Source organism: Spea bombifrons, chromosome 6, assembly GCF_027358695.1.
Source record: "Spea bombifrons isolate aSpeBom1 chromosome 6, aSpeBom1.2.pri, whole genome shotgun sequence".
Lineage (NCBI taxonomy): Eukaryota > Metazoa > Chordata > Amphibia > Anura > Pelobatidae > Spea > Spea bombifrons.
This window is the reverse complement of record NC_071092.1, coordinates 28,377,769-28,438,716: the sequence shown is the minus strand read 5'-3', so window position 1 is coordinate 28,438,716 and position 60,948 is coordinate 28,377,769. Positions and strand designations below refer to the sequence as shown.

At 36.3% G+C, this 60,948-nt stretch overlaps 2 protein-coding genes across 7 annotated transcripts; both read left to right on the top strand.

The window, feature by feature from the left end:
- Nucleotides 1–932: 932 nt before the first annotated feature.
- C6H1orf53 (chromosome 6 C1orf53 homolog) lies at nucleotides 933–9,093 on the top strand. 2 transcript variants are annotated; one of them, XM_053469749.1, is made up of 3 exons: nucleotides 933–1,298; nucleotides 5,452–5,553; nucleotides 8,852–9,093. In XM_053469749.1, the coding sequence occupies exons 1-3, from the start codon at nucleotides 1,008–1,010 to the stop codon at nucleotides 8,921–8,923; spliced, it is 465 nt and encodes a 154-aa protein (XP_053325724.1). In that variant the 5' UTR covers nucleotides 933–1,007; the 3' UTR covers nucleotides 8,924–9,093. The 2 variants fall into 2 exon arrangements, with proteins under 2 accessions (XP_053325724.1, XP_053325725.1); XM_053469750.1 differs by lacking the exons at nucleotides 5,452–5,553; nucleotides 8,852–9,093 and adding an exon at nucleotides 2,499–3,078.
- Nucleotides 9,094–18,782: 9,689 nt separating this feature from the next.
- Nucleotides 18,783–42,718, top strand: LHX9 (LIM homeobox 9). 5 transcript variants are annotated; one of them, XM_053468852.1, is made up of 6 exons: nucleotides 18,783–18,960; nucleotides 23,808–24,068; nucleotides 28,401–28,603; nucleotides 29,919–30,277; nucleotides 34,527–34,723; nucleotides 36,073–36,832. In XM_053468852.1, exons 2-6 carry the CDS (start codon nucleotides 23,892–23,894, stop codon nucleotides 36,328–36,330), a joined length of 1,194 nt encoding a protein of 397 aa, XP_053324827.1. In that variant the 5' UTR covers nucleotides 18,783–18,960; nucleotides 23,808–23,891; the 3' UTR covers nucleotides 36,331–36,832. The 5 variants fall into 5 exon arrangements, with proteins under 5 accessions (XP_053324827.1, XP_053324824.1, XP_053324829.1 ...); XM_053468849.1 differs by having other exon boundaries at nucleotides 18,787–18,960; nucleotides 29,916–30,277; XM_053468854.1 differs by lacking the exon at nucleotides 36,073–36,832 and adding an exon at nucleotides 41,804–42,718 and having other exon boundaries at nucleotides 18,797–18,960.
- Nucleotides 42,719–60,948: the final 18,230 nt, after the last annotated feature.

Below are 60,948 nucleotides of genomic sequence, written 5' to 3'. Positions count from 1 at the left end.
GATCGGGTCCCGCGACATGAAATTGGGAGCAAGTGTGTGTCTACATATGTGTGTATGCGTGAATATATATATATATATATATATATATATATATATATATATATATATATATATATATATATATATATATATTTGGTGGGGGCAGAATAGAAGTTAGAATGTGGATGAAAATTGTAAAATTTTAAAAGGCAGACAAGCAAGATTTAAGAATTTAAAATAGGAAGATCGTAAAGGGTGAGGGAAAGATGTCAGTGAGCGAGGTGCAAAAAAATTAGATCAGGCAAAAGAAGGAAGAAAAAAAAAAAGACTGTAAAAGGTGAGCAGAAAAGAGAGGAAAAAAAGGAAAGAAGGCTTTGCTAATGGAAAGGAAACCAGAGATGTAGAAAAGTAAGGAAAGTTAACTCAGATTTTATTTTCTGTTTACCTATCATTCTGTAATTCTAACAGAAACTAAAACACACATTTTTATTGTGAATGTTTATATATATTATATATATCTGGCGTACCTAGGCCAGGGTGGCAGGGGCAGATCGCCCCTGCCACCCTGGCCTAGGTACGCCAGATATATATAATATATATAACATTCACAATAAAAATGTATGTTTTACATACTATGGGGGGTCCCGACACGATGCCCACCTACAACAGGGGATGTTAATGATCTATGTACCTGCTGATATATAAAAATATACATATATATATATGCATGTATAACACGTCATTGAAGACAGCCATGTAAGTCCTCTGGTATAAATCCAATAAAATAAACAGGTATTGCTATAGTTTTCTCCTTTTATTACGAATTACGATAGTTATTATAATTATATAAACCATTTAGAAAGCGCACCCCTTATAACTCCACTGATGAGTAGAGCGATAAATGATACATTGTGTGATGTTAATGTATCGGTTATTGATTGACAGTCGATAGGGAATTAGGATATTCTGGCCTCCATATACTGAACGAGTCAAGGCGGGGCAGAGACAGCCACACACCCGGCTGCCGAATGCTCTCTCTTCCCCGGAGTCTGGGCCTGTTCTGCCCGTTCAGTCCGGGCTCTGTCCTGCTCTATCCGGCCTCCCTCAGCATAGTAACAGGAGGCCTCCGAGCCATGACAGGGGGAACAAAGGGGGGAGAGTCTCCCCTGGTCACCGGAGCCGATGTCCGGCACAGTCCTGCCGAAAGCCGGGAGGATCAGAGTTACCAGGAACCTGGTGGGGAGAAGCGTGCAGGCCCGATCCCCGGGCTGGAATCTGAAGCTCTACGGATCGTTGCAGCGCATGAGGCGGCTTGCGAGGTAACAACCGCCCGGTGTTTTAAATCAATGAAGTATCATAAGACGCACAAAAAAACAAAACGGAAATACAACGAAGTGTCCGAATTTAAGCGAAGTCGGCGATTTACGGCAAAGTGCAGTTACTGCTCCCCCTCAGGACCTGTCAACATACATACTATGTGCCCCTATTTGAGAGGATCAGTCCCTCATTGGGCCTAAAATGTCCACGTTTCCTCACTGATACCCCCTCTTTTCTTGGAGCTCAGAATAGTGTGTATTCTACAGCCCTAAAAACATATGTAATGTTTATATAAACAACGGGGAACGTGTTTATACATTAAAATGTGTAAATAAAACAAATGCCTTAATTGATTACATTAATGGTTATTATTTAGTCCAAAAAAAGTAATAAAAAGCCTTGGTGAAGTCCCGGCCCAACCTTATCTAGACTAAAGTTAGATTTTATTATTATTTTCATTAATATGGGATAGAGATGCCTTAGCAAAATTTTCAGGCGAGGCAAAAGTTTCTGTGAGGCTCCTGATAGCTCTTCCTATAACTAAACACTTCATTTACAACAAGAAGAGAATAGAAATATTATAATTATATATATTTATATATATATACCTGTATATATACTGTATTTGTGTGTGTGTGTATATATATATATATATATATACACACACACTGTATATTTAAATACAGTGTGAATATATATTTATATATATATATATATATTTAGATTTATATACTGATGTATATACTGATTAATATATATATATATATATATACACATAGTATATTTATTTATATCTATATACACCGTATGTACATTCAAGGCCCGATTATTGCCTTTCGCTCTTCTTTCTTCCCTTTTTTCTACTTTTGCCTGATCTAATTGTTTTCCCATCTCTCTTGCTGACATCTTTCCTCACTTTTGTTCTGTCTTCTTTCTCTTTTGTTTCTTTTATCTTGCTTGAAACTAATACCACAACATAAGATTTACTCTGATCTAGAAAAAAAATATTGCAATTTATTAGTAACATTTATTATGTGACTTAAAAACATGATACTACTAATACTACTAATAATATGAATAATATGAATAATGTTTCGTAGGTAATCGAGCTGTTTTGGTCACTCTAACCTTTCTCGATAGTTATCTGTAGACCGGTGGATTCTTATTCTCAAGCATGTGATAATGTTTCTCCTTCTGTACAGGTGGAACTAGTTCAGTTCCAGGAAATGTCTTTTGAGTGTGTGATATATGGAACTATTGACACCTAGTGACATGCAGAGGTGTGACTGCACTTCCTTCCGTCTTTATCTCCAGTTGTTAGTTTGACTCTTATCCCTTTCAATGTAGGTTGATCTGGGGTTGCAGAGAATATAAATCTTCCAATACAAAAAGAATGGACTTTCCGAATAGTGATTATAAGCTTACAGAATTACATACAGACTGGTTCTGATATGTAACCCAACATTTTTCTACTGGCTAAATGTGTTTATATAATTAAACCTGTGCAAATGATTTGTGATTTCCTTCATGGTTACCTTAAGGCTATTTCTTTAGGGTCTTTTTCAGAGTAATGCAGATGCAAAGCATTTTTTTCTTTTCCGTAAACTTTTTTTTTCTCTTTGAGAATGAAAAATATATCGACAAATTGTATTGATGTTCTCATGCCAGACACCCTTAATTTCTATGTTATTAGCGTGTGTTATAGGACACCTACCATTAAGGACTGTATACATTCTATCATCTAAGCTCGCTCTGAATGATAATAAATGAACAGTAATTCAATTTTTTTGTTCACAAATTCCATGTTTCATGTCTCTAGCAATAATATTCAGTATCCAGTGAGTGTCAGTTCTATAGCACAGGGACCCCTGGGATTTCTTGTTGATCATATACACCCTTATTAATGTGGCATGTGGAATGGATAATTTTCCATGGACAGTAATAGTTGGGAATGTAATGAAATGATTGTATTTTAAATTCCAGTGATGTATGTTCAGCTATCAACACTGAAATGATGACATTGACCAGAAAAAAACATCAATTTTTCCATTCTTCTGTATAGTATTATCTAGTAGCATATGTGGTTATCTTTAAAATGGCATGTGGACCTCCAGGGCAATATTTTCAGGAATATTACTTGCACCATGCTCTACACCAGGGAGGCAGCTGTACGTTAGGGAGATAAATGCCTGGCTGTGAAAGTGGTGTAGGAAGGAGGGATTTGGGTTTTTAGAGAGCTGGGCAGACCAGGGGCATACCTAGCATATTTGGCACCCAGGGCGGAACCTGTATGTGGCACCTCCCCACACACAAAAAATGAATGTTTGCAAGAATATTTATTTCACAAATTTGTCAACTGGAACAAACTAGGAATCTGAAAAAATAAATTATTAACTTATAAATAAATTAAATAAGTTTAAATAAATAACATTTACTGAACAGATATGTTACAGCATAACTCCTATCACTGTATACTGAGCCAGACATTGACAGTAGTGCAGCATAACCCCTATCACTATACGCTTAGTCAGACATTGATGTCATAGGCCTCTGCCCCTTTAGCAGCCTGTCAATGCCACCCCTGCCCCTTTAGCAGCCTGCTTATGCTAACTTTGCTCCTTTAGCAACCTGCCTGCGCCACCTCTGCCCCACCCCCAACAACCTGCCTGTCACCACATTTCTGGACACCTGACCATCACACCTATGTGAGCTTGTTGGGCATCCCATTTCAAAATTACGGGCACTAATATGGAGTTCCCCCCACTTTTGCGGCTTTAACGGCCCTCACTCTTCTAGGAAAGTTTTCCCCAAGATTTTGGAGTGTGCCTGTGGGAAATTGTACCCATTCAGCCATTTGTGAGGTCATCAAACTCATCACACCATGTCTTCATGGATCTTGCTTTGTGTCATGGTCAAACAGAAATGTCCCCAAACAAGCTCCACAACGTTGAAAGCATACAATTCAAAAGAACAAAAGAGATAATACTGACACTGGTAAAACAGTGTTCTGGCCACCGGATAAGTCTCTCACACTCGAAACAGGAAACCGGAACAGGCTTTTTCATCAATGGAAGACAACAAGGCAGACGTCTTCTTGTGTAAAATGTAACTTTTATTGCAATGATTAAAAGCAGCACAGTGTAGATGTTACGGACCAGGCTGTTGATCTGACTCGTAACATCTACACTGTGCTGGTTTTAATCATCGCAATGAAAGTTACCTTTTTACACAAGAGGATGGCTGCGCTGTTGTCTTCCATTGATGAAAACGCCTGTTCCGTTTTGTTTTTATTCCGAGTGTGAAAGCATACAGTTGTCTAAAATGTCTTTGTATGCTGTCGCATGAACATTACTATTCACTGGAACAAAGGGGCCCAAACCCTGACAAACAGCCCCAGACCATTATCTCTCCTCCACCAAACTTTACGGTAGGCACTATGCATTCCGGTAGGTAGCGTTCTCCTGGCATCCGCCAAACCCAGATTCATCCATCAGACATCCTGACATTAGTGTTCACGTGGTTTTGGTCATACAGCGTAAATGGTTGGTTTTGCAGAAAGTATATGATTGTTCATATTGTCAAAATATAAATGACCTGGTAGGCAAAAAAAAATGCAAATGAAAATCTAAACATTCAAATCAATAAAAATTGGATGAGGGGAACAACATTTTCAAACAGTCGGATGCACAGGACAATTCATCACATCCAGCAGGCACATCTGTTTAGGATAATTATGTTTAACTAAATTTGAGAGCGTCTTGTCTGACTCCAGACTTTGCAAATGTTTGGGTTCTGTACATTCTGTGAGATGCACAAATAGGGCATCCTGTATTTGTCTTTACACATAATAATTTTGCAGCATCTATTTCCAAAATAGTGAATTAAGAGTTCACAGGTAGCGTGCGCCTACAGGAAAAGCCTGGATGGGCCTGAATGCAGTAGAAGATGTCTTGTCACCTCACCAATTCGCCAATCTCTTATATAGGGCCAGATAAGCCAGTTTTGTAGTCGGAACTTAGCAATGTTCTACAGCCCAAAAGCCACCATAATGTGCATCTGAATATCAGAAATGTGTTTATAAATGTAATTTAAAAAACGAATATGATTCTTCTGAATTTCTGTAACGGTAATAATATCTATTTTTTTTTTTAAAAGGCTGGCCAAGAGACCTACACTGACCCAGAAACGGGATACTCTGTATTCACTAAAGTAGCTCATTTGAAAAGAGGAAAATGCTGTGGTTGTGCATGTAGACATGTAAGTATCTTCAGTGACCAGGACCAGAAGTACAATATGTGCCACCAAGGCAACTGCCTATGGCGCTAACATGGTGAGGGTTCTTCCAGGTTCTTGCTTATTTTAGAGAGCAAATATATATAAAAGGAGCACTGGAGTTTGCCTATTTTGACCAACACACCCTAGAGCTTGGCCCCATTTACAAAGGCTCTTCATCCTCTGCAACATTTTTCCTGCTCTCTAATTTAAAGAGGCTGGACATTGATTGCTTTATGACGGGCTGCACAGTCTTAGCCCTTTACCTTCAGGCATTAATGCAGAGAGGGCCTCCAAAAATAAGAAAGAAGAATTCCATGCCAGACTAAACCCTGTTCCCTCACCTTGGGCACGACTGGCACCCCAGACAAGGCATGCAAATAAAGGACAGAGATAGGATGCAGGTAACAAATTGGGGTCCAGAGTCAATCGTGCATGGGCCGTTTTATTGCCTCGGACATCACTAAGTATATTTCTTCATATCATGTTATATTTTTTGTCCTAAAGATTAATTTACAATATCACTTCTAACCTTAATGATTTGCAATAAAAACACATTTTTTACAGTATTGACCAGATCATATTTGCACATTCATTGCTTGTCTTTTGTGCTTTGATCGGTTTACTGGAATGCTTTTGATCTGATACACATTGTGTTTCTCATTTAATATTTGTAATGTCCAAAATGCCTTTTGTATAATTAGTTTCTCTGACAGGTAGGCTGAAATATATTACTTAACTGATGAATGCATTTTAAGAAATGTTTTATTGAATGAAATAACATACTGATGTTAGTTTGTTTTTTTTCATTGTTGACAGGTCCTCTATTAAACAAAATGTTCAGATTTGGTCATTTTAATATTATATATTCACAATGAAAACATTAATTTCAATAGAGGCATTATAAATATTTGAATAATGTAGAAGCCAGGAAAAACACACATATATAGAATTCTATATGAAATATTACATTAGGAGCTAACGCTAACATTTTTAGGACCTATACATAAAATTAAGGATAGCATTAATTGGAGTCACTATCATAAATCAATTAGATTCAAATTTAACTTTTAATACATTAGTTACCTAAGAAACTGCACAAAATATATCTCCACTATAGTCGCTATGACAAAAAGATGCCAACAAGAAAATGGTTAAGACCACACTGGTTTAAGTTATATAACTAACTAAAGGAGTGTTTGAGACTTCTTCACTCACTAATAGCAAAAAGTCAGATGGCAACCCAATCAGATAAATAAATAAACCGCCAGTAATCCTAAAACAGCGGAGCTGCACAGTAGGGTAGGGGCAAAGTGTACCTATCGCAGGCAAAACACTATGGATCAAAGTCCCATACTGATTGAGGGTCCACCTGCAGAGTAGCCTCAAGTAAGACACTGGGACTAATGCTTGCAAAAGAAATTCTACCCCCCACGCACATTTCACCGACCTACACGTCGGCTTCATCAGCGGCAAGTAACCGATAAAAAAGACTGACAAGATTGGGCCCAGCTAAAAGAATCAGATTGTGAATACCAGTAGTCCTCGCTGCGATCTGTACAGATAAATGTGAGGACCAAAATAACAAAGAGGAGTTTGAATTGGCTCATCTCCTACTTCTCCGTTTTTTAACAAGCCAGATAAAGTAGTATCAATGTACAATAATCCAATTTGTTTTGATCCATACATTTTATTTTGTACATTCTCTATATTAAGGGGGCATTAATAGATTTTTGCTTAATCAAATGTGTAATCGATTGCAGCTTCTTCATATTAGCAATGCGGGTATTGTATTACATTATTTTTTGAATAAAAGTAAGTTAAATCCCTCAGAAATAAGCACGATCTATATTTTGCTATTAACTGGCCACCTTTACTTTTGGTAATAAGCCATTATTTTTTACCACTTTATTCATGCCTTAAATTTAAGCAGTATTTGGTTATTACTGGTTCATTGTCAATTTAAGAATCTGGAATATTTCTTCTTTTATTTAATTTTTTTTTTTTTTTTTTTTACTTTCGTTACAGCAGCCTTTTTTTCAGACTTTACCAAATGTCAATATTCTTAAATAAAATCAGGGTTTTGATGCTCTTGCATCAATGTCTAGCACATCATTATATAAATGGTGCAGAATACCACTGTGCAACAATAATCCATGATATGGAGAACTTTTTTAAAGACTTACAACCCCTTCAGAAAATGTCTCGGATGCGAGACAATTGAGAAACGAAGCATCGCACATTTAATATCTGGCATCACTTTAAATATATACTGATAATGAGAAGAGGATCACTTGTCTATATTATTAAAATTAATATAATCCACTCAATAGCAACAGTCAATGATCCATTCCCTCCACCTTGAATATACTGCCTGAATATATTGTCATACCCTTTGTGTATCCGAAGAGTATGGTGGGAGGTTGTCTCCACCTGGAAATCAGCCCTACTCTGCATATAGTGTTTTGATATCAGGCAGGTTGTCCAGGTTCTTATGGTAGTTGGGGACTCCTGTAATATAGCCCCATCAGTGGATGCTACACTGATTTCATCTACTCCTCCATGGGATTATTTTGTGAAGCCCAGGCTTGTTTTAGAGGTTCAGAGGTGCACATAGCATGATTATAGCCAGAGTTCAGGCATGAGCTAGCCATGTTGGACTCACTTGGCACTAGATGTCCACATGCCCGAACAGACACTCACATGGACTGATATGCTGAAAGGGAAAAGGTTTTAGAGCTAACTTCAGCTTCGACTACTTTCCTTTCCACAACTTGGGCCAAGATCATTAAAAATTGTCTGTCAGCTCTCAATTTTCCTGCCTCCTAAGTTAATTAGAAATTTCCATATAATCGTTCTACTTATTTTTTCCTCTGTAGGTAAACTTTTACAAACATGAAGAACATTGCAATTTGTCAGAATCAACAAAACACATCTGCAGGAACAACATTGTCGTACTAAATTTCTGCACTGACATTGAACTCTTCAAATAATTTAAAACTGTTGAAGAAACAATACATTTTAGGGGTATTTAAAGCAGCCACAACCTCAAGAATGCGTCTCATAAATTAATTAAAACCATTCAATTTCTCTTTTTCTGTCCACATCCCCCACCCGTTCACTCTTTAGGTCACAAACAAAATTAAATGATTTATCGGATGTCATTAACATTTCTTTTTAAGCTATAGGACAGGCTTAGCGTTTTCATGCTGTAATGTAATTCTGAAAAATAATATACAATATTAAATGCATTAAAATATTTCTCTTCTCTTTTTTTTCCCAGTGTCCATATGGTCAGAAAAATGTTAAAGACTCATCAAAAAGGAAGCAATTTAATTCCTTTTTTTATACGTGACAGCTGACTCCAATCTTTCTGCTATTTTTTCATTAATCATACGGATTTTAAAAGATAGTACTGTAAAGCAGTTGTGTTTAGTCCTGCTAACGATGATGCTGTACTTCTAGTTAATATTTTAAAGTAATGAATTCAATGTTAATTGTAATAAACATCAAATGGAAAGCAAATGTTCTTGGCCATTACTGTTTGTATATTATGTTGCTCTGTTCCCCCTCAATTATGGTGATGTAGGATTCATTTTGTTCCAGCCTTTGAAATCCCTTTTTGGTTTTTTTTTTAATTGTATTAATTGTTGTTTTTGTACATTTTTAATTTTGTCTGTCAGAGCTCTGGACTCGTTTAAAAAATAATTATTATGATTCGTGGTAAAAGTTGGGAACAACAGTAAGAATTGTAGAAGGAGGTTATATAGTATCAGGGCAGCCATCTTGCTCCTCGGGGGCCATAATCCTTGCGGAGTTAACAGATCCGCATTACCAAGGAACCTGTCACAAATCATTGACACAACCTATTGTTTTTCAGCCTCTTGAGAAAAGGAGCTGGACACCTGTGATAAAACAATAGAAGCCGTTATAGAGGGTGTTAGATGGAGTCATTGGACATGTTTTATGTAAAATATAAGAGTAATATAAGAAATCAAGCGAGTACAGAAAGTTTATACATATAATTAGTAAGAGTTATGGGGATTATTTTATGGATCATTCATTGTAAATGGTGGAATAGAGCAACATAGTTATTCGAAGAGTATATCATAGTATAAAGTGATAAGATGACTATATAAAAACGTATCATGGAGCAATACTAGGTTTTATTGCAAGATTATAACAGTTGTAGGGACGACACAGAGGTAATATTAGATAATATTATCTTTTATTTATATAGTGCCAATAATTTATGCATAGCTTCTTACAATACATATATTCAAGGGATATGACAAGACTAGCATTGACAGACTAAGACAAACCGGCATATTAGGTGGAGCGAGCCCAGCTCTCAAGCTTACAATCTTGAGGGAATGGTAATATGGATTCATCAAAAATATGTAATAAGCTATAATAGGAGGAAATATTAAAATGTTAATCATATGGAGCCCTTATAGCATACGGATAGCACTCCAGCTGTTGTTAAACTACACCTCCCATAATGCTTAACAATCTTCTGAAATTTTAAGAGACATCTATGGCTGGCTAAGAGCCATGCAAGTAATAGACCCACAGTCAGAGGGCCACCTACTAGCTACTTGAAAATGCTGTTGTATAGAGTTATACAATAGAGCTATAGGGTGGGTCTATATAAATCAACAGTGTAATTTATATGTGTAAATATGACGTTTGATGAACAGGTAAACAGGTTTATCAAGCAATTTTCTAAAATACAACTCGTTATAAGAAAGAAATCAATATAAAACAATACAAGGCAATACTGACATAAAAGTAGAATCAGTTATAGGTATACATTTAATGATATAGAACAACTGGGTATACAATATGATGCTTAATAACAATATGATTTATATTACACAGCCAAACATATGGTATCTATTTAAAAAAAATAACTGCCAGATCTATGCTTTGCAACACACTCCGTTGAGCTGTACAGATCCAACGTTGGGTATTTCTCATATAAACAGATTTCTAGACAGACACTGCCCCCTTTGTCACTACCACAACTGGAACAGAAACACCAGTTTAGAGAATGTACCTCTGAGCTTTGGCCTCACTTTGCTCTACTCGAGTTGCGGCACACTGTTTTTCCATCCTTCCTCACAGATGTCAGTAAGAAAGATACACGCACATACAAATAAGTCTAAATCTTTTTTTTCTGTTAAGCCTGGTTGATGATGTGGTTCCTTTTCAAGACATATCTGCTGGAATGTTGAAGAACATCACCGCCTTGAGTACTATTCCTGACCCCTGCATCCGTGAGATATTGGTGATGTCACACATGGCTAGGATATGGAAAGCAAGGAACAGAAGCCAACACAGAGCTCATTAGAGCTGGACAAAATATTGAAAATCAAATCCACGCTAGTGGGAAGCAATAATGAGATCAAAAGTAGGCCAAAACCAATGTCAGGTAGCAAAAGTCACAATGTCACTTGTGGTCAATGTAACGTTTGTATCATGATTCCTTTTGACGTTTACTATGTATTGTTGCAAAATCAGCCGTGGGAACATGTTTTTTTCCCTTGAGAGTCTTCCTGAGCTAAAAGTAGCACGTTCTGCAATTCAAGGAGATCCTTCCAGCTCTAGTCCTGAATAAACCCATTACATTGGTGACCTGGTACCTTTCATAAAGACAATTAACACCTTTTTGGCAAGAGATGCCCAAAGTGCATGATTTTACTATTGTCTATTAGATCCAATAAAACCCCTTAAAATAATGGTCTGTAATGACAGTTCAAGAAGCCCCTAGTCATTATAATGATATGTAGGCAAATCTGTTATTAACACATTGATGTCCCCACTGTTCTTAGTGAAGCTACTCGAAATGGCATGCACTAATATTTTTTGTGGACACGCAATTATTCTTGTTAGATATGTGCTGAGGGTTATGAATTAATTATGAGTTCCATGTCTAACAGGCATCTTCACAAACTGGATAACTGGCTACATACTATACAAAATCCAGAAACTGAGCCAGAAACCTATTATTTATCATATGCTGTCTGTCAACTAAGCTAATTTCATTGTAATTATCCATGCCACAGAGTGTGTCACTAACAAGGTTTCGTTTAGATCCCTGAAAAAGTCTGTCACAAATGATTAAAATTTTATTATTATTATTATTTACCTGACTCATAGTGAAAATATCTAAATCATTACATGCATATTCTGCATTATTTTGCACAAATAATATAACATTCCAGACATACTAAGGGGTGAATGTATGGTACTTTAGCACAAAAATATCACACACTAAATGCTTTTAGTTAATTATTGTGTATTTAAATTTTTTTTTACCTTATGCAGCCATTTGTTCAGTATTTTCTTAAAATCGGTAGTTACTTCTCTGTACTATTAATTGGGTGATTTTATCTGCAGGATTCCTGTAAAACACATTATATTGATGTAATAAACAGTAATACTTTATATAATTATACTCGTGTACATTATTTAGCATATAACTTTATAAGAGCCTCTAAACCACGATTGAAGCTATTAATGTGCAGTCACTCTTATACTTGTTCTGTTATAAATAAAGTGTCCCTTGGCTATTAGATTTATTAGTTTAATTTTGGTCTATATCATTTTCAGCGCTAGGCATGTGGACAATCTACCTGTAGATACTGACATAGTTCTATTGTTCTTGCTAATTACACAGGTCCACTTATACACTATATGACCGAAAGTATGTGGACACCTCTCCTAATCATTGAGTTTAAGTGTTTTGGCCACACCTATTACTAAGAGGTATAGAAATCAAGCACATAGGAAGCCATCTACATAGACAAACATTGGCAGTAGAATGGGTCGTACTGAAGAGCTCAGTTCCTTTAAACTTGGCACCATAGAATGCCACCTTTGCCAAAGTCAGTTTGGGAAATTTCTGTTCTGCTAGATCTGCCATGGTCCACTGTAGGTGTTTTATTGTGAAGTGGAAGCATCAAGGAGTAAAAACAGCTCAGCCACGAAGCGGTAGACCACGCACACTCATACAGTGGGGCTACTGAGTCCAGAAGTGCGTAGCACATACAAATTGCCCGTCCTCTGTAGCATCACTCAGTTCCTAAACTGCCTCTTGACACAACACCAGCAAAAGAACTGTGCGTCAAGAGCTTTATGAAATGGGTTTCCATGGCCAAGCAGCTGCACACAAGCTGAAATCACTATGCCCAATTGCAAGCGTTGGCAGGTTTGCTGTAAAGTACATCACCATTGGGGTCTGGGGCAGTGGAAAGTGTTCTGTGGAGTGAAAAATCACGCTTTACTATATGGAAGTCTGGTGGGCGAATCTGGGTTTGGCAGATGCCAGGAGAAAGTTACCTACCAGAATGCACAGTGCCTACTGTAAAGATTGTTGGAGGTGGGACTGTTTTAGACAATTGTATGCTTCCAACTTTGTGGCACCAGTTTGGGAAAGGCCCTTTCATGTTCCATCATTACTGTAATCCTGTCTATGGTCCATAAAAACATTATTTGACTAGTTTGAGTGTCATGCACAAAGCCCTGACCTTAACCCCACTTAACACCTTTGGGACAAACTGGAATGCCAATTGTGAGCCAGGCCTACTCGTAAAAGCCTGATCTCACAAATGCTCTTTTGGCGAATGGGCACAAATTCCTACAGGCACGCTCCAAAATGTTTTAGAAACCCTTTCCAGAAGAATGGAGGATGTTATAGCCTTAAAAGGGGCCAACTCCATATTAATGCCCATGGTTTTGAAATGGAACATCCAACAAGCTCATCTAGGTGTGATGGTAAGGTGTCCACGTACTTTTGGTCATATAGTGTATATCAATTCTCAGTTATGTTACACATTTGTTCAGCACTTTAGGGGAACTGACTCATACAAAACCCAACACTTTATAAATCAGTACACTTTATAAATGTGTATGATGTTTGTGAAATGATCTTACTTATGCGCAACCAAGTTCAGCCCTATATATCTCATTCATTTATTTCTCTTTTCTTAAGTCACCCTCAGTTCCAGCAGGTTTTCCTAGGGTGATGGGAAGGGAATATAATATTGGAACAGGAAATTGATATGGTAATTATGCCACATTTTGCCACAGATCACAACTTTGAAAATAGTTCCTCATTTTTAGCTAAAAAAGGTAGATTTAAATGAACGTATGCTAAATGCCGTGACAGATACCCCTTTACTGTCACTTCACATCTTGTAAATCTTTGTATTTTTTCTCTTCCTATTGTACGCGTCCGCACAATATATTAGCACTTTATACATAAAAACAAAGATGCATTCCTAGTTTGTGCCATTTGTGATTCGTATGTGGCAATAACTTTGGTTTATCTTCCTCGATGGGCCTATTCTGTTTTCTGCTCTATTTTTCACAGAAGCGGTTTACGCAAACAGATGCTGCTATCGTGTTGGCTTCATCCGTTATTGATTACATAACTGATTATGGAATCTAGGAATGTAAAATGACAAAGTGTATAAAATGTGCCTCCGTATTTTAAATGATGAAGTCTTGTTAATATTTACATGTATTTTAATGAAAAGAAAATGATCTAATAGTGTATATAGGAATCATACACAAAACAGTAAATATGAAACAAAATATAATGTTTAGTGTAAATTGCAACAAAATACTACATTTGAACACAAGAAGCCATATTTACAAAGAGCAATTATGGTTCAATAATGCAGAATATATAGACTTATATGTATATATATATATCTATATACATATATATATATATATATATATATATATATATATATATATATATAAACAACCACTTTGTTGATTGGATCATTAACTTGCATTGGTTACTGTAATGACCATTTGTCATTTTATAGATACGCCTCATAGTATTATGAATGTGGAGCAATCACCATGGCAACCAACAGAATATGATTTCCGTTTGCTACACATTGGGACTTAGTCTACAAGGCTATCTACATTATGTTTGTATACGAATTTACTCTTGTGTAAGCTCAATTATGTAAAAACACAATAGTGCACAAACTACATCCACACACTTACACATTTCATTATTTTATTTTGCTGGCACACATAACACATATTCATATTTTTTTGTAGTAGGTGGTGGTTCTTAGGTGTGTGAGAGCATTGTGCTGCTTTGAGAGTTATGGAGTGCGTTTTATCTGTCACGGCAGGGGTTAACTTACCCGTGTTGTCATTTTGTTGTAGTGTTGCAGTGCACGCAGGTGGGATTTTAATGGATTTATAACACACGAACATGGCTGGGATTGCATATACCATGTGTCTAGACCTGCTCTGAATAGGTCTTGCATGACAACCAGAAATGTATTAATTTAACGCACGTTAACTTCTAGATTTCGGAATAGGACAGCAAATGCACGTTGCGTTATCACACATTAGTACCGGTGTAACCAACATTGTAGCCATCGCAGTAAACTTGAGCCCCATGTCTCTCCCTCACTCACGGATCTGATCTGTCTTTGCACTTTGCGTTAGAATTAATGTTAACCCATTAAACACCATAAGCAGGACAATCATAGCTTTCAACCACCAAAAATCAATTTCTCCAAAATAAATGTCATATTAAATGTTTGAAATCATATATTCATGACAATTTAAGACCAGATTTAGATTTTGAAATGGAGCTATAAATACTGTACTCGTAGGCAACATTGAGATGCGCTTCTATAATTTAAAGACAACAACCTGTACATTTTGAATGCGTCTTATTGTTTTTCCATTGGCATATATATTATTTTGCATAGCAGATATTCTTTTCGATATCCGCACGTGCAAAATCGGTTAACAATGACCTTTTTGCCTCTATATCCACTTTATACATGGACCCCTTGGAGCAAATGTCCACTGTAAAAAGTGACCATTGTTAACCTATTATGCGCATGCCTACCCAGAATCCCTTGCAGTGGTGGTAGCACTGCTTGTGTGGGAGAAGCAAGTCTCCGGCTTGTCTGGTGGTTGTAGATTAATGTTTAATAATGCCTCTGCTACCCCCTTGCATCGAACTATGAAATCGAGAAACACAGGGACTGACATTTTCTACTGCCTCCCTGCTTTGCTAATGATGTCTCTCTAATTTAAGTAAGACTTTTATCTAACAGGTTTCTTTGAGTTTTGGCAGCGTCTACATACTCAGAAAGACAGGAAATAAACTTGCTGAGATTCATTCACAGGGTAAAAAAAATTCACCAAAATATGTGTCTGTTAATTATTCTACGTAACTGCCCCTGATAACATCTCCTATTGCTCCATATAATTGCACATGTTGCACCTGCTGCTATGTATAACACTTCATCGTAACCCCTATGGATTAGTATGAGTGATTATTACAAACCCTCTTATTGCTCGTTATAACTGCACTCTCTCTCTCTCTCTTTCTCTGTATATATATATATATATATATACATATAGCTTATTTTCATAACTTATTATCACCTATCAGGTATAAGTCATCTGGCTATCCTACAATCCTAAAGAACTTCTTGTTGGATCTATAAATATCACTCCATATAACAATTCTTCCTGTTACACTAAATAACCACTTCCTAGACATCCTTTGTATTTTCCTATATAGCCTTTACCTAATGGTCATCTGACCTCTTCCTATAGCCCCTATCTATACCTAGTCAGGTTATAACTCCCTATAGGTGGTTAGTGACAGTAAAACATAACCATTTAGTCTGACCTTTTTGCTTATTAATTATTTAGAATAGGTTTCTGCACATCCCAAGCTTTGTTGATTCCTTTACTATGTTTACCTGTTGTACTTCCACTGGATTGCATGTACATGTTACCTTTTCTGTAAAGAAGAATTGCTCTCACATAACCCACCAACCTTCCACCTTCTAATATTAAATTGAACCATTAAAGATGCTTCCCTCTTGAACTTGATTTAATCGCTTCACATATTTGAATGTTTCTATCAGGTCTTTGTCCTCACCAATCAATTTCTGTGGGTTTCCTCTTGATAAACTTTAGATATTTTCTTGACGCTCCCTGTCAGGGCTCCTATGAGAAGACTGTAGGTCTAGAGTAAATAGGGTAATTTGTCACCATCATTCATTTTGTCTTTCCATTTATTCCACAACCTTCAATCTCCCATCACAGTCCACCTCAACGGAGCTTAGCATCTAAAGTTAGGATCTTGTCTTGAATTAAAAATGTGTAATATGTTATTGTAGGCCATATGCACACATGCCAAGATGGTCATTGCTTAAAGAGAGATTTATTCATCAGTAGACATCTAGCTACACAATGTGTGCTAAGAACGAGTGCACTGAATTTGGTACAACCTAATATTTTGTTTTTAGAGCCCTAAGATTTTGGTTGTACGTTTCTAACCCAAATTGGGTTTAATTACACAGAGGCTAAGGGACACAGCAGGCATGTGTTGTTTATTAAAGACATAACTGTAGGGTAATATTACATTTGTGCCAGACTTACAGACCATGATCTCTCCTGTTTTCTGATGAGAGCCCCAGAAATGAATGCAAGCAAAGTGTTTATATCTGGAGGTTCTGTTCACATATCTACAGTAGCGGATGCATAAAAGGCCACTTAGCAGATCTTTATGCCACCGAGTATTCAATGAGGCTTAAGGGCATTGACACCGAGTGGAATCTGGAGAGATACCATGGGCAGAAAATAAGAACAGGTTAAGCAGGTGATAGCACGTGGCTTAGTGACCAAGAGTAAGGCTAGAAAAAAGTTTCACGGTTAGAAAAGAGACTTACCTGGTGTCTATAAGGTGGTCGTACAGTTCAATTGCAAGTAAAAATTTGAATGAAGCCACACAGGACATGTTCCTAAAAAATCTTTCCCAATCACTGCTCATAGTGTTCACCAACTAGTGACTCGCAGGTCAAACATGGTCCCAACATTTCTATGTAACCCCCAGCCTGTTTGAAAGAACATACTTTCTATGATATTGATTTAATAATCTTGCAATAATTACATTTAAACATACACCTCCTGTACAGTTCCATATGGCCTTTCTCTATAATGTACTCATTTGCTCAATACACTTCATTCACCGTGTAACCTATCCCTAGGATTTTTTCCTGTTGCTTCATAGATGTTTATATATAAATGCAGCCATTTCCCCATATGTCTCCTTATAACCCATCCTGAATGCTTATTTAACCCCATCTAGTCCCATGTAATCTCTCCCATTACTCCATATAAACTCTTCCCATTAGATCTATAAGTGTCTATCTGCGTGTTTTCAATCCAGATTACCCTATTCATTTCCTTATAGAATGCCTCTGTTCTCTTTTAGAATGTGATCTAGACAAACAACCTATAATGTATCACTTTCCTTTTTATTATGTACAACATGCACATCCTGCCATAACATGGTGAGCCTTGCATGGAAATCCAAGAAAATATGTACAATAGATAATGTCAATATGAAAGACAGATGTATGATATTCCATTCACTTACTGCTATTTAAATAACAGCAAAAGAATACAAAATATCTAAGAAATATCTTTCAAACAGACACCCTGTGGGCCCCATTCTTTATATAGAATCTGATCTCTAGCTATTCCATTCACTGCTGGGGTGTCTCTTGACAATGTCAGGGAGCTATGGAGAGTTACAATACTAGTGTTATAAATGATAAATGGTGCAAGGAAACAGCCCAATCTATTTTCACACTCAATGGCTAGAGTTTACCCAGAGACACAGAATATATTACTAGATAGAAATATGGATGGACTGTGAACTGTATAAACAGACTGTATTTGGAATGTGGATCACTCCAGGATTAATTGAGTATGGATCAAAAACAGAAAAGCAACAGAGGTAATAGCAGTTAGTGATATAATGGTGTAAGGAAACAGCCTCTGAATTAGGGTTACATTGGCCTTAGTCCCCCAGGATCTAGTGAGTTTAATGGCAGGTAAATGGTCCACACAGGTTGACCAAGAGTGGAGAAAACAAAGATTGCAGAAGCCCACCAAAGAGGTTTATTGAATGGAGGTGTATGTGACTCTAAAATGAGACAGAGTGTGAGAGACAACAAGAGAGAAGAGGAAAAAGAGAAGGAGGCAGGGAAAGAGAGAGGGACTGGTACAGGGTGGTAGGGAAAGCCAGTCTCTCAAGCCAAGCATCCTGTTTGTTTTAATTAGCTGAGAGACTGTCTACAGTGAGAGGGACCAGCCCACAGCTCCTACCAGAGCCCAACATGAGAGCTCTGAGAGCTCATCCCACTGACACTGAGGAGGCATCAGCTGGACTCAGAGCAGCATCAGCATCAGCAGCAGGTTTAGGAGGCTCAGCAGCCAGCAGCAGCCAGCAGCCAGCAGCCCAGCTCCTTCACACCCTGAAGGACCGTACACCTCCAGGGCAGGAGACCTCTGCAACTGCCACCACTGCTGCAGGTACTGTCCGGGGCTCACACCTTCGCACACACACTCACTGCAAACGGATCATTTAATTGTACCTTTCCATCTGACCATCCCAACACCTCTTGCCACAGAAAACATTATTATTATTTGTATTATTATTAATTATTATTAATAATAATAATTCTGTGGCTATAAATTGCATCATACATATAAACTAATTTAAAATAATACGATTTATTTATCATGATTTCCCCTATATAAGCTAAACTTCGGTTGGGCTCTGAGGAGATTATTCGTTTTGCTCTGAAATATAAGGAAAGCTTGTACATGCACATATATTTCATTCGCAGACTCTTCATTAATTCGCCTTTTACAATAATAGCGGTCGCAATAAATATCTGAGGCATGCACATGAAATAAGGAAAAATATTAGCAAATCCCTAACCTCCTATTTATCGCCCATTCAAATTACATGACACTCACAAAATTCTTATTGATTCGCTTCAAATTTCGTTGTTTTTAGGATAGATTTTGTTTGATTTTTAATTTTACAAACCAGTGATGATAAAAAAAAAATGCATTTACCGAATATTCTTTGAAAAAATATATAAAAAGGGCTTTACCATTATTATTATTTTTATTATTATTATTAATATTATTATTATTATACATCTTTGTAAGATGTTAATGGAAATTGTATGTCTTATGTTTGTAGCTTTTACCTGTGTTATTTTTTTTTGGTGTTTGTACAATTTCTGTGAAGAACACTTGTCTTGTGTTTAAAACATTTGTGCAACGATCATGCTGTGTTCGGTATTTTGCTGTAATTGTACAATGTGTGCGTGTGTTTATTGTATTATTTTGTGTCATCTATTAAATTTATTAATGTATATTTATCCTTATAAAAATCATGCACGCTATTTTCATAGATAATTGGAGTATTTTTCCGTTTTACCTTTAAACTAACATGAATGTCTAAGATTCAGGATATATATATATATATATATATATATATATATACACACACATCTATACACATATATGGCCATCTCTCTTGTGTGAGATAGACAGGCACATCCATGTTTGTCCCAGGGTGAGTAGCCTTTCTGTAAGTTGGATCTGAGCTGCTCTCAGCCCCCTCAAGCCTATTCTAAGGGGTGGGGTGGGGGGTAATTTGCTTCTCACTAATAGGCTTCCAAGGACCCATCTCAGTTCTGCCTGGAACCTTGCTTAGCACCCATGGATCATTATCATCATCACCCTGTCTGCTCCTTCACCTCACCCCAAACCCACCACATCCAGCTGCATTTAGTCATAGTCTCTGGCTAGCCCTGTCCCCAGTCTCATTAAACTACATATATATATCTCTAAATACACGACCCTTCACGCCACAGTGAGCATTATTCACTAGCCTCTGGCCACAGCTAACAAGGTATTTATGGCCAAAGTGATACCATTTGGACCCTCAGTTCAGTGGCAATGGAGATCGCTAGGATTGACACATAAACTATTAAATATTAATTATTATAATTAGCATTATAATAGGCTGATTCGGGGAAAATATATGTATTCTAAAACATAACAAAAATGATTACTATCAAGGTTAAAAGAAATCACTGAATATTAATTATGTATTTTTTCGATTTATTACCTAAATTAATTTAAGGCTATTTTGTTATGTTCTTGCAAATTAAAAGGATGATTGACAAATAGAAAATGTAACATATCCGAACATATTTTGATAGATACAATTTTTGACAATGGATTCAATGTGTGTCTGGTTTAGTACACTGTATTCGTTTAATAAAAACCGATCCATATGAGTGATATTTTCCACATTTACTAAATTCCGACTAACCGTAAAATCTATATAGGACATAAAACTACCTTATTAATAGTCTTAAAATAAATCATAGTGAAAGCGAAGTAAATAGATAGATTACAAACAATAATATAATATATATCTATCATGGAAGAATAATTTTAACTTGTACAAACACTGAATATAAGTTAGCTACCACGATTTAAATAGCCATAACTTAAAAAATAAGTTATTACATCAAGAGCATTATTTTAATACATTTGAACAACGCCAGAAAATCGTGAACACTTTTTTTTTTTGCCCGGGGCAAAATTCAATAGGTCTTTAAAAACTTTTAAAAATTATGGTGTGTAAATTTAATGTATTGGCTATTTATATTTTATTAAATAGATGTTAAGGATACCTAAACTGCATTTAAAACCCAGGACAAATAGGCTGAATGACAAAAGAGGGGGTGAGAAAGAGGGGGATTTGGATCAAGCAATGGAAAAATACATCAGTTAGGAAAATATGAAATATGTCTACCCTCCATACTGTGTATATGTGTGTATGAGCAAAGGAGATTATGTTAAGGCATGCCCAAACCATGGGCTAAGCATATGATTTCATGATATTAAAACTAGATTAAATACATAAATCCAATGTGATCCTTTTAAGGATTTAATTATAAGTTTTTTTCTTGAGCTTATGTTCTAATACAAACATGATATATATGTATTTATAAATAGAATTCTTGTATTAGAATATTTGTGCTAACGAATTTATATTCCATATCTATCTGTCTATCTATCTATCTATCTATCTAATTCCTGAACAGTCTGTTTTGTGCTGTGCACATTTCATTTTTTATTACATGTTTTAAAACTATAATACATTTCCAACAACCTCTTCTGTCGATTGCAAATAGAATTTTCTGTAAAATATTCCTTCGCTTTACTGTCACCAGTTTTAGTTGTAGTAATGTGTAATGTCTATCTATCTATCTATCTATCTATCTATCTATCTATCTATCTATCTATCTATCACAGACTATTAGTTATCTTTGAGCATATCACTACTGGCATATCAGTTTAGATATCATCCTATATATGATATATTAGATTACCGTTCTAAGATACAAACTTGCACGATCTGTTTATATTAGCGAAACTGTAGTGTAATCTCTTGGAGTAATATATACATTAGAGAATGCCTCTTTCAGCAAACAGAGCTTACGGTCCACACCAGAGGCCACAATAATGAATGATTGCTCTTAAAAACCTCTGGGATTTAAAACACAGAGGCATTGCACAGGTTAATGTATCCCCTGGTTCACTTCATGTAACACAATGGCCTTCATAAGACTGCATTGGCACTTAGTTATGAACGAATGCAATGGAAGGAAGTTATAAGTGCTCAAAGCCTAGTATGGATGGTATAGGGGACTGCTCTTTTCTCTCCTTACCAAGCACACACAGCTACACATAGACATGCATGTATATACTTCTCCTGTACTTATCACTTGTCAGCCTTTGATCTGAAGAATTCCCTTCTCCCATTTCTTGGTGCAGACACAGCAATGTCCAGGTCTTGATGAGCACTTGGCTGCTCTGACCATCCTCTCAGTTCTTTACTGGCACTGACTGCTGGAGGCCAGATCTGTGGAAGCGGCTCATCTCACATCCACACACTCGTATTGCCTTGTTGATAATACATATGGACAATATGTATATATGTTTATTAATCCATGAGGATAAAACCATGGAGGAGTTTCATTGTAGCTCCAGTACCACTGATACTTCAGAAGATCGGGTGGGAGGTATAAGTGGGCTGCAGCTAGTGTTGCTCTGGGACAACCATGCAAGGGACACTTGCATCCTGTCCAAAACCTTTCATAGGTGACACTTGGATGGAGCTGCAGATCAGCAGCCAAGAGGAGCAGTAGTGTGATGGGAATTGAGGTCCTAGCCTCAACAGCTGCAAAAACCTGCATCAGAAAAGTGCAAGAATGAAGAAATGATGATAAAGTTAGATAAAAGATATCAATTATGTTTAAAGGAACTGTGCAAATAGGTATATGTTTGTGTGGAACGGGGTTATAAAATTAGGACTATTGTTATATGTTCAGTCTGCATCATATGTTCCCTGATGACATGTGAATCGGATTCATTCTGGATTTCTCATTTTCAAGCGATCATTTGACCTGTATAGTAATTAAAGCGAAGAGCCTGGCACTGAGATAGATGTTCGTATAAAGCGATTTATCGAAACATGCACATAAATATGGGTGACAGGAGAGGATTCTGTTATTTTTCTGTTTGCCTGCACCTTCAGACCATCTTTAAAATTCTTAATGGTTTGCATATGTAACGCAGGATCCCATGTTAAAATATATAGCGATTTAAACCCACGCAGGAACACGCAGAACAAAATATGGTATCAAAACTCACAAGCAACTTTGGCTATACTGAATCCTGGGATTGATGGGCTGCATTTTGTTTTTAACAAACCCTGTTTCATTTTTTTTATTACTCACATTAACTTAAACCTTTCTCTATCAGAGGTGCAATCAATTAATTGAAAATAAATAAATAATAAAAAATCCAAATGCAGAAGTCCCTCTTCTGTCTCCCCATGTGAATGAGTGCTGCTCACATTGGGTCATTTCTTGCTATCCTCACCTGCTGATCTCACCTCACAACTCACTGTCCTTCTTCAGTAACTGTGAACGAGGAGGGGGTGGATAGGTGACCCCCCTACCTGTCACAACTCGTCCATCACTGGGGGCTTCACTAGTGCATGACAGCCTTTTGTTTTGCCCCAAAAAAATTCTCAGCCCCTCCTACCCAGTAATCAGAAAATGGGATGGTTCGTGCTCTTTCACAAACTGGTCTGCTCTCAGAGCACAAGAACTGACCAAGTGCAGGGACCATCCGCTAGAACAGGGGCTTATCCAGATTGCTGCTTGTTCCTGCATTGGTGGATCTAGAGAAGATATTTTCCATCTACTGTTACTCTTCTCGCGTCCCATCTGCTCTTAAGCTTTATGGCTGATTCTGTCTTATTGATGTATCTCCAGGAGGACCAGGAGTGAGTAGCTGGAGGTCAACTGCCTATACATATTCTGGGATTGGATGCAGGAATAAACACCGGGGCTCTGTATATGGAAATAGTGGGGTGCAGAACTGAAGAAAGTGCCTATCCTTTCCGACCAGCAGCCATGCTCTTCCATGGGATCACTGGTGGACATATACAAGGAATCATGGAAGAGATGGAGAGAAGGTCTAAGTCTGCAGACAGCCGCCTGGGCAAAGGTATACAGGTCAATGGCAGAGAAACAGTAAGTTTGTTCAACTTTTATTATTACTTAAAATGTGCTTGTTCTATATATTCTACGGTGGGGAACTTGGTTAGAAGACTTTAAAAAAAAAAATCCTTTTAAATTAACAAATTCGTTTTTATCCTATACTGATATATATATATATATATATATATATATATATATATATATATATATTTTTTTTTTTTTTTTTCCACTTAATAAATGAGTGAACGGCAGGTACAGAAAAAAGTATAGTTACCAGACTTTAAATAATAATATCTTATGTACTTTACCCTAAAAAAACGAAGATTCATGCTTCAAATGCTTCAAATTTAAAATCTAAAAAAAAAAATACGGCTGGAGAAAGGGTTACAGTAAAACCAATTATTTCCATGAGATTCTTCTTTGCATCGCATATTTTATATTCTGTAACAGTTCTGCAGCAAAACGGGAAATTATAAATAGTTAATAGATAATATTTTTTTTACCAAAATATACGCAGATTTTACACTGATGATATTAATAAAAATATCAGAGTTTTAAATTATTTTAAAGATTAATTCTTTCAGTTTCAATAAAATATGAAAATGTAAAAAAAAACCATAGACATGCTATATAGATTTTTAAAATGTAAAACAAAGTTTCGTTTAATGTTTTAAACAAATGATTATTTATTGTTTAATGCACATTACTATAAGTAATTATAAAATGAGTACAATTTGTAGCAATAACTTTACTTTCGATATTTATATTGCAAAATAATATCTGTTCAGACAGATAAAACTACGCCCTATTATTTCTTTTGTTAAACATAAAATTATATTTCTTGTTAATTAATAAATGGTTTGTATTATGGAATAAGTTATTTTTTATGATAATACCTGAGTAAAATTACACTATTCAATTCGTTACAATTTCGTACGGAGAGCAATACAAATTATTAAGTTTATGTTATATTCAAAACATTTCTATATACTTTTGTGTATGTAATAAAAATTATATTCCAAATGTCTCTTCGAAATATGCCTTATTTGTTTAAAAACCGGTTGCATTATAGGCTAACAATATGGCATCTATGAAATAAAAAATAAATGAAAACACACATTTAGAATGTAATATGAATTTAATATTTAGTACAAAATGAAAACGAGAAATCAATACTAAAATATCTAAATATCTAAAATATGCTAATATGCATATTAACTTGTATGTATATATATATATATATATATATATATAACTGATTTTATATATTATATTGACTAGTGCAAGAGCAGCCAGGCAATGTTAATTGGGGTCAGTAAAAAAACAGATTAGACAGAGATCAAGCCTCATTAGGGGATAAAGGATATTTTTCCAACTTTAATAAGGTCTCTAGGGAGATATACAGACAGATACTAATGTGTTAATACCCTTGAATATCGAAAATCTCTGCTGGGTATAAGCATGTCTGAATCAAAAAGAAATATAGGATTTGTGTTTTCATAATAAAGTATATTTTGTCTGTTAGAATAAATATTCATATTTGGGTGAATAATTAGGCTAGTTTTTTTTATATGCTGTTTCATGCAATACATACACACATATTTAAATAAATATATATCTATGATATAAGATGGGTATTTAGAATTTTTGAATGACTACCTTTCAAGGACTTTGCATTTATTAAGAGTTATAGACAAAATCTAAACATATATATAGTGCTTAGTAGTAAATGCTTTAAGTCGCAGTAGATTTTTTTTAACTCAGTTGAATATTAAAGGCCCTGCAATGACTGAGGAAAAAGAAACTATATAATTTCTAACTAAGAACCTCATATTTATGAAACATGTTTCATATTTTTCATTGCCATTGAAACACAAATGATGAAATATTTATGTATTTTATACAAATCATTAATTTAACATTAAAATAAATAAACTGAATAGAGAAAATAATAAAAATAAAGGCAGGATAAAATCAGTGTACAGAACTCCATTGACAAAGGGGACTTTAATGTTACTACATATTTCTTGGACATATTTGTTTATTTATTGTATTATTTCTGATCTGCAATTGAGGTTTTCTTCTTAGTTAAGTTATTTATTCTAAACTAATTGTGCCTAAGTAGTGGTGGTATTGTTGATTTTGGTATATTATTGCTATACCATCTTTATTTTAACATTTAGAAAATATGTATTGTAATGATCTCGTGTATGGTGTGTTATATCTTCTCTGTCCTGTCCTGATTTTAAATTCCATGAAGAAGGGGCATTAGCACCTCTTGTGTTAATTAGCCTTCATTGTGTATCAAACAACCAATGTATTCATATTCTTGTGCTATAAAAATGGTAATTAATAGGAATAAAATAACCTACAATTATTAACACACTCTAATGATATGTAGTGCTGTGTAAAATGTTTCACTAGTTTATATATAGGATCATACAATAATCTCTAGTAGTAGGGAAATCATGGGTGTACGTTGTCTATCTACTGTATATTGTATACTATACTACCTATAATCCCACATGGGATCTACCTTAATTATTTCTTACTCCCTGTGGATTTGCCAATTATGTAATTACTGCACTCTGGGAATTAGTATTAATATAGTATTATCCTTCTACCAGATGAACATCAGTGAAGTGCTCATTTTATGGGTAGTATTTTATTATATCAGCATTAAAATACATTTACAGGTGTATTTACTCAAATAAAGGGTGTTGTTGGTATATTAGATGAGTCAAGATTATATAGGGCCCAGTGAGGTATCAAACTAGGTACCCCATACTTGTACCTTTAAAGTTAATTCCAAATATAGTGCACCACGGTTAGTGTGTGTTGAGACTGCTGTGGCTCATATAACGGCCTTTCACTATGCCAGTGGTTTAAGCAGTAGCCAAGGTAGTCTTGTGTTTAATCCACTTTACACATGATGTCAGCAATATGTTGTCATAAGGAAGGCCTTCCTTATAGTTTCTGGTTCTTTCCTGGAGAAGGACCACCACACAATAAACCTCTTTCGATGTCAATAGAGAGACTGTTCCTTCCTTGATTTTGGCAACATACATTACTGATAGCAGAAGAGTGACTACTGCCTGAATGGTTAAGTCTGTAGAGTAACTCATGAATGTTAGATCAGAACAGTCACTACTTCGGGAACGTTATGATCTTCTAATAAACACCTCTGTTTTGCTCCACTAACCACCTCAGTATCTATACAGAAAATGCATCCTATATGGCACGCCCGAAATCCAAACAGTAAAACAACTCTTTGCATCATTACAATGTCAACTACTCCAGGGGCCGCTTTAGGCTGCATAAGCAAAAAGATCTACCCATTAGTTACTATTTTACAAAATGCTAAAAATATTCCGAATCAGTACCACTCATGAGTGCAGAATGTATATTTTTAAGAAAGGGACACGTCTGTTGGTTCAGTACTCTGATTGTTATAAGTCAAGTAACTAATCAACACATTAGATCCAATGTAGCTGCTGTTCCATTGAATATACCATTTGGCAAGTATCAGAGTTTTCTGCACCATATCTAGTAGAGGGATAGTAAAAGGGGTCCTTTAAAATGATGGACAGTTACTTAGGCAATAAGTGAAGGGCATAAAAAAAGTAAAGGTTACAAAGGGAATCATTATAACGCTGAACCAGTTGTGATTCAGGCAGTGTAGAAGGAGGCTGACTGAGCAAAGTAACTTGGACAAGAGATCTCAATGGTGAAATCCAATTTAACATGAGCTCCTGCTCTGTTGGAAGTTACACTTTGGATAAATAACTTCCTCCAGGTTTGTGATGTCATGTGCATTAAATAAACAGCCAGTATTGGCCACCACATAGGCCTACAAGAACCTAAATACAGCCTGCAGGCGCAGCACCTATTCACATGGACTCATGGCTACCAAGTGGCTAATAACAATAAGTGTAAATGAAGTACTGCACATGATCACAATAGGGCCCTTGTCTGTTTCCTTACCAGTACGTCTTATGTTTATGTTATTATTCATGTCATATTTTTCCCTTATTACGATAACTTGACTGAATCTTCAGGTACCTGAGGATAATAGTAACAATATCAGATTTTTATCAGCTTTTTCATTAGGAGTAGACATATTAATGATCTCGGTGCCCAGTGTTTAGTTATTGAAGATACTAAGGTTTCCGACAAAGCACTCTTTCAAGCATCATTTATCATACATTGTCATACCTAACCATTGCCTCTGTATGATGTCAGAACTTTACACACCTCATGTCCATGCTATTACAATATTTAAACCTGGTAAGGACACTATGTATGATGGCATTTTTCGGGGTGTTGTAATGGTAACAATGGTTTATTTTTTTTCTGATACCACAGAGAATGCCCCCTCTAAGTCCAGAGAAGCCAGCTCTTTGCGCAGGATGTGGGGGGAAGATATCCGACAGGTATTACCTCCTGGCGGTGGACAAGCAGTGGCACCTGCGGTGTCTGAAATGCTGTGAATGTAAACTGGCCCTGGAATCTGAGCTGACATGCTTTGCGAAGGACGGGAGCATATACTGCAAGGAGGACTATTACAGGTATATATTACAGGTACAGAGTGTGTATTGCACATACAGTATCTACGTATACTGCTAGGAGAACCATTCAAGGGGTGTGTTAGGTGGAGAGAGCTTTGTATAACATGGAACATTATATATATATATTGCAAGGGTTAATTCCTGGTATAATTTAGCAGCAACTAACAATGGATAAAGTTACGCAAGGTTCCATTGTACACTGTGTTAATGGCATGATTAGGTATCTGTATGTCATGTTACACAATGTTTCCTTATAGACGGTGCTAATTAAATGGCTGTGTCACTGTCAATGTTCTGTATACTTGGATGCATACACACAAAACATGCTGCTAGCCATGCCTCAAACATATTGCTCAAACTAAGCTGCTTTTCATTATAATCACCGTTTCCTCCTTTATTGGAAAGATGATGATGTCATTTAGTCACATATACCATACTGAGTTTCTGTATCTCAAGAGAGTGCATTCTGAGTAGGTCATTGGTATGAGCGGAGCCCCCGCACGTACACTCAAACAACACAATGTAGATAAAGTAAATTTAACTCTATGAGTGTCAGAGAGGTACACTCTATACCAAACTGGCTTAAATAGAAGCAGACCATTTGGAAGAAATATTTTTAATGTAACCTCCTCACTTATCCAAAATATGCATTTTATCTTTATGTGCCAAAAAAGACGTTTCATTATTAATCCATTACTGGGTTTTACCTGGATATAATCTTATATGCTGTATGGAAATTTCTAGGCTTTTAAGCTGGCAGTAACGCGAAATGGTTCTTTTCAGGGTTCAGTGATGGTATTAAGAGTTTACTGATCCCTGTCCCAGCACTGCTCAGCCTCTTACCTTATGGTTCACTCTTGACGTTAATCACACAGCATGTGCATGCACACTTGCAACTATGAAGAAAATACTTTTGAAGCATTTGGGGATCTCACACAGAAAAAATATTTTTGTGGTGCTTTTTTTAAAACTTGGTCAGATGGAGTGTATGCTGTAAGGCAGTTCAGGAAATACCTGGACTTTCTACATAGGTTTCAAGTTCAACATAGTGAAGTTTGGGTACGGTTGATGTAGGGGTCATGGCCCACTTAACCAAAAAGACAAAATAGGCAGTTAACCAGAACTCTATCAACTCTGTCTTAGCGAATATACTGTAAGTCATCATAATGAATGCATTTCAGGTTGGAGCACCAAAACACGGTTTGTTAAGGCATCAAGGATCCATGGGCTGGGAGTTTGCGGTGATGATACTGATAAGTGCCTATGTATATGCCAATTGTCTTTGGTGAATTTGTACTTTGCTTCTCTCCAGAAGGTTTTCTGTGCAGAGGTGTGCTCGTTGCCACCTTGGCATTTCTGCTTCAGAGATGGTAATGAGAGCAAGAGAATCTGTCTACCATCTAAGCTGCTTCACGTGCACCACCTGTAACAAGACCCTGAGTACTGGAGACCACTTTGGCATGAAGGAAAACCTAGTTTACTGCCGGGCTCACTTTGAGCTTCTGGTCCAGGGGGACTTCCACCCACAGCTCAGCTACAGCGAGCTCTCGGCCAAAGCAGGAGGGCTGGCCACTCTTCCCTATTTTACTAATGGGACAGGTGCTGTACAAAAGGGGAGACCACGGAAAAGAAAAAGTCCAGCTTTGGGAGTGGACATTATTAACTATACATCAGGTGAGTAATCGATGGGTTGTCAATATTACCCACATTGTCCTTTTCCTCAAATTCGATAAAACATCAGATCTCATTTAACCATTTGTTGTGTTATAATTCCAAGAAATTATCAAGTATATTCCAAGCGTATATACATATGAAGATAAAAAGTTGTTCTTGAGCAGTTTTAAACCCATTACTGATGGTCCATTCTATCTCCAGGCCTTTAAACTTTCCAATACCATGTTTTTGTGGTATGTATAAAACATTGTTGCTTCTTTTCCATGCAGGTTGGGTACACTAAATTGAATAATTTAGGAAATTGTTATTCCCCATATAACTTAAATGTAGTGAGGTCTTTACACACATTTAAACCATGACTAGATCCATTCTTTTTTGGTTTACGGTTGTATTTTTGCTGACATGGGTCAGGCAAGGTTGGATGGTTTGAGTTTGTGGCAAGGTCTGTGTACTTTTTCTGGTGTACAGTTTTCGGGTCTATTACTAGACTAATAGGATAGGCCTAATCCTGCATCTTGGATTACGCTCTCCTATCCCTGTGGATTTCTTTTAAGTTTTTCTTTTAATTCATGGGAAAGAAAATCCTTGTTTTAGAAAAACTATCCATTAAGTGACTCTGCAATATTTGCAATGAATATGCAACATACAAAATTGCACTTTCGGAATAAAGAATAAAGATCAAGAGGCATCATCTGTACATTTGTTTGTTCTCTCTTCTATTTCCGACTGACCCTGCCAAATAAACAACGCAGGGCATGTTTAGGGTGCCATGCTTATGTGTGCCCTACTAACAAGTTCTTTCATCTGTTGAGTGCATGCATGAGGGGGTGCCAGAGATATAACCCCCATAGGGCCATCCTATATAAGTCTATATAGAACGTGACTGCGATAGAGTTAAAAATATTTGCATATGATGGCTCATGGTGATGTCACAAATTGGGGTCAATGACAACAATGTCTGAGGCCATTTTCTCTCGAGGGTCTATTCACTCAAGAGGAAGTTTGCAAGAGGGCTCAACATTTTAACTCCCGGATGTCACTTTGTAATATGAAGAGCAAGCCCCAGTGCGTACCTCCGGCAAAAAGGGCTTACTGACCCGGATCGTTAACAATAAAAAATCTCCTCACTTATTTAGCTATGGTTCTACCCAAGAAGATATTTTAACACATTACACGTCATGGTTTAACTCATTACATGTCGCTCTCCCTATTATTACACTAAATTTTCTGACCATTACTGGGATTTGCTTTTTTTGGCGACTAGCTTCATGTTCTCTGATGTGTAAAGTACACGGACAGGACACCTCCTGTGCTAATTATTTCCCACTAATTAGGACTGACATTGGAATCCTTTGGCCAAAAAACAGCTTCGAATTATCTACTAGAACCCAGAATCCAACTATATCTAATAACCCTTTCAGTACCACTTGGGATTACAACACACCTGCACCACTAATTATCTGTTACCTCACTCATTTGCAGTAAATCTGTCTGATTTTATACAGCTACTAAATAAGAAGTGAAAAGAATTAAATGCTTCATAAATCTCACAGGTTTACAAGAGAATAATTTACCTGCTGTCCATATTCTTACATACATTGGGAGTCATTTTTCGTAGGGAAAAAGTCCAATATGTGACTCCACTGCCATCTTGACCAGAAAATGTCAATAACAATGGTGTGAGAGAGAGAAAATTTTAATTATAATGTTATCAGTCTGAATACGTACTTCTCTCTTTTATTTTAAGCCATTTAAAAAAATAACCTAATATCGTATTATGCTTTAAAACAATATACTAAAAGACTGCAGATACATTATATAAAGTGATTTATTTACTTAAAAAAGCTAAATAATTGTGCTGGGAGATAAACAATTTTCACTTTGCTATGATTATGAAAATCTACATAATGAAAAATTAATATGGCAATTTTTTTTTTTTTTACATCAGAGAAACTCCCCTACAACACAATTTAGTGAATAACCCCTTAGGGTGTTATTGTTTTATTATTACTAACTGGCCATTTGCAAAGTAATAATATAATCTTGCCAACTTTCATTTGTATCTTCAACAGAAGAATGTTTCAGGAATCAAGAAAGGGGTATAGTTATAAGCTAGAACAATAACTTTCTGCACAAACTCAGAAAATAAAAAAAAATGAGAGAAATCAATGTATAAATACCATTTTAAAACGTTTAACCCCTTAATGACAAAGCCCATACATGTACGGGCTCAAAATGCATTGTTTTCAATGGGTTTAGGGACCGCCCATTGTCCTTAAGGGGTTAAAAACATGTATTTTTCATCAGATGTTTGAGATTACATGTTGTTTTGGGGAAAATACATGGAAATTTGTGTTTCTTTTGACTAGAAAAATCGACGAGTCTGCACCGAGATAAAACAAAAAAAGGAAAATAAATGAAAGCATAAAGCTCCAGAGTAATATGGAATATGTGAGTCAGGCATTCTAGTAACAATCCACAAAATAAATACGTCCCAAATTCCTAATTCAGTCTAAAATTTACTCAATTCAAAAGTAAGTATCTGAGACAAAAGATTGTCTCATTTCATTCCTACATTAATCATTCAGTAATATGGTAAAATTTGTTAAAAAGCATAATGTTTACTAACAGTGACTAATTCAATTATAAATATTATGTAACAGTGACTAATTCAATTATACAAAAAAATATATGAAAATTGCATGGTAAGAGTTATGCATCCACATTATAAAAAAAACATTCAATATCTAAAGTTATTAATTTTAGAAAAGTTAACAATGGTGTTTGATCATGTTTGTGAATAGGCAATAAAGAAATAATTAAAGCATAACCAGAGTTATAGACTGTGGTGTGAATTCATTTGGGAGCTTTGAGAAAAAAATAATAGATAAATCCTTTTCAATATCAATAAACTACCAGAAAATCAATGTTTTGTGTAGAAAAACAAAGGAAAAAAAGATGTAAGGCCTATTTCTGTAATGTATATGTATATCTATTCATAAAATATACTGTGCCATCTATTATATATATATATATATATATATATATATATATATATATATTATACATAGAATTTATATTATATACATTGAAAAATAATTGTAACATCCAGAATAATTTAAATAGAATTGAAAAAGAAAAGTTTTGCTCAGTCTATCACTGTGTGACAGTGCCCCCTAATGGCCTCTTGGGAGATATATGGTATTTTGGTTGCCATAAAAGTTTCACAGTAAAATAATTAACCCATTTGATACCATACTTTGCTAATCTATTTTACAGCTTCCTATTAAGTGGTTATCTTCTTTCATTTACCTACATTTTAAGACCAATAGGAGAGACTTATGATGCTCATGAATAACTAGTTGAAATTGTTTTTTTAATTAAAAATCTGCATTTCTGTATATTTCTATATATTTTTTTGTGAAATAGTCCATCAAAGAACATATAGATAAAGTAAGTTGTGTTGGGAAAGTGAAGGGAACCAGATATATTTTGGTTATGGAGAGATTATATTACTTAAATTCAATCTTATTTCAGACAATAGCTTTGAATTTAATGGGTTGTAGAATGCAGATGATTTGAGGTTGAAGTTGTGACTGCCATAAAATCTAAGAGAAAAGTAATAGTGCATTCAGAATGCCTGCATGATACCAATTAAATGTCTGAAATAGGTTGCATATTGTTTCTTGGCACATGGTTGTATAATATTGATGTCTTTATCATCTTTATATGATAGTAACTGCTTACTGAATTCAACAAATGGTGGGCATTTTTTACAATTGCTCTTTTTTTCTCCAAAATTTGGACTATAATATATTTTGAAATAAAATTATATATTTTTACTAGCTGTTATTGAGTACTAACAGCATTTTAAATACTATAATCAAAAGTACAGGAGAATATTGAAACTTGTACAAATAGTGCAAGAGGGTACCACCACAGCTTTTGTTCCCTTAAATAAGTTACTACCTATAATCTCCCAGCAAAGGTGGATAATACAATGAGTGGATGTAAACACGCATGTGATGGGCATATGACTATCCTGACAATATCAAGGACTGATTATGATTTGAGTCTTTACAGCTGGAAAAATGGATAGATTGTATGGATCAAAATCTTACTACCGTGAAGACCATTTATTTACCATTGAAATTGAAATAACACATCACAGTGGCACATAATAGACATTTTTGTGGTCTGTTAAAGATTCATCAATGGTTTTCACAGTTTTATATATATTTCTATGCAGGTTGCAATGAGAATGACACAGATTTAGATCGAGATCAGTCCTACCCTACTTCCCAAAAGACAAAACGGATGCGAACTTCCTTCAAACATCACCAGCTCCGTACTATGAAGTCATATTTTGCCATAAACCACAACCCTGACGCAAAGGATTTGAAGCAGTTGGCTCAAAAAACGGGATTAACAAAAAGAGTTTTGCAGGTGAGAGTATTTTCAATGCTTATTATCATCCCCCTTATGATGTGTGGGTTTGTTGCTTGCTTTAGCAAAGAACTTATCTTATATGTTTATTTATACATGGTACAGTATAGCGGTATCACATGCTAATGTGTTAGTTATAGGGCGTTAGGTATAAAGATCAATTTTGATGCAAAGAATTAAAGGTGGAGCCATCATCATAGTCAGCAATAAAGTGTACCTGCTGATTGAACCAAATTTTTCTTTATACATAATTCCCATAGAAGAGTATTACAATGGGAAGGATTTTTATATGGAAGCTTTAATCATTAAATGAGAATTTATTCAATTATTAAATGACTTACTTGGCATTGGTTTTACCAACTAGAAGGCAACAACATCTTTTGGAAAGCATTTAACCTTTTTACTAACATAACTTTTTTAACTAGAAAAAGCAGTTTCACATAATAGAAGGCAGGTTCAAATACTATAATATAATTTACTGTAAGGCATTCTTGGTCACTATTGGGCAATAAAGCCCTTGGAAGGCAGTGCCATTCAATGGGAAGTTTACTAACTTCAGCCAGCAGATAGAAGTTACTTATCTTTATAGGGAAACTGTCATTATTATGGAGACACTAATGGCCACAAGTACCATTGACTTCCTAAGTAAGTTCTATTTTTAACGTTAACTGTAAATAGAAAAGTCTTAATTTTCTTAGGGTTGACATGTTTGGCCATTTTGTCTCCTGTGGATAATCACGGATGTGGAGAACACCGAATCTGAGTTACCATATGACTACTGGTAATATATTGAAATGTATAGCTGCCAATCAATAGCTTCCCTGTTTAATTAATGAGACTGTAAGATTAGATATGGATTCTATGACCATAACTGATGCACAATAAGTCCATACATTCAAATATATTAGGGTATAACTTTAAACCTGCTGCTGTGAAGGACAACCAATTCTCCATTAGCCAAGGAAGTTGGACATTGTAAAGGACAGTCCTCCCATAGCCTTGAAATAGGATTATTGTATCAAAATTTTAAGACAGTTTCTCGAACCTTAGCCTAATTTTCCTACAACAAAAGTCTCTTTTATTGAGAGGAAGTTTCCTCTCCTGGATTGAAAGTTGTCTCATTGAAGGGTAGCTTCATTCCCTAATGCATTTTATTATTCTACTCACTGCCAATGTTTACATTTTTTGCTACTTCTGCCTTAGAGTCAACCATAATAACGGGGTAAACATGAGGCAACTACTCTTAAAACAAGGAAAACGTTTTTTTTGCTTAGAGGCCAGTAAAGAAATAACAATAATAATTAAAAAAAAAACAATCGGTAAAGGAATGCCCTGGGATTGGTTTGCAGGTTTGGTTTCAAAACGCACGAGCGAAATTCAGAAGGAATCTTTTGCGACAGGAAAATGGGGGAAGCGATAAGGTTGAAGGTTCCTCTCTCAGCGCTCCGACATCTGCAGACAGTGCTGCACTAACACCAACCGGTGCAGCATCCACACTGTCAGACCTCACCAGTCCGTCGCTAAATGTTGGGGGGTCTGTAACCCCAAACATGGACACCCATGAGTCTGGAAGCCCATCTCAAACAACCCTCACCAACCTTTTTTAACACCTCCTGTGACTTTTCCCCTACTATCCCCATTTTCTTTCTTTTGTAAGACTGTGCATTATACTTTTCTTGTTTATCTATTGAAGTCAAGCTACATCTTGTTATGGAGGAAGGAAGAACTTAACAGTGGCTCAGCGAATTCTTTACAATATATGGGCATTCATTGTGTATTGTCCTTCATTGCCAGAAAAACTTAAAAAGGTTTGGGGTGACGAGGAAAGTATGTATGTAGAGGGACAATGATGGCAAGGTAAAGCCATGGACAACCCTCAAAAATAATTATGGAAATATGTGGATTACTCCATCCTGAGACATATTAACCTTGATTTTTAGGGCAGCAATGTTTGATGGTGGAAGGGCGCATGATGCTCTTCTCACCCATTGCCCCTTCTCTTTTCTTCTCACTGTGATCCTCTATTATCAGTCCTAAGTTACTCTTATCATTGTGACTGCCTCTTGGTTAACTGTCACGGAAGTGTTATCAATCCTACTGGTTCTCTGTGACAAAAAAAAAATAAAACTCCAAATGGCACAAAGCTAATAGCCCTCATGCATGGGCTTTTAAATTTGACTTTATCTGCTCTACTTGAGCCTAAAAGTACTCAACCACCAATCACAAAGTCCATACAGATCAGTACTAACCTAAATATGAATTAGTCTGCCGTTTGACATCAGGCAATGAATGGACACTTACAGAATGGTTACAAAAACCTAATATATTATCCAGTTACAATAAGCAAATATGATAAGGGTTAAAAACAAATTTTCACATCCTGAAAAGTGCCTCTATACAATTCTATATTACTTATTTCCATAACCTTAAAATTATTTGAAAAATATTAAAAAATACATACAAACAAACCTTTTTAGTGCTTGTGGTGAATTTCATTTGCACACAAACCACACTTTTTAGTTTTTTCTAGACTCGTTTTACTTTGTTATGTCTTTAGACATAGAGTTATATGCACTGAAGAGTGTGTTGTGGTAACATGATTTATCCTACCACTAACTTTAGCTTATGTTACATTCTAAAATCCCTAATATAAATTATTTTATTATTTGATTAAAAATACTTTTCAGGGTAATGTCTTTTGGTTGTCAGATCGTTCAAAAAAATTCCATGTTTTTTTGTTTTTTTTTGCGTCAGTAGATCACTCTTTTTGGAAATATTTTAGTTTTTTGTTCATAAATATTTTCCCAAATGCATTTCCTTTGGTTTACATTTTTTTTTTCCCATAGAACCAATACTTTATCATTAGACAAATTAAGATTGTACATTTTCAACATTCTAATCTATTTTTGCCTTTTTAAGGTTAGATGGAAATAAGCAAAATATGATTTGTGAAAACATGTGAACAGTGAGTTTTTTTTCCATTGAGTAGTTTTTTTTCAATTTGTAACAGATCAGATTGTACCAGACAAACATCAAGTATTTCTAATATATATAATATTTTTGTTACTTTTGTATAAAATCTCATGTGCAAATGGATGTTGTTTGTGTTCTCAAATTGGATGCTGAGTTAAACCACACTCAGACTAAAAACCAGCATAATTTGCTTTATTCCTGTCATTTTGTGTCTTGAATGAAATATTTCATGGATCATAGCACCAAAACCACATATTTTTTTTTTTTAAACAAAACGTATTCTTTTTAAAACCAAAACACCCCTGTAAATACAGCTAGATTAAACAATTTATAAAGGCGCTGTTTCCCTTTCTATAACTACATACAGCACTAGAAGCATAATTCCTAGCACTACTGAAAGCCCAACACTTTTCTAGAAACAATTCTTTACTAAATTGAAAGTCTGCTTACGTAATATTTTTTGGCAAATTCTTAATTGTCATTTGACACAAAATCAGGCACTGAGGTTGCCCTAGCAACTGAGAAAACCTCTTTAAGGTTCGACTGTTGTCTTCTAGGAATTTAGGCCTAGAATTTAGGCCTAGGAATTTATGACAAATGAATAGAATAACAAATCTGTTAAAGTTTTACCAGAGGGCTCAGTTAATGCTGTGTCTGAGTGGGGCAGCACCTTTAATTGGCAGTATACCAACTTATTATTATAATTTGGCGGTGAACACAAAATAACGGGACCACATTTTTAGAAAACGCCAGCGCATACAAAGTCAATGTAGCCCTTTACTGAAAATTCTATGCTGTTTTCATCTCAACGTCGTATAATTGCGAGGAGGAAGACAATCTTATTATCACTCTTTTCTGAGAACTGGTGCTGTATATAATATTTCATCAAGGAAACAACAAAAAATGTGAGAATTTTAAGAAAGAGTATTGACACATTCTTGTAAAGTGATTAAATGGCTTTGACATTGGTGAATGTTATTTTTTTTTTTAATTCACAAAATGATTGTGTACTGTTGCTCTGAACCCACATCTCGCTTGAGAAAATAAAGCTTTTGCACATTGAAGTAGCGTTTTATGTTGAGGGATTAATAAAAGATACACCTATCCTTCTCTATAAGATGGATGTGCTGCACTGTATGGCAATGGAAAGAAATAAAATCACCCCACTGTTTAACACAAACATTTCTGAATCATTGCTTGAAGGCCACATACCCAACGCTGTACAAGAGACAAAGTTCAAATATTGTTGCATTTGCATTCGCTATACCCCACTGATTTTAAATTGTATTTTTTTCCCATTAGTATCCTTTTTTTATACAGATTTGTACAAAAATATGTGTTACAGAGAACTCAACAAATAGCTGTGGTTTAACAGTCTAGCTAAAACCATCTCTGTTCTTTGAGGAAAAAGGATAAAATTAGGTTTTTAAGCACATTCATGTTTGCAAATAATTTGACCTTTTGGTATACGCTACTGATATGATATTGGCCGAATGATAGTTGAGGCTTCAGATGTTTTTCAGCGAGAAGGAACCCATCTTTTACATGTTCGTTTCAATACTTTGGGTTCTTCTGAATAACATAAATGTCTGAGTATCATGACAGAGGCCTAAGTGTAGGTTGTCCACAGAAAAAGGTGGTTATTAGAAACCAAAATATATCATTGTTTTATCAGTAGCCAACTAGCCATTTGTTCCCCCCAAAAAAGGGATTCCAGAGATGAAAACACATAGCCCATAAACATAAAAACCAATCTAGAACAAATTTGTGACACACTTTGCCTTTGTACTAGGAAACCAAGTGACCGTTATAGTAACATGTGACCGAACTGAGCACACTGGCTACTTAATGTCTCACAGCGAAGGGTTAATGTGCATTTTCTTCTGCTCAGGTTTTCAGAAAATGATAGCGGAAATACAGTTTATGCCTAAAAACAAACAAAAACAAATTGTGAATGTTTTGCAAATATTTAAAGAGTGGTTATTTGTTGGCTTTTGTTTATGGCTTTTGAGCATTTACCATCCTTTATTTTAAGAAGGTCATTTTTAGTAACAAATTAGAGGGATTCAAAAGACCTCATAAATATGTTTATGTTAACAAAACTTGGTCACTTGGTCATCTGATTACTGAACACAAGCAAAACAGACTTATTAAAACATGGCCGTTGGGTCTTCTCTCCAGTGAGGATTTAAGGGATGGCCATTTTGAATTTGTGTTCAGGGGAACGAAAAACAAAGAAATAAATGAAATGCTGCACTTACATTCTACACTAACCAAAAGTGGCTTAGTGTACTTGCTCATAATGTACTGCGATTTTTGTGTGCATCCCAAAACCTTACAAATGCAAGATGGCCACTTCCTTTTGACATACCAATTTAATTTATTGAAAAATACTGTATATATTTTTTTTCAGGTTCATTTTTCTTTCCGACTGTATATTCTGCCTTTTTAAGGAGGAATTAAGCTCCATTTTGGGGGTTAAATCTCAGTTTTTTTCAAAGTGCCTTACTGTACTTTCAAGTACGTTTGTGGAAATCAGGATGTATATGTGCTGTTTGTTAAATGTCTGAATCCTTTTTGACAATTCAATAGTTTTGTACTGTTTAGCTATTATTTCTGAGAATAAAAAAATAATAATTTTTTTTCTTTTCAATATGTCCTATTAAAATAGACAGATTTGGCATTTGAGATAGCTGGTCAGTCTGAGAAAAAAAAAAGTCTCATTAATCTTATATATACCGATACATTTTTTGTGTTTCAGTACAGTTTGTGGTAGAGGAAAAATGTCCATGTTTTATTTTTTGTTTATTAAAAAAAAAAAGCATTGTATAGAATAATACCTTGAATATTTATGGACCAAACCTTTGTGAAATATTCTGATTAAATTTGTGTGAATAAACCATCTGCATTTAGTGGAGTTTTATTTTTGTCCCATGACACACTTTACTCTGTCCTTCCTGAACACATCTTTAAAGAACAAAATCAGCAAAAGGTATTTATAAAATGCTAATAACATTTACTTTAAATGATGGCTTCATTTTACGGTACATGATGACCTCATTTTCAGCTTTGTTTAAGGATACTGAAAAAGAGCCTTCTGAAATGATTTTGACTATTGGTTGCTCAAACGTTATATATATATAAATATATATATATATATATATATATACACATATATTTATATTAATATATATAAATAGTATTGGGGAGTTTTGTATAAAATATTTGAATGATTCCTTAAACAGATATGATAAGGAGTAACAGGGGCATTTTGGGAGAATTCAATTATTACACAAACCTTGATGATAAAATTTAGGAGCATGTTGTAGAAGAAAATGTGTGGATATCTAGGTATAGGTTGCACAAGTAAGTAGAATTATAGAATGATCTGTAGCGCCATATCATGTCAAATTGATCACTGAAAACAATAGGTTTATAGAAACATATTTGGGAAGCGTTATAGAATTCTTTGTGGATAAGGAGTATATAAATACACTTAAAAAGCAGTAGATAAATGTACAAGTAATAGACGGAATTATCAAAAGGATAAGCAAAACGATGCTAAGATAAAAAAAGACTAGTAATAGGGAAATAAAACTTAGAAATACTTTTTAACCCAAATTATTACAAAAAGGGTTGTGTAGTAAATTTGAGTGGCTACAGAAGCAAAGTGTTCCTAGGCAATTTTGGTATCATTTATTGTGTGTGTTTGGGGACCAGTTAGAGGATTATAGACTTTACCACCATTTTTCCTCTGTAACTGCCGCTGTCCTCCTCTCACTCTCATTTCCCATCTCGAGTCCCGTGTGCCTGGTGCTGTTATAACTTTAGTGCCTTGGAGATCAGCGACAGGAGGTGGAAACTCCAACCGTTTTTTTATGGTGCATTGAGAATAACGAGGAAATTTGTGCATTGATACGTCTTGATACATTCCACCCCATATCCAGGAATCATTAACCCCTGTGTTGCTGAGAGGTTCTTTAGTTGGGGAATGATTTCTAGGTTTATGGAGACAAATAATACTAACTCAATAAAAAAAAAATGCTTACCCCGTTAGTGCCAGGCTGCTCTGTAGTTTAATACATTTTTTGCTATGATTTTTTTCAGGGAGAACAATGTTCGGGGTTTAACAGCCATACAACCCGGCGTTTGAAAATTCCCTAAAGTATTTAAAGAAGGGGAAAAGTTTGATCGGAAAATCTACTGCAGTGAAGACAAAGACAAAATTAGCCAAAAATTAATAAACAAAATATATATAAGACTTTTATGTAACTTTTTTCGAATGTTACAGCTTGCTTTTTTTCCTTTATTCCTCATGTATGATTGGCAGATGAGACTTTATGCCATACTATAGGCTTAAAATTAAGGTTTTAATTCCATTTTCATAATAAGAACTCTGGATTTGTCCATAAAATGATGCAAACTGTGTGATTTTTCTCCCTTTAAAATGTATATACAAAGGAGCAACCTGGCATTAACAAATCTTATACAGTTCTGGATGCAAATGTTTATTAACAATTTTGTCGAAATTAAAGCACAATTGTAAATCATTAATATAAAGGTAGAAGTAACATTTCACAACATGCTTGCAAAAAAATGTATTCTCACAACAATGTAAACTATCTGTGCCTGTTGATTTTCTTTATCGTCTTCTCAAAAGGCCATTCCCATGTAGCAGAACTTCTATAAGTGTTGAGGCGTGTTACAATAAACATTAACTGTGCCGGTTTTAAAGCTGTTTATCATTGAAGCCCAGTGCATAACACCTGAAAATGTTCCATGCGCTTTAGCACTTAGTCTGTAACCACAAAATGAATGGCCTAGAGATGTTAAAACCTACACATTATAAAGATATGTATGTTGAAGAAGACTACATGGGACAGCTCTAGAAACAGAATTCTGCATGAAGTTATAATACATGTGTTCTTTACTGTATTCGCTTGTGCATAATAATTTCTTTGATGTTTGCTGTATATCAGATATGTTTTTCATTAATAAACCTTTCACTCAATGTAGACAAAATGTGGAATCCCAACTAATGTTCTACCTCTTCTATAAAGTCAAATGGTGAAAACAAATAACAAATAGGCGATATAGTAGCATCAAGCACACTATGTCATAAAAGCAGATTTGGTGCACACCACCCTGATTGAAGATGTGTGTGATACAGCTTCCCTCATTTCCTTTATTTAATAAAGGTTGAGCTGGAAGAGAAAAAGCAAGAATACCACAAACACATAAGATCATCATTAGATCCAAACTCATGTGGGTTGTTTTTTATACATTGTATAAAATATGTGTGAACCAGTTCGGGAAATCATCAAATGGACTGAGCTCTTTTATCTTGGATAGAACATCTATAGATAATCTGTATTGCTGTTTAGGAAGTCATTAACTAGGGTCAGTCTTAGTGCCAGATGAGTCATGCACCAGGGGCATGTCACCCAATATGTAGAAGTCAGTCTGGTACTCGGCAGGGGTGCAATGGAAGCCACCACAATGTGTGGAGGTCGCACATACGATTTATATGCCTACAATGGCTTTCCAGAAGTATACAAAGTTGTGTATGTGTGGGGAAGGGGTGACAAAGGGGCTTTAAATAACAAATTAATATTTGTTAAAATAAGGAATGCGTATGTAGCCAACCTAATGTTTATACCATGGGAGGGGTCATCTTAATTTCCAGGATTTGTATTATTATCAATCCTCTTCAAGTTATTCCTTGTCTTTTGCTTTACAACCTTTGGTGGAAGCTGTTTGGTTCTGGTTGCCTTTTTAAAGGTAGGGGAAGCAATGAAACGATAATTTTACAGGTTTTACTTCCACTTGACACAGCTTTCCCTTGGGAAAATAGGTCCATTTAACCTAAATATCTCCACAATAATTGCATGGATGAAAAACAAGAACAACAAATTACAATGCTCTCCACTAATATTGGCACCCTTGGTAAATATGAGCAAAGTATGCTGTGAAAAAATGTCTTTATTGACCTTCCAAAAATATAAAATGTTATCAAATGGATATCAAACAAAATATATGTGTGGCACAATTATTATTATTATTATTATTATTATTAAGACCATTCCTCCATACAAAATCTCTCCAGATCCTTCAAATTTTGAAGTTGATGCTGGTGGACTCTCCTCTTCAATTCAACTGTGGTCAGCAAACCATGTTTGTGTTAATTTTGATGTATTTTTGGATCATTGTCCCGCTGGAAGATCCAACCTCGGCCCATTTTAAACTTTCTGGCAGAGGCAGTCATGAGTTCATTTAATATCTGTTGATATTTGATAAAGTGCATGATTCCGGGTAACCTAACAAAGTGTCCAGGTCCTCTGAAAAAAAACAGCCCCAAAAAATTAAAGATTAACCATCAATTTTAACTGTGGCCATGAGGTACTTTTCCATATGGCTACCTCTGTGTGTGCGCCAAACCCACCTCTGGTGTTTATTGCCAAAAGGCTCTATTTTGGTTTCAACTGACCATGGGACCCGATCCCACAGTAGTGTCTGGCAAACTAAAGACGGCTGAGTTTATTTTTGGATGGGAGTAGAGATTTTTTCCTTAAAACCTATCGAAACAACTTGTAGTGATGTAGGTAATGTTGGATTGTAGTTTTGGAGACCCCAAGAAGCAATTAACTAACTAACTTCTGCAATTCTCATGCTGTGATCCTTGGAGCTTTTTGGCCACTTGAACCATCCTCTTCACAGTGCGTTGAGACAATATAGACACACATCCTCTTCCAGGTTGATTCATAACATTTGCAGTTGACTAGAAATTCTTAATTATTGCCCTGATGATGGAATGCTTTTGCTATTTTTTTCAAATTTTGTGAAGCTCCACAACCCCTTGCCACATATCACATCTACAGTATATTCCTTGGTCTTACGCATTGTAATAAATGAATTTGGCCTACACGTTACCTGATATTTATACCACTGTATTGAACAGTGGTTGAACAATTTCTTCTTCCTAGTCACCCATGTGTACTAAAAAAAAATTAAATATCAATGGCAACATACTTCAAATATATTTTTCTCATATGAATTCATAGGGTTGCCAATATTGTGGCACACATATATTTAACATTTTTTTGCATAAGCCTGTGTTGTACTTGCAATTGTTTGATATCCATGAGAGCAAAGTATTTTTGTATTTTTGGAAGATCAAAAGATTAAATAATATAGACAAAATGTCACAGCATTCTTTGCTCACATTTACCAAGGGTGCTAATATGAATGGATTACACTGTAAATGATAAACCCTGGAAGCTGCCAGTTTTTAAGGGTTTCCACAAAATGTATTATTAGTTTACGTTTTAGGTAGCTATAATGAAGTTTTGCGTTCTAATAGCTGTCTTTAATTGTAATAGGGCTCTGCGCAAACCTATATTGTCAGATAATACACTCACATTATAATATACGACACTGCACACTAACCCACCTAATTTCCCTAAATATTGCAGATATGCATGCAATAGATGCATGCACACATCTTGCCACAGGAAGTACCTCTGTTCACACTACCGAGAGGAAGTGCCCTTGGAACAAACCACTGGAGGGTGGCGTTTATTCTCTTCAGTTTTACCTAACATTCCCTGCAACCTTTAAGCCTCTAATGATATCCTGACACACAGGAGTCATCCAGACCATTAAAAGACTATGGGTGGGGAAGGATAAGCTGTGTGTGGGGCCCTGATGTTGTTATTTCACTTTGGTTGCGATTTTCCACCTTACTTTTTTGCTTTGGTAGGCAGGACTCATGGGCACAATTCCCTCAAGGACACAACCAATTACCTGCTTTTGTAACAGAGGTTAAACGCTCTCTTTCCATCATCTCAGAGCTATATGTATGGTTAGGCATGTAACAAATACAATTAAAAAAATGCATATTATATAATTATTTAAAGTAAAACCTCATTCCAAAAATGTCATTGCATTATGGTAACATAATCAAAAACTTTTAAACCAGGTGTCTCCGTAACAATCATACTGGACTTGGGCGGCTGCAGAAAGTTTGTGTTTGTTTTCGTGTTCATCTTCGGGGGGAAATTTTCTTCGTATTCAACGGAATTGGTCCATCTCCGTTTTCGTATTCAAGGAAAAATTTGTCCAACATTTCCCTTTTCGGAAATTCCATTTACTCAATAGGGAATTTGAAACCAATGGATGGAAGAAAGAAAGCAGTCACAGTAAAATGCACGGATCCCCTGCCTGCTCTCCCCTTGTATAGGCTTTTGAAAGATGCAGCACAGCCATTGGACAAGCCCTCAGAATGACAGGAGTGAGCTGATTGGACAAACAAAAGGTCAGCTCACTCAATGTCCCTCCACTTTTGCAGGCAAAATGGCGAGATTCTCCCCCTCTTAGTGTAGGTAAAATGGCGGCCACGGTGAGGAAACAAATGAATGAAGATTTTGAACAAAGATTGCGCACATTTGTTTCTTTCGTCCATTGTTGCATTAGTTTGTTCGTTATTTGGATAAATGGACGAAACGGTAACATTGGGCGTTAAAACACATTTCTTCAAACACAATTGCGCAAGTGTAAATCATAACAATGGAGATTGATGGAAAAAAACATATAGAGATTTAATTTAGTTGGATTTTATGATACTGAAAGCTATGTAGATGAATGTATCTAATGCTTATACAACAAGCAAAAAGTGAAAACTATTTACCAATCAAAGCCCCATTGTAGAAAATTGATAGGTTCTTCTTCTAAAAAAAATGTGGAATGGTTATCCATATAATTATTCTATACTATCATTTAAAATATTCTTATAAATATAACAAGAAATATAAATGGTTCTTGTTTGGTGTCAAATTCTCTGTTTCTATATTTCTGTTGTACTTGTGTTAATCCGAGGCACAATTTACTATTAATGTATATGTATAAATTTGCAGTTTATGGGATAATAAACAAGAGGAATGATAAGTAGAGGCATAAATTACATACAGTATTCAGACAATATAATCTGGATAAAATAGGTATGAATATAGGAAATAAAAATGACAAAATACTTAACGTCAGGTAGAAGCACGGGTAGGGTAAAATGTGTTGCGTGTAGGGTGACCACATTTTATTTCTGCCATTCAGGGACACACTATGAAGAGGATGAGATTACACACACATACACATCTCACATACACACTGATTCACATATACTATTATATATTAATTATTAGGAAGCCTTAGAAAACCATGTTGATTTCAGATATAATAATATACTTAGAATATACATACAATCATTACAGACATTAGAAGATTGAGAGTGTTAACTCCTCTATTACCAGGCATTACACACACTATCACACAAACACAGTCCCACAAACAGACAAACACAGTGACAAACAAACAAACACAGTCACATACACACAGTCAAACACACATACCTGGTGCTGGCTGCAACTTATATAGAGCTTGGTGTGAACTCTCAGGTGATGAAAAGAGTGGAGAAGTCTCTCCTGATTGGCTGAGACCTCCTTCACTCAGACTTCTCATTCCGGGTAAATGCATTATTAAGGCCGATTAAGGCTGCCCGGGACCTGGGACATAAAGTCCTGTTGCAGGATTGTCCCAGGCAATCCAGGACATGTGGTCACACTAGTTGTGTGGTACCGCTGAGCTTATCTACTGGTGTCCTGTATTTATTTTTGCTTGCTTTGTTTTTACCTCTTACTGGGATCTAATGCCATGGATGCTGCATATTTTAAATTGACTAATGGATAAGAATACCATCACGATTGCCATTGAGAACCCTATATATTTCCATCGATATGCGAGTGTATTTTATAAAACCACCCATTTCTGACAAATTTACAGTATTACACTATGTATTTTATGTTCTGTTTCGTGTTTATCAAATTGTTTGAAGTTTGACTACATCCTGACACCTCGGCCCAATGGTGCATGGCTGTCAACAATCCAGAATTTCCCTGGACAGTCCTGACATTCAGGCTTATGTCCTACCATGGGACATTATCTTTGTGCACAAATAATTCTTCTATGCATCTGCAGAAAACACGCTGACAGCAAGGAGGAGGAAGCAAGAGAGGGGAAGGTGTGTGTAAGCATGTGCAGCGGCAGAGAAAACAATTACAGCATTGAAGAGGGGCAAGAGAGTAGACGGGAGGGAGTGTGGGTAGTGTGCACAGTGCCTTCAATAAAAGCTGCCCAAAATTATAATATAATCATTGTCTGTAGAAGTAAAATATTGTACAGCTTTCCTTACAGGCACTGAAACAGTTAATTACCATCTGCTTATTATTTCTGATTTGATAGTTAATTTTTATAGGATCTATAGGTTTGATAACATTTGTTCCCTTCCCCATAAAGTGTATGTTTTAGGGATGCACCGAAATGAATATTCTGGATGCACTTGGCCGAAACCGAAAATGACTCCCTCCCACCTTAAAAAAGAAAAAGTAAGTAACACACCAAAATTGGACAAAAAAAATAAATAACAATACTGATATATATATATATATATATATATATATATATATATATATATATATATATATGCTTGCTAACAACAATCACACTCCTATCACACACAGGTAAGCAGCAGGGCCCCTGAGAATGATTATTTTCGGCCGTTTTTCCCGGCATTTTGCCGATAATGCCATTTTCGGCCTATATGTTTCGGCCACCGATATTTCGGTGCATCCCTAGTATGTTTGGCTCTAATTTCCAGTATTATGGGAATATGACCATATCTGGTATCCCTGGAATTCTGTTTCTTTTTTTGCAGAGAAGCATAAAAAAAAAAAATATTTTGGGTCTGTACACGGAACACAGCAACCTCTCCAAGAACTGTGAAGGACTTTCCAAAAACTTCCTCTTTAGAAAAGAAACCCCTCTCAATTATTACAGAATGAAAAATGTTCACTTACCGTGGGATTTAAGTAAGTGAATACCGTATTTGCTCGATTATAAGACGACCCCCCAAATCTGAATATTAATTTAGGAAAAAAAAGAAAAAGCCTGAATATAAGACGACCCTATAGTAAAAAAGTTTTACCAGTAAATGTTAATTTAAGCTATGATTGAGAAAAATATTTTGGTTTTATTTCCTTCTATTTTCCATCCTGCCCCCCCCCGTTATGCACATCTGCCCCAGAAATGCCTTACACCCCCTATATGCCACTGTGCCCCATGATATGCCTTTTAACCCTATATGCCACTGTGCTCCATGATATGCCTTTTGACCCCCTATGTGCCACTCTGCCTCCAGAAATGCCTTATACCCCTATATGTCACTCTGGCATTAAGGGGGTTAAAAGGCATATTATGATGCAGAGTGGCATATAGGGAGGTTTAAGGCAATTCAGGAGGCAGAGTGGCATTAAGGGGGTTAAAAGGCATTTCATAGAACACTCTGCCTCCAGAAATGCCTTATGCCCCCCATTTAACACTTATAATTATAATATAAACTCTTATAATCGAGCAAATACGGTAATTTAGGCATTTTCATAGCATGAAAAAAAGTTACTTCCAGCAGAAGAATTTATGCAGAAAAGGTATGTGAACCCACTGTGGACTGGAAGCCAAATGAATATAAAATGCAATAAAAAATGTATACTTGTTTCACTGTGTGGAAGTTGCATTCGCAAAAACAATGAGAATCAAAATTGTACGTTATATACAACACACCCCTGTTAAAATGCCAGGTTCTTGTGATTTTAAATAATGAGACAAAGATAAATCATGTCAGAACCTTTTCCACCTTTAATGTGACCTATAGCGTGAACAATTCACTTGCAAAACAAGCTGAAATCTTTGAGGGGGGGAAAAACTCACAATAACCTGGTTGCATAAGTGCGCACACCCTCTTATAACTGGGGCTGTGGCTGTGTTCAGAATTAACCAATCAAATTCAAACACATGTTAAATAGGAGTCATTACACACCTGCCATCATTTAAAGTGACTCTGATTAATCACAAATAAAGTTCAGCTGTTCTGGTAGGATTTACCAAAGTCATGGTCCGCAGAGAGCTTCCAAAGCATCAGAGGGATCTCATTGTTGAAAGATATCAGTCAGGAGAAGGGTACAAATGAATTTCCAAAGCATTAGATATACCATGGAACAGAGTGAAGACAGTCATCATCAAGTAGAGACAATATGGCCCAACAGAGACATTACCAAGAACTGGACATCCCTCCACAATTGATGAAAAGAGAAGAAAACCCATATTCTTCATATGAATGGGCTATAGGGTAGGGTGGCAAAACGGAAGCCCTTTTTTACAAAGAAAAACATCCAAGCCTGGCTGAAGTTTGCAAAACCAAACATCAAGTCCCCCAAAAGCATGTGGGAAAATGTGTTACGGTCTGATGAAACCAAGGTAGAACTTTTTGGCGGGAATTATGAACAGTTCCAATTACCAGGCAATTTTGCCACAAAACCTTCAGGCGTCCTTTAGGAAGATGAAGAGGAAGTTCACCTTTCAGCACGACAACGACCCAAAGCACACATCCAAATCCACAAAAGCATGGCTTCACCAGAAGAAGACCTGAATCCAATTGAACATCTGTGAGGTGATCTGAAGAGGGCTGTGCATAGGAGATGTCCTCACAATCTGACAGATTTGGAGAGCTTTTGAAAAGAAGAGTGGGCATATATTGCCACGTCAAGATGTGCCATGCTAATAGACTCCTACCCAGAAAGACTGATTGCTGTAATAAAATCAAAAGGCGCTTCAACAAAGTATTAGTTTAAGGGTGTGCACACTTATGCAACCAGGTTATTGTGAGGTTTTTTTTTTCTCCCTCAAACATTTCAGCTTTTGCAATTGAATTGTTCACGCTATAGGTCACATTAAAGGTGGAAGAAGTTCTGACATGATTTATCTTTGTCTCATTCTTTAACATCACAAGAACCTGGCATTTTAACAGGGGTGTGTAGACTTTTTATATCCACTGTACATACACTATGCTGACAAAAGTATTGGGACATCTGACCCTTACACCAACAGGGATTTTAATGACATTGAGTTCTAAAACCATATATATTAATATGTAGTTTGTGAGGTCAGGCAAAGATGTTGGATGCAATCTCAGTTCCAGTTCATCTCAAAGGTGTTTAATGGGGTTGAGTGCAGGGCCCTGTGTGGGCCAGTCAAGGTCTTCCACAGAAAACTTATCCAACCATGTCTTTGTGGACTTTGCTTTGTGCACTGTGACACAGTCATGCTGGAATAAAAAAAGGGCCTTCCCAAACTGCTCCCACAAAGTTGGAAGCATTGCATTGCCCTTAAATGTCTTGGTGTCCTGAAGGGGGTATACAGGGACAGGGCAATATATATTTGTCAGATTTAAATGGAAATAGAAAAAGCTATTTCAAACATTTCCATAACAAATGACTGCCTAGTGTCAATCTAGACATTTTCAAATAATGTATTCTCTCTTTTACAAAGATATGATCTAAGTAGGTTAGATAAAAAGCTGTGTCACAACAGGATGTTAATTATATTCCACTATACCATAAACCACACTGGGCGTCAAAAAAGCTCTGCTTGTCAAGTAATGTCACGTATGCTGGTGTTTGTAGACAGCTCATAAAGAACCATTGCAAAAAGTACAAAACAATTGTCCACTAGCCAAATCCAACAAGCCAAAGCTTTTGGTCACAAGTAAACAAGCAAAGTCTAGAAAACAAGCCACAAATTCAAACCCAAATCCTTAGTCTCTATCTCAAAAGTACCAAATGACTGAGGGCCCTTCAGGGTTGTTTACTGGAGAAGCGTCACACCAAGCACATGGATCAACTCAGGACTGCAACATCTTGTAGTTCTGTAGCAGTGGCTCTGTGTCTTCACAGTTCTAGATGCATATACATGGTGGAATTTAACAGATAACATACTCGTATGTTTAAAGGTAGGTGACCAAGGGCTCTGTGGCCTTTGCAATGATAGCCTGTGGATTCTGGTGGATAACGTCTACCAAATGTGATCCTGCACCCCCTTCACAAGAAAGCTGGAGTTTCATTGGGCGCGATTACCAGAAGCACAATATTTTGCCATAAGTATTTAGCATTGTGAGAGAGTGAATGCCGGCACAATAACTTACCTGGAGGAACGGTAAAGGTAGGTGTCTGGTTCTCTTGGCCACTAGCTCCCCGTCAGTGGAGGTAGGTTTGGAATTGAGTGCTGTTCATTTTTCTTCCTTAATTACTATTACCGGTATTTCTCTAAAGACTGACAATAATTACTGTGGCAAAGTGGGAAATGAGGGCAATCAGAAGGACACTTCCACGAATTTATGCAGGGATTATATCAACTTTAGTACTTCGCATAAGAATTGCTATGTAAAATGAAAACATGGAAAATCTATATTCTGTTTTTGTTTATGAGTTTCTTTTCATATATTTTAGCCTATTATAACAAAAAATCAAGTATTATAATACATATTTGTTTAATTTTATAATGCTGGCATAATAGAACATGCATGCATCTATGACTTATCAAGACAAAGAATCAATACACATGCACATTCATGTACTGACATGCTTTGTTAAAGGCATAAAAGGCATTGTATTCTTGTGAACTAACACAAATTATAGCTTTCCTTGATGTTTTCATTCTTGACACAAGACTGCTATATAAACAAAGGAAGAATGACCGTGAGTTATCCCTAAGGTTAGAGGAGAACTACAGAAACTGCCTTGTTTGGATATGTCATAATGAGACTCTACTCCGTATGGAGGGACCATTTCCCCATTATGTGGCTCACTGCGTGCTGCTGACCCTTACCAACCCGGTTAAGCATGAAGAAGCAGCACAACCTGTCAGAGCAGTACTGGGCTGTGAGTAATTCCCAAGAATCTTCGAGTTCCACTTAGAAAGTCAAAGTATCTATTTATAAAGCAACGGCGAAAAAACATGAGACATTCACGACTTCACGACAATTCATATCTCTAAGAGATGGTTCTACAACAACTGGCTGACCTCTAAATGCTGGTTCAAAATTATTATAAGTTAACAAATTCTAATATTTATAGAGATCCTATATGTAATATACCGTCATATACAAACAGCTATAGGTAGAAAACTAAACATTAAGCAACACGTAACCAATAGATATTATGAGGGTACATGAGAACTCAAGATGCAATTAGAAAGTACAGTGGTCATAATAATATTTATTTTTGACCCAGTAATAACACGGTGGGGACTTAAATATTCAGGGGCAAATTGCATTGCTTGATGATTGCAGGGAAACTGCAGCCAGCATACTATTCCATACTACAGGAGCAGGGAAGCATATGAATAACAGCCTCGGCTTGGAGTCTGGATGTGAATTTATAATCAATGTATTGAACAAATATGAGTCTGCGTAGGCCGAGAGACTCCAAAGTGTGGGTCGCAGAGGAGCAGGGGTCTTACAGCAAACATGAGTGGACTCAAAATGATGCCAAGGCTAGGCACCAGAAGAATCTACAAATCCATAACAATCAGGTGAACTTTACAAAAATACTATTTTCAGCACTTCTTCTACATACAATTAGGATTTGGAGAAATGATCCTTTCTTTTCTTGTACCATAGGCAAGTATCTGCAATTATTTTAAAAAAAATCCCTAGCTGGTCTAATCTGTATTATAGTGAAGTGTTTTTTGGATTTCTTTGGGGATCGGAAGATATATATGAAGAAAACCCATCCTTAAATCATCTTTCTCCCATATGTCACTGAACAAAGGAGAAAGGAGAACTGCATACCCGGTGGTACAGATCGATATTTTTCTGCCCCACGGCTGGCCCTGTGATGCAGTGACTAAATGAAACGGGTTATGATGTACCCCCTGGTGTCCTTAGCCAAAATGCTTGTGAAGGCAGTGAAGGGAACTTAAGATGAGATATACTATATCTATGTTCTGTTTCATTGGCTCTTCATGGCCCCCAAAAATGTTCTGATGGTCCTACCAAGGTCCATTAACCAGTTACATGGTACTCATGGTTGTCACTAGCCAACTATTTCATATTATGATCGAGGCAAAATTATATATGATAAACACATGATAGACTATTTCTGGCATAGTTTCAGGTATACTATATTTTTTTTGTAATATCTCCCTTGGACGTTATACTGTACCTTATATTCCAAATGACGGCAAAAATAGTACAACCCATATTTCTTTTGTTACATGTTGTTACATGTAATTAGAATCAAGTAATAACATAAAAACTTAATGGCCAGAAATACTTATACAAATGTCATAAGGTTATATTTCATCTATTTTCTCATTTACATCTGTATCTCTTATTTCATTAGTTTATATATTATACAGAACTGTAAAACGTATTTGGGAAATTGACTAATCCTATTTAATAAGACTGCTCCTACATAACAACAACCCCAGGATTCCAAGTTTTGTAGACGGAGGTTTAGCTCACAAAGTGGGGATTTAGGCAACTGTGTTTAATGATTTTTAAGCCGTGGAGGACCACGAGGATTCAAATTTGTTTTAAGGGAGACCATATGTTGCACCTGAAGGCAAAACCATTTAAATCAATGGAAGGTGTCAATTTATAGGGCTACAATTATTATGGACTAAACAGCCCCTGGTCAAACTGTGGGGACACTTCCTGATGAAAGGGAAAAAAATGGCATATCCTGTAATAAAACAGAAAATGTAATCAATGGCGGTATGGTCTTGGGCTCCACATGTCTTACTTACAAGAAGATAAACTATTAAAACCTGCTTAAAGAGCCATGACACTACAAGGGTTAATCCTGTGTGCAAAATTACATCTCAATGACACGGTCAGAACAGAGCACAATACCTGGTTCTATATAATAGACACAGAATTTGACAGCAGATCATTAAGCTCATCCAGTCTGCCCACTTTTATGTTTATCTCGCCTTAGATTCAGGATAGCCTTATAGCTACTCCACCCATGTTTAAAACTCCTCATTGTATTAGCATCTACCACTTCTGCTAGGAGGCTGTGCCACTTATCTACCACTCCTTAAGTAAAGTAAAAATTTCTGTCAGCTTCCGACCCTCTAGTTTTAGATGATGACTTCTTGTTTTAACATTTCTTTTCCTTTGAAATAAACTTCCCTCCTGTATTTTGTTAAATCCCTTTTAAGTGTTTACATGCTTCTATCACATGCCCTCTCCCTTTTCTTTCATCCTCGCTTTACATATCGAGATCCCTTAGTCTCTCATCATTTTTATCCTGCATTCACCATTTTTGGTGAATACAATTATTAAAAAAAGTATGCTGCAAGGGATTTTGGTTTTTTTTGCAGGTGATAAAAACACTCCCAACAGGATATGTATTACTAGAAACCAAATAATGCAAAAACTATATTTCATCTCGCAGAGAGATGATATTTAATACAATATGAGGCTTAGGGTTTAGATTTTATTCATGGGACCATGCACCAGGGAACGTCATGGCTATTACAGGAATTGTTTGTAAACATGGTTATGCGAAGTGTCCACCAGTGTCGGTGACAAGGCAAGTCATTGGTTCCCATGTGGCACTGACTCAATTGTCCATCAAAAAGCCTGAAGGTGCCGACCCCTGGTTGATATAAAAGGAGATTGCATGCTGGCCTTTCCAGTGTAATAAAATAATTGGTTTCCTTGAGCTCGCCTCTCAAATATCCCCAACTGTGCAGGTTTCCTCCTTTCAGGATGCTGTTTGCTGCAGTTCCAAAAGAGAGATAACTGATTAATTAACCTGTGAACATTTGGGGAGATTCTGAAAACTTGCACTGCTGGCATAGTTGAATACCGAGATTTATGGTATCAGCAGAGCCGGCCTTAAGTGTTCTGGCGCCCTGTGCGGACTACTCCTCTGGTGCCCCCCCATCCCAAAAAAAAGAAAGCACCGCGACGGAACGGAGTCACTGAGAGTGAGGGGCGCCGAGCGGTTGCTGAAAACTTCACGAGCAACCGCTCGGCGCCCTTGCCCAGGACTTAAATGAAAACACTGGTTTTTTTTGTTTAACTTTATTTAACATCCTCCATGTTAAATAAAGTTAAAAAAAACTTTATTTAACATAGAGGATGTTAAATAAAGTTACAAAAAAAAAACCAATGTTATAATTTAAGTCCTGGACGGCGCCCCTGTTGCCATGGCGCCCTGTGCGGCCGCACAGGTCGCACACCCCTAAGGCCGGCCCTGGGTATCAGATTAGCCTACACTTGTTAAAAATGACTTATTCCAGGCTTTAAGTGAATTAAAGGAGCAGTGAAAATGAGTGCAGGTATTCTTAATTATTGGAGTTATTCTGTCTCACTAAACTGCTCCCCCAGCTGCCTGAACTGAAAGCAGGAAGCATACTACAGCACATGTTCAGTAGTACTCATATTCTAGCCAATGGGAGCTCAGAATGACCCAATGAGCTGTAAAAATTATTAATATCTGTGCTTTCACAGCAGAGAGTTTAATCACAGCTATCACCTGGCCATCTTATGACATATTGAAGAGGAGCGCCAGGATACGAAAAGGTAACTCTAATCATGACCTACTTACAGATTCCATCTCTCACTTTTTGCTAAGATCAAGTGAGTACTGCTGTGAGAGAGCCGTGGACTTAAGGACAGAATTACAGAAGATCACAAGGTAAATGCCTGGCCATCTTACACCATACACCTTTGGACCCTTCCTGGCACTTTTATGTTCATCTGTTACTAGTCAATTCTAGTCCAAAAAAATGTTTTGTCTGATTTTCTTTATTGCACCTGTGCATGCAGAGCTATGAATTTATTTAAGAATTTTATTGATATTTTTTTGGAGATTGAAAAGTCACAATAAAGCCAATAAAGGGGAGGTGTGGAAGGTATAGTACACTTTGGGGTGCACCCTCTTCCCTACATGATCTGGTCATCTTGCTGGCCTTTGGCCCATTGAGGGAAGGAAGGGGTCGTATATATATCCCTTTTGCGGACAAAGATGGAACTGGTAAGTTCTTTTGGGCAAATATGGCACTGACAAGCTGCTTGGGGGCAAAACTGACACCATGGGAATGGGTGACATGTTACTTGGTGAACAAAGAAAAGGAATCCCAGCAGAACCATTTTTTCTTTTTTATGTTACTTGGTTGCATAGAAAATGGGTGTTATAGAGGAGCATTATTTGTTAAGAAGAGTAGTTAGCAACATAGTCACACCCAGCTGGGGGGAAACAAACAAACAATCTTCTATTCAAACTTTAGTGACCCTTAGCTCACCCATACTCTGCACCTTTACATCACACCAGGTTATGGTGTCATATTAATGTAGAGGATGGTGGCAGTGGAGGTAAGTGGTGGCGATACGGGGTGGCTACGATGCCTAGCCAAGATACATCACTGACTCCATGACAGCAACTATCCTGACCCAGTGAAAACTGTGTGAACGTGATATTTTCTTAGCAGTTCTGAAAGCTGTAGTATCTACAGATTGTGTTATAAAAATGCTGAAAAACAAAATAAAAAAGAATAAAAAAAATCTTCATTTAATTGAATTAAATGTTTTCTAGTTAAAGGTTGCACATATTAAAATGCTGCTTTATCACTGTAAATCGACTACTTATTGTTATTGCACCGGGCGGTTCAGGAATTGTGTTACTTTTTCTCCTAAGCAACCTGTTTCTGCGTAATGATAGTGACTGTGGCCAAACACACTTAAGTGTCAAAGAGCTTTGTTTCCTAGCAAACCACAGAGCACCGCAGAAAAACCTCACCTATTATTATTATTATTAGACATACCTTTGGGAAACTAAACGCTCTCATTTTTACGCAGTTTACACTTGAGTAAAGCGTTATCTTTGGATATTTGTAAAGATCCATAGCAGGAACTTAATATAAGTACTTGCTCGGTATACTCATGTTTGCCCTGAAGGTTTGTTTGGCAAGATGTATTTGCCATAAAACTATGCTGACATATAACACGTTTGCTTTACAAAATATATTTCATGATAACATTATCCTTTCCTGCATGCTCCCTCTAGAGGAATGCAGTTCCTACAAAGCATTCTGGAATACCTTCCCAGTAATGGGGATCAACTGGATTTTCTCCAGTTGGAACTGATGCTATCATAGACAAAAGTCTTTTTAACCCCTTCATGAACAACAGTACTCCACAACCTAATGACTTTGTTTTTTTGCAATTTATACTATATGTTTGTTTAAACCATAGCTTACTTTTTGTTTGTTTAGTGAACCTAAACAAGTTAGATATCATTTTTGTATAGAAAAGTTTAGCTTTTGTTTTAAACCATATACATTCTTCTAAGGTAGGAGTGTCAAGAACATTAGACTGTCCCTTTAAGCAGTACTTGGTTGGTACAAGAGTTTTTTGGGGGGGGGTTTTGGATAGTCTCAGGGCTTCTCCTATATAAAATAGTGTGCCTTTGTTGTCCCCACCACACACACTTACAGTGTCAATGTAAGCATAGGCCTCTTGAGCCCACCCTCATGCATTGAAGGAGGCTCCTGAAAGGCACCAGAGCTAATTGGGGTAATTTTGTGGGGCAACAGCCAACACCATCCTTCCCGGTACAGGTGGCCCAGAGAGATACAAGCTGATAGAAAATCCTAACGGCGCCCAGTGTATGGACACTACACAAAAAAGGAAAAAATGCACCCGCCCAGGGCCGGCCCTGCCATGGAGCAGAGTGGGGCAATTGCGGAGGAGAGAGAGGGGCGCCGAGTGGTTTTCGCTTATCAAGTTGTCAGTACCCGCTCAGCGTCCCTCTCTCTCCTCTGCGAGCCCTCTAGCTCGGTCCCGGTGCCGGCTTGTAATGCTGAGCGCCGGAATATGATGTCATTTCTGGCGCTCAGCAGTGAAGCAGCGCGCACCGCGGCAGAGCAGGGAGACTTTCGCTGCAGGACTGCTAGAAGGTAAGTGAAGTACAAAGGGGGGGTAGGGTAGATAATAGGGAGGGAGGAGGGTAGATAATGAGAAGGTAGGGAGAGGAAGGGTAGATAATGAGCAGTGGCGTCGGCAGGCGGGGGGGCGGCATTGCACCCACCTCTAGGGCTATATATACTAGAATGAAAACAAATGTCAATATATAAAAAAATATACAAAAAGAAAGAGAATATCAGTGTAGGTTGTTCAAACTCTACAATAAATTAGAGTGTACAAAAATACCTATAATAATAAAATAAAAAAAATATATTAAAATGTACGAAAAGTGCAACAATAATGATAAGCATGTGACTAATATGCACAGAGAGATGGCACTAAATCTGGCCCTGGATACTCAATAAGGTCCAAGGGACATTGCACAGATCATTAGAGAGCAGACTGTATCTAATAATGTGGTCTGGCTCAAGAATAGTCTGATATGGGAAAAGGGAACAAAATAAATACTACTGGAGGTTTTCTTTTTATCACCCGATATCTAGCATTTTTATAATTATGCTGATAATCTTGAATATCCTAAACAATAACCTACAGAATATTTGATTGCTGATATGTACAAGCCATGAAGCCCTACAATTTGGTTATATGATCATTAAGTAATACACATTTAATATGTTATTTTTTCACACAAACATTAACTAATAGAAAACTGTTTCTAGGATCAGATACCGTACATTTTCCTTTCACAATCAACATAGCGTTGGTCTTAATTTAATTCAAAACTCTGGCACTGTTTTCCCGTTCCCCCATTCTTTGTTCTTCGTATAAAAGAAAGAGTTTTTTAATGTCTGTTATCATAATAACGATGATGCTTCGTATGTACATTTGCCATAAGAGATACCCTGATAAAAATGTCTAATTATCAAGCTGGCCTCATCGGCAAATGTATGTAAAAATTCCCTTGATATTGAATTCTCATTAAAGAAAACTTGAAAGGAATGGAAACATAATTATATTATTATTAATTAGACCTTTACGGAACAGAACATACTTAATGAAAAAAAAAATATGATGTGATCAAGAGAAAGACTGTACCCTTAGTAATCCCGTTTTTTGGTTTTTAATGGATCCGTTGCACAACATGCAGAATATATTAACAAAGCACGCTATTGATCTCTATTAGAGAATATGCATACTATTTAGATTCCATGTTGTATAAACACAATCCTCCTGGAAGGCTATTGCCCAATAAATGCCTAGGTGCGTGTATGTATATATATATATATATATATATATATATATATATATATATATATATATTTAGCAGCACACTATGCTCTTATACTTTTGTATTGCATGGGATTGCATCTGATCCAGTGAAGGTATGTGGGAGACATTGGGTACCAGCGCACCAGATATTGGCCCTGTTTGCCTTGATGACCAATTTAAGCCTACTTGTAAAATGTTTTCAAGATAATTGGTTTAAACGTAAGGGACCTTGCAGAATACATAGTTAGATAATGAGACTTCCAAGAAATTTTTATTGTTTTTATTATGCTTTATTCAAGCCACTTTATGCTACTATTGCAGCAGAAGCTCATCGAGGTTGGCTCTTCAATGTTACTGCGACTATCTTGCAAATTCTCCTGCCAACTCAGTCTTTAGTGAATTGGCAGGAGAATTTGCAAGATAGTACGTTCCTCGATTATGGAGGAGTTTGCACAGTAGTTATTCTAGGCTTCTACTCCAACACGTCACTATTCATCACACACCGGCAAGTTTCTTCAGCAAGATAGGCTTAGTTGGCCCTGCATTATTCAATAGGTAAAGAGACTTCAATGTCACTGATTTAACTATTTATTATAGAGGGCAGCCTAGCTCTTCTTGAAGCAGAAGCTCACTGGGGTTGCCCCTTCATAATACATAGCATAGTCAAGGTGTGCAAACTCTACCATGAGTGAATACATTTCACTAAGAGATAGCTAAAATGCGGTGACATACTGTAATTCCTTTTGTTGTTGGCATTGACCTTGGTTATAAATATGTGAAAGCTTTCAGGTGTGGCAGTAAATTGTACATCACTGACACTTTAAACAAAATTGCCCAATGGGTACTAAAATTAGCTACTTTTTACCTAAGAGCACTTATTGTGGATGCATTACATTTCATTAGTATTTTGACCTCAAAATGTCTACTTTAGACTAAATCCTGTAAACATTTTGTTGTCTTGAAGCCAAATCAATGGCTCGACTACAAAAAAAAAATCCTGAAATCATTGCTATTAAAGTTCTTTTTTGCACATTTAGTACTTTGTAATCAAAGCAGACATGCATCCGGCACCCACGAGAGATCCTTGATCCTCCTAACACAGCCAAACCATTAACTTTAGATTAAAATGTACAAGTTTAATCATCTTACAGCTGCTAAAAGCATT

What these genes read in the sequence shown, in the direction of transcription:
- C6H1orf53 (XM_053469749.1), top strand. Translation starts at nt 1,008, where the DNA reads ATGCTCTCTCTTCCCCGGAGTCTGGGCCTGTTCTGCCCGTTCAGTCCG. An exon ending in CGCATGAGGCGGCTTGCGAG is followed by an intron (nt 1,299 to 5,451) that starts GTAACAACCGCC and finishes TTTTTTTAAAAG; the next exon opens with GCTGGCCAAGAGACCTACAC. An exon ending in GTGGTTGTGCATGTAGACAT is followed by an intron (nt 5,554 to 8,851) that starts GTAAGTATCTTC and finishes TTTTTTTCCCAG; the next exon opens with TGTCCATATGGTCAGAAAAA.
- LHX9 (XM_053468849.1), top strand. Translation starts at nt 23,892, where the DNA reads ATGGAAATAGTGGGGTGCAGAACTGAAGAAAGTGCCTATCCTTTCCGA. An exon ending in TGCAAGGAGGACTATTACAG is followed by an intron (nt 28,604 to 29,915) that starts GTATATATTACA and finishes GCTTCTCTCCAG; the next exon opens with AAGGTTTTCTGTGCAGAGGT. An exon ending in CATTATTAACTATACATCAG is followed by an intron (nt 30,278 to 34,526) that starts GTGAGTAATCGA and finishes ATTTCTATGCAG; the next exon opens with GTTGCAATGAGAATGACACA.